General features: G+C 45.1%; 1 long non-coding RNA gene across 1 annotated transcript; it reads right to left on the bottom strand.

Annotated features, from left to right (window-relative positions):
* Positions 1–32,140: 32,140 nt before the first annotated feature.
* Positions 32,141–71,697, bottom strand: LOC139999241 (uncharacterized). Its single transcript, XR_011804570.1, has 4 exons — positions 71,422–71,697; positions 69,948–70,147; positions 37,402–37,453; positions 32,141–32,297 (listed from the first exon to the last, which is right to left on the bottom strand). It is a non-coding gene; the product is annotated as an uncharacterized lncRNA (long non-coding RNA).
* Between the last annotated feature and the right edge of the window lie 392 nt (positions 71,698–72,089).

The following is a 72,089-nucleotide window of genomic DNA, read 5'->3' as shown; positions in this document are numbered from 1 at the left end:
TAAATTGAAATAAAAATTACAATGACACTTAAAATACATAAGTGCATGCTATGGAATTATCCCGTGCCCTTAAAAAATATCTAAATAAGCATTAAGAACAAGAAGACAAAACTTGATACAATTCACAAACAGCTGTACTTATAGTCTCCATGAAGAAAGTCATCAGGATCTCCAGGCTCTTATCCGGCATAAAAACACTGACTTATTGACTGTCTTGCCCTGTAAACTTCTAGTGTTTCTTATCAATGAAAACAATAGAAAAGGAAATGGTCAAAGAATTTATTTAAAGAGGTACTGAATTACTTCGAACAGATAAACTCCTTAAGTGTGAGGGTTTTTGAAAGGCTACAGGGAAACCAAATCTTGATTTGAAAGAAAAATACCATTAGAAAATGGTGATATTTTAAGAGACTAGATTAATATATTTGATATTTTGAGAATAGATTTAGCAATGCGGGAAAGTTAAAAGGAAAACTGAAGGCTGCCTTAAAGCAACAAGGAAGGAAAACACATGGCATGCTGTCACTTGTGCTTTAAAGTCCCTTTTATCCGAGACAAACACTGACACAGGCAACGGCTGCTTGCAGGAGAATATGAGCAGAGAGACCCCTCACATTTGAAGGACATGCACCCACAGGATGGCTGCTTTACTGCACTTACCTAATTAAATTGTGTAGTATAATGAAGCTGAAGTATGGTAACTGTGACCCAATTCAAATATAGATCAGTACGAGCATATATTCAGTCTGCATACCCCTATACACTGCAGACAATACAAAAATTTGTAGTCAGCTCTATGATACAGAAGAGATGTCCACATTGCTGTATATTCATATGTACCGATAGGGAACACAGCTACAAAAACCATGCAAGATGTCCACTGGTGCCATGGCTCCAGGCTAAATGACACTTGCAATGGCATTTGCAACATAAAGCACTGAAGGCGTACTTACATCTTCTGCTTTAATTTTTGCCATGCCCGACTTCAGAAGATGCAAAGGAGAATAATCCAGCAGCACAGCACAGCCTGCATTAGTCAGGGTCTGAGCAATTAGCATCCTTAATAAAAACTGCTTGAGGATAAGGTATATTTGGAGGCAAAAAAATTTAAATTATCTAATTTTGATATGCTCAGGATTCAAAGCAAAGCTTCCTGCTGCCTTCAAAGCATCACTGAATGTCAGTAAGAGGAGAAAAGTATCGCTGTGTCTCTTGTTACAACATACATTACCATCTATTCACTCAAGTGTCATGTTGGTTCACCCTCTCATTCCTCCTCTTCCTCACCCCTTCCTCCCCCCACCCCAAAAAAGTAGCCCTGTCTGATTAATGTAGTTGTGAAATTTCTCTGCTGAAGACTGAAGGTAGAGTCCTGCACAGTCCTGCAGCATGATAGAAGGGTGTATGCACGTATGTACACGTTGTGAAGAACGGAGCATCTAATAAAGATAACCTTACAGATGTTAGATGTACCCCTGCTATGATATAAAAGCAAAAAATCATACTGTATTTCCAACAGATAGCACCACTTACATCTGGTAATGTAAATCACAGCACCACGGAATGACATTACGGAGCTGCACAGGGTCGCTCACTTTACACAACCATCAATAGTTACAATGCCAGGAGTCCAGCAATAGATGAGTGTGTAATGTATTCCGAGCTACAGGGCTTGGAAAATTTACTGAATCTATTCCAGCTATTGAATTGTCATAAAGAGCTCTGTCAGACTGATGACATTCATCAGATCAGCCCGATCTAGCAAATTTATACATTATCCTTTCCCTTTCTTCTACAGCAGAAGAGCATCACTCGGGATGGAGAACATACAAGCACAGAGCTGGGTACACTTATCCTTGAATTCCTCTCTCAATTAGCCTCTAATCCTACCCAACCACAGGACTGCGTCAAGGAAAACAAGGATGTGAATAGAAATGAGAACCTTCCAGTGAGACAGCCCCAAACGCTTGTCTTGGGCAAGTACCCTGCTTTCTAGGAAGAGGAGAAAGGGACAAGAACAAAAGCATGATGCATCACAGCGGGGTGAAGATCATACCTTAATCACCCCCCCAGCTCCTGGCCAGCTGGGAGAAAAGGTTTATTACAGAGGAAAGACCTGTTGGTTAGTAACATTATTTTGAGATGATGAGAAATGGCACTGCTAATTGGCAGCCCATTTTTAAGCGTGTATGAAGTCAACTGACTTGCCCATTGCCAAAGGGAAAGCAAGCAGTGAGCTTAAAACCACCAAAACCTACGAGTTGTGGCTCCTGGCCCCTGTGAGTGCTGCAGCACCATACCCACACCCGCAGGACAACACGGCTGCACCTCTGCTCAGACCGGGGGCAGCACAGCCCCAGTGGCTCTGCTGCTGAAGCTGGAAGAGAAAAAGGATCCCCTAGGAAGGATTAAGGGCTTGTCTGTGCCAAGTGCTGCTTCCTTCCCCAAAACGCTGACAACTTCCTATCAGGCAGAACAACTCACTGAAAAGCAAACACGGGGCCTGGGGGGGAGATCACAGCAGGGTGATGAAGATGCTCGCCCAGCTCATCTTCAATTCCTCTAATATGTCAACCCAGTGCCAGGGAGGCAGCAGCTGTATTTCACCACCCAGGTTGTTCTTCAGCAGGAAAACACGCTGCAAAATAATTCACGTGGACAAAACTCCCTATCTGCAAAGCAGCGGCATCTTCTGCGGGACGGCGTGCGCACAATGCCCACGACTTACCAGGCACCGAGCCTTGCCCCGCTGTATAAGGGTTACAACCATTGCTGTGATGTGGACACAGACATCAGCACACCACTCGGACCTCTGGGGAGGCAGCACCTGTGTGCACACAGCTTGCTTCCAAGGATCTCCTGCAGAACAGGGAACACGAGCCAGGAAGGCTTTAAAACATGTTGATAACTGCATACATGGCAGGAGATGATACGAAAGGAGCGTGAAAGCTGGCTGCATTTATCTGAAAGGACAAAACAGTTGGAAGTATTTCCAGTTATGAAGTTCTACTTTAAGAACTTTGTCATTTCAATTTTTCTTCTGCACTTCGTGGTGCTCTACATTTTGCAAATTCTTATCTCTTCAGCCCAATGCCACAGGCTACAGGTCTGGAACATAGCCCAGTTCCCATTTTAGTCATAACAGAAAAAGGAAAAGAAATCATGTCATAGCAGAGCTAAGCACTGCCACTTCCATCCCCATAAGGCTCTGCAGGATCTTCTGGTTCACTAAGCACATGCAAATCTGAGGGGCATCTTCTGGTGCTGCTGCCACTTCTTCCTCCATCACCACCGCTGTTATTTGTCTGAGGAACTCCAGCTGTGGATGAGGACAGCAGCACAGCAAGTCGCTGGCTGCCAACCAGAGAACAGCAGCTCCGCAGCCAACAAAAGCCCGGGGTCGATTCCCTTGTTCCTCCAGGATCCTCTGCTGTGGCTGGCAGCCAGGAGAGCAGAGCTGTCCACACCACAGCCCACCCCAGCAGGGTCGCTGCTGCCCTCCTCTGCCCTGGGCAGCTCCCAGCGGTGCCACGAGGTCAGGTCTCAATGGGATCTGCTTGGCACTGTTTCCTTTCAAGGCAGGTTCACAAAAAGTCATACTGATTTATAAGCTCAAAGCGTGGCAGAGCTCCTCCAGGAGCACTGGGGGACAGGTTGGGCTCAGCCTCCTGCGTGGTGTCAGGGTGCTGGGTGTCCTGATGCAGGAGGGACAAGAATTTCTTCAATACTTGATAAAGCTCTTGACATCTGAGCATTATTCTGTTCTTGTAAAGACAATTCCAGAACTGTGTCCATAGCCAGAGCTGCCCCCCACCCTTTCCAGGTTGGCACACGCCAGCAGCCACCCTCAGCTCACCCACCAGCCTCATCGGGGCCGTGCCCTCTGTGAGGAGCCACAGCACGGACCTGCAGGGAAAGCAGATGTAAAACTAAACATCGAGGGAAGAGGAGGAAAGGACTGAACAAAGTAAGAGTCCTTGTAAAGCCAAGAAATTACTGCCTTCATTGTCTCTTTTTATTCCTACGCTCCCAGGGACAGTAGAAGAGAAATAACTGTAAGTGTCCTTCACAGGGTGCTTGCAGCACAACAAAGCCGTGCTTTCAGGGTCTTGGTTAACCCGTGCCTGGGCCAGCTCTTGCAAACCGAGCCAATTTGGACTTGCTTCACGCAGTTCGGCATCAGATCCACCCGTGGTGTAAGAGCACAACCAGAGGCTGCAGACCAGGCTGTTCTGCCTCCCCACACCACAGCCCCGGGCAGTCCCGGTGTGCCCGGGGAGAGGACCTCACTCCCGCAGCCGAGGAGCTCTCCTCTCAGGCAATGCAAAGCCAATCCCTTCCTAAGAAACAAGAGCTCTTAGGATTTTCCTTGACATTTTCATTCATTCTTGTTATGCACAGACAATGCCACCTCTTTAGAGGCACACAGAAAAATACATACAGAACAGAGCCTGCTTTATGCAGGGCACTGCACACCGCAGCAATCATTGTGCTTAAGGACGTGCTATCAAGCAGCTTAATATCCAAAATATTATTTCTCCTCTGCTTTTCACAACTGTTCCAATGCAAGACAGTGAACACCGTATGTGGTCTAACGGGTCCCTCCGTGATGCTTCCATCTCACTCCGCAGCTCCAAGGGTTTGGTTTTTCCATGTGATGCACGACCCTTCCTGCCCATGGCTCGGTCTGTGCCATGGCCACCAGCTTCCTCTGCTCCATGGAAGCAGCACCCCTCCCTCACCGGAGGCCACTGTTTAACATTAGCACAGGTTTTTGCTGCTTTGTTCAATTTGTTTGCTCGTAAAGGAGCACTTTTGCCCTGCCTCCACGAGCATTGTTCTCGCAGCAGCCTGACACAAAGTCTATTGCATGATGTATTAGCCCTCAGTTATGCTCCTCTCCTTGTATGCTTTAATAATTCTACATTAGGCAGAAGTGACAATATAATCCCTGGACTGATTTTACCACTATTGTATTGAAAGTTAGTAAAGGTGTTGTGGTTTTTTAGACCCTGTTCTATGCCTCAAAGACCAAACGCAATAGTTATTCTCAGCAGCAGCTCCACAATCTAGTTTCTGCCTAACCAGCATCCTGTGAAGCTGCAACAAGAACACAACAGGAAAGGAGTTGGGCGGTCAGGTGTCTGCATGTCAGGAACATTTTTTAAACATACGAGTATCAGCCCACCCAAAGCTTGGCTTACAACAGGAGACACTTCAGAAGACCTGTGCTACCTATCCACAAGGGAAGGGCTGAGCTTATTGTATCAGCTTTGACTTTTATGAAGTGATGAAGTGCATTATCCCAGCCTTCGCTTCTGCATGGAGCAGCCAGCCCTGCTGGGCACCTGGCCGCCGTGCTCCATGCGACCACAAGACCTGAATATGAAATCCCGTCTGCAGCTGTACCCTCAGCACCACAAATCCTACCCGACTTATCCAACACAAGTGTGAAAAGGAGCAAAAGGCTTTCCCTCAGACACTGCACCTCATTTCTGGGGGAAATGGCTGCACTCAGTGCACCCCCAGGCACTTTTACAGATATCTCAAAAGCACAGCTTTGAGTACCAAGATCTAAACAAGGTAGGAGGCTTCCCCAGGACTGGATTATTCACCATCTCTGCCTACTGCAGGGTTATTTTGATGTGCAGTATTTGTCATTGCCTGCTGTGTTAATCCAGATAAATGGGTGGTATCTCTGGGGGCTCTGCCATTTCTGTGTTGTTCACTACTAGCAACTGTCCTGTTGGCTCACTTCGCACGCAGGTATCGCCTACCAAGGAATTCAACTCCCCCATCTCTCCCCATCCTACCCCCACAGCAAGCATACTCCAAGAAGGTCCAGGAAGGGGAGAGGCAGTAACTTCATGCTACAGGGAAAATCCCTTACATCGGTGGCACAACCTCTATAAATCCAGGTGACACCTCTGATTCACAGCCCACCAGACACTGAAAATGCACGTGAGCAAGACATACAGACATACTCGGCGAACAAATATTAGGAGAAGAGGTGAAAAACAGAGGTGCAGGAGAATAATACAAGCTATTATCAACCGGCCTAGGAAATAACCAGTCAAAGGAACAATCTCACTGACGTTTAGTGGAAAAAGGAATCAGGACCTCTGCCGGGGCCAGATGTGCGTTTCAGTCCTGAGTCACACTGGCGTCTTGGCAGGGGCTGGTGTGATGTGTTACACCCCTAACCCATGGCAGAGCTGCTCCTGGGCTGCCCTTCCCATCAGCCTGGCCCTTGTCCCCCAGATTTAATACGGGCTGGGAGATGACTGACCACAGCCAGGTTTACGTGCAAGAGAAGAAGCTGCTACTATGCCTTGCTTCTCCGCGCTGTGACTGTAAGCTAGCACAATCTGTGCAAGTATCAGGACAGGGATCTGCTCAGTTCCCAAGTATAGGAATTTTTGCAGCTTTCTGCAGCTCATCGTGAAGTGTGGGGGATGTTGCAATGACAGCAGGTTTGTACCAATTCTTGTTTCCTATTTAGAAACGTACAAGAGGTGACTTAGAAAAACAGAAAGTGTTTAAATAAAAAAATCCATCCATTTCCCCCAAGACAAAACACTCCTTTTCAAGGTTCAGTTTTCCTCCCACAGCCGAAACGATCAACAGCTATCCAAGAAACATTGAAGCACTGCCAAGCATGTGTTTTTTCTTTTCTTTTTAACTGAGAAAACAGTTTGTTTCCCTGTGCTGATGTCTCCTGCTCCTCCCGCCTCAGGCTGATGCTCCTTCGTACGGAGGGAGCGGGTGCTTGGGCGCGCGGTGCAGCAGCACGCCAGGCAGACCAGGTCTGGGGATGCAGGCACAGCATTTACACAACTGTTTGTTAACAGGTAGCAGCAAGAAGGCTCCATCCAACCACAGTCACACGAACAGCGATATAAAGTCATCTCGCAGGTCAGGCTGGGCAGCCTTTACAGTTGACCCTCGGTATCAGTGAGCACCATTTCAGGAGTTACTGCCGCAGCAGGGAGATGCTGGCAGCCACTGAGCTATGCCATTTCACCAACCTCTCCCAACTCCAGCACACGGGTCCTTCTGCTCACACAGAGGCTGAGCAACTGCTCGAGAAGCCGGCAGCCCCTCGCTGCTCACCTCGGAGGGAGACGGGGGCTCCGTGTGCCATCGGGGGTGAGTCAGACCTCCCAAAGCATCAGCACAACCTGATTCATTTCTCCTCCGTCCCCCATTTCCACTTGGCACCAGGACACGCCTTCTGAATGATTTTCTTCCTCCCACTTCAGCTTCATTCCAAGACACAACTTCACAGCAACCCGCCACAAATAACAGGCTCCTGCTTTCAGGCCACCACCGCGCTCTCCCGCTGTCAGCACCAGGGCATATGCGCTCCTCAGCTTCCCCGAGCGAGCTATTCTGAGCCCGCTAAGAAAATCTATGACTTTACACCCTGTCTGAGCCTCAGCAATCACTAACACTCTATGTTTTCAAATCTAATCTCATTTCTGATTAAACTTTTCTCTCTCCCATTTGTAACCTCGGCCGGCAGTGTGATTTGCGCAGCTCAGTATAAATATGGGCTTTAGAATTAAACTGGTTCAGCAATTTTGACAGTGATTTCTTGGAAATTAAGCCCGGACAATTTGTTTGGCTGAAGTAGAATCATTTGAAACATATACGATCGAAAGGCTACGAAGCACTTTGTAGTGCAGCATGCTAATAGCTGTTAGTGATGGAGATCTGGTTTGTGCCCGATGGCGAGGGGGCCGGGAGGGGGCCAGCAGCGACGGCTGCCCGCTGAACCAGGGCAGAGGGAAGGACTGCAGGCAGTCAGCAGCTGCTGTCTCCTCCCAGTGGATCACCTCATCAGTAACAGCAGTTTCAAGGAGGGCTGAACCACCTGAGGAAGAGAACAGAAGAGGGTAGAGCCCAGCACCATCCTTCACCAGGGACTGCCACTCACAGGTCCCCAGGGGGATCCTCAACTGGGAACCTAGGGATTCTGCACTCACGGGGGAAGTGTTATAATTATCATTTCCTAAATATTCTAACCGATTTCTAGGCCTCTGGTCATCCTCACTAGATCTTTGCGTTTGAGAGATGTTTACAGTTACTTCCTCAGCCTCACGTGTGCTTTGTTTTGTAGCAGCTCCTTTCGTCAACCCGTCTGAGTTTCCATTTTTTAGCAATGTTTGACTTAAAGAAACAAAACACAAACACCTTCCTCCACTCTTCCTCATACACTTTTAAGCTCCCATTCTATTTTCTCAGGTGTGACTGGAGCAGCCATCCCTTCCCAAACCCAAACCCAGCTGAGAGCCAGCAGATCTTCTGGCTGATGACTCCAGCAGCCCAGCTCCTCCATCCCCATCCTCCCATCAGCACACACCTGACTGCACCGGGACAGAGCGCTGCCCACGTTCCTGCACAGCCTCTCCCACTCAGCCAGGGTATTAATGAAAGCAAGGCCTTTAAAATGAAAACAAGGTCTGCTCAATAAAGTCATGCACCCTCAAGCCTTAATGGCTACTTTCCAGGTCTTTAAGTAGGAAGAAATCCTCAGGTCTACTCTAAGTCCTTACCATGCAAGGGCTGTTTGCAAAATACCACTGACCTGTGCTGTCGACTTGAAACACAAACACCTTAAGATCGAGGATTTTTCTTGCATGCTAATCAGAACAGATTCTACTCCTGAATGGGGCCTGTAAAAACTCTTTAGTTTTTTACGAATGGATGCTCTGAGTCACAGTCCAAATACCCAAATTTTAATTCTCGACTTTTTTCCCTTCTTCACTAAGTATCTAGATCAGGAGAGCTCCAATATCTTCTAGCATAGAAAAATTGCTGTTTATCTCCCCATAATTAATCCAAGGTACTGCCAGACAAAAATAAAGGGACTTGATTTAATTCTAGCTAAAATTTCTCTAAAATCAGTAATGACATGCTTACAGAAGTGCTGAAAAGACCTATGTTATTGCTCCCTCCCCCTCCACACCCTAGCTTTGCCCCATTCATATTATTGAAGGACTGGCTTTTCTTTATCTTCCTATATTTCTCTTTAAATTGTAACATTTTGCTGTAGTACCTATTTGCAAAGGCAAGAATAAAATTGAAAATGTATATACAAGAGAGCATTTCTTAACTATCTGAACCAGTATAAAGCTGCTTATGATACCCACACACCTTCACAGAATAGCTAAGTCTCCTGTCTTTCCATATCTTTGTAAATACCTCTAAATTCTCCTTGTTTACCCATATACATTTACTGTATATAGGAGCATATATATATATTTTAACTATATGAAGCAGCAGGAGAAACCATAACAGGGCCAACTTGCTAAGTAACACGTAGGAGGCTGCAGTAACAAGCTGACACGAAGGCACGAGGTTGCAGTTAGCACAAACCAAATGACATGGAAAAGTTGAGGGGGATTTTTCTCTGACCTACCAGGCCATCCAACACTAGACCAAGGTACTCGTGCCCTGCTGACACGGCTGAGCCACCCTGTGCAAAGGAGCCTCGCATCTGGGTTACCCACACCCTCCTGAAAAGCACTTTCGTTCTTCAGAAGACACCACCAAGACCTCATTTTCAACTAGAAGGAATCGCCCAGGCTGAAGCCAGTTTCTGTGCTGCCATTACCTAACAGCACTTCCCATCAGTTATCCTCAGTTTTGAAGTGGTGCAAAGCATTTGCCTGTGCAAATGAATTCTATTACGGCTCACCTGGTAGCACCAGCCTCTTTCAGCTCTCCACTTTGAGGCAAGGTTTCCCTAGTTTAGCTGTCATGCCTTACCTTAGGCTCGAGAAGCTCTCAGCTACACACATGGTAAAAGCAAGCAAGAGCAGTAAGGTTGGAGGTACAAGTATTCGAGGTACAGGGATTCCGTTCAGCAAGGGGATGGGTTATGCTTCTGTTTGCCACAAACTCACAGGCAGGTGCAGCAGATTAAAGCAGTCCATGCATTTTAATTTGGTTTTGCACATCCTGTTTAAGAGCACCATGAATTCCTGCAGCTCTGGCACCCAGCCCCCACCTACTTTAAGGGCACAAACACGCCACCCTCTCAGGACAGGGTCTGCCCACCTTGTCTGCCTGATGTTAACGAGATGATTTGACCGTACCTCAGTTTTGGCTCATCCACACTGCACAAATAACAGCCAGGCTCTGAAAAGCATTAGCTAGCTTTATCCAAAACTTCATTTTCTGCTTCCCTTTCCCCTGTTCCATATGAGACAGAGTTAACTTAAAGCCCATGCACAGCTTACATCAGCTTGGGATTAGCCGCTCACTCAGGAACATGAGCACTGAAGTAGGAACAGGGACAAGCCCTGAGCACGGTGCTGCCCTGGGTCCCAGCAGTACCCGCACACACGGCACTACAGGCTACAAACCACAGCTAAGAGGTAGGCTCCATCAGCCAAAGCCCTTGGCTGCTCTATCTAGGTAGATCCTGCCACCCAAGCCATAGGTGCACCTACACCACACACCCATGAACAGAGCAGCGACACCTCCAGCTCCCCCACGTGAATCTAACCCCTCACACTGCTTTTCAGAGGACAGCTACCACAATATTCCTGCAAGAAAATAAGCCAAGCACCTTGGCTTTTGCATTTGGCAGACAGCTATCTCTGTGTGCAGAACTCAGGACTTTTGTTTACCAATTGATTTTTAAATAACGTTTCCCATCCTGGATGCACAAAACAGTTCCCTGTAAATCTTCTCGCTGATGTCTTACTGAGGCAGCTGACAGCCTGAACCAATAGCTCTACCAGGGCTATGACCTTCTCCATCCATCTTAATTAGGTGTTAACTCAAAAGCCTTTTTGTTACATGTTACCTGCCAGCATCAAACACAAAAGACAAACACCAGCCTTGAGTCATCAAAAATGCAATTACAGGCTCTTTCTGAGAGGTGGCTCTGCCTACTTCTCTAGTTTCAGCTCCAGGAATTTATAGCACAGGAACAGCACCGTAGTGATACTTAGAGCCCTACAATGAAAAAATACCAACAGGCACTCACAAAATACAACTTGATTTCAAACCACCCTGAATATCAGGCACTCACACTGCTTATTTAGTGCTCTCCCACCCTAGGCATTCACAAGCCACAGGTCTCCCCTCCTTTTTTTTTGTTTGGAAAGAAAGCACAGGTTCAGACAGCACGTGCAGACTTGGCAGTCCTGTCTGTTGGCATCCATCCATTTAATTACACAATCTCATATGAAACAAGTGATTGCAGAGCAAATGGGTTAGCAGGCAATGAGAAGTTACCACGCACATCAGTCGCTTGTCACAGGCCTTACAGACTGCCAGCCCAGTGCCTGCATCTTGCACACCTCCAGCGTGACAGCAGCACCAGATGCCAACACAGCCAGGAGCTCTGCTCAGACCTGCTGCGCACACAGCACCTTGATCTAGGTAAGAACTCCATCATGGGCCTTGCACATTGCCTTATGTGAGCTGCGATAATAAATAATTTCAAATCTAAGCGTGTTGAAAGTCACTGTGAGCACGCTCCATAGATGTAGTTCACCTGCAGGCTGCTGGGAACCATCAGTCCTGTTCCAAAAGAAAACTTGGAAAGAGAAACACAGGAGTAACATTAAGGGAATCTAGACTGGGGAACTCCTCCTAGCACACCACACTTCGTCCAGGAAGGGACCAAAGCTCAGCTGCAGGAGGAGGCCAACAACCAACTACCCAGGAGCACATTTCAGCTGTGGGAAGGGGGTCCCCAGCTGGCCACACCACTAACCCTGTGCTCCAGGGCTCCCAACTGTTTCCCAGGCCACGCAGCCACATAGCTCACCAAGGGCTTCTCACCAGCATCAGCGTTCTTCTGATATCAAAACTTGGTTTTTCATCCCACCAGCACCCTGGATCTGCAGTGACTGAAGCACAGAGGCCACCTGCATTCACCAGTCTTCCTGCCACTAGGAGAGATCAGTGACCACGCTGAGGAATGCTTTCGATCTGGCTCACATCAACATGCTCCCACTTCTTACCCACGGGAGCTCAAACGTATGCACACAGTGCTGCTGAATAAAATGAGTGTTTGCTAAAAAACAGTTGAGGCTGCACAACGTGCTGCTAACCCACACAACAGAACACTGACATTTATGCTTACAACTGAGAAATAGCTATTTTACAGAAAAGATGTCAGGATTAAGAGCTTCTACATTGAATATATCCTCACCTTAAGTCTACCAGCTCTCCCTGTTCTCATACAGGAAACCAAAACTCCTTAAGAAGTGGCACAAAGCACAGATTACAGTGGGAGTCTCAAGAAGCTGATTTTCTTTCATCTGATGACTTCAAAACTGAACCTATGTCAATAACAGTAATAAAAGCATTGGAACTGAGCAACTTCTTACCGTAGGAAGGTGTTAAGCAGTAAGCAAGCAGTAAGCTTCCTCACTTCCAGCTGTTTGTCTTTTTTTTTTTTTTTAAGAGACTTGTGCAACTTTGAACAAGTTATCTGGAAGCTACGCCTGTTTATTCTCCTGCCAAGTGGTTGAAATATTTTTCGCTCCGAGACAACAAAAGAGAAATTATTTCACAGGAAGCAGAATAACAGAACTTAATGCTATAGTGAAGGCCAAATCAACTGTTTTTAAAACAAATCTTTAATCCACTGAAAATGTTCCATTACGATAGCAGTACGCTGAAGCAAACAGGCGATGCAGATCCAGTCATTTAGCTGTCAGCGCGCAAGAAGAACAACCCTTCATTTCCCACGCAGTGCCGAACTTTTTGTTCTAAATGGACAGGCGCAAAAAATAAATGAAACTATTTACAAGAACTTCACCTGCCACTGTCAGGCAACACAAGGTTAAGAGTTCTCCCTACTGAAGGCTCCCACAAGTTGTAAATAGCTGCATTAACACGGCTCACACTCTCCAGAGCCTTTAAGCTGGTGAACGCCAGCGTGCCCGGGTTGCTCGGTGCACTGCAGATGCTCTGCGATGGGAAATTTTCTCCCAGCACAGCCAGTCACAGCTCACCACCCTCCTCGTATCAATGAGCAAACGGCTTACATCTACTTTTAGATAATGGGAAGTTGCTTATCTCCATATCCTCCCAGCAGGTATCTGTTTCCATTAAAGAGCCGCTCAGCTGCCTTCCAGAGATCCTCTGCCTACATGGGAGCACTTCTTGGGAAATGTTTGAGAGCAACTTTTTTCAGAGAGTCTGGTGCAGGTTCCTGCTTGCTCTACATACTCTGTTCTCACAAATTAGAGCCACTGCCCAGCTGGCTGGCACATCTTCAGGTGAATAAGGGAATGGTACTCAATGACAAATCTCAGGTCATTTCATGCAGTAGGGATTGCCTGCTGCAACTTACTGCTGGAGAAGGACGAGCATCCCAAGTGCAAGACGGATAACTTATGGGATTCAGCACGGCTGCTTTGGTGTGCTGGGCCTGGCCATCACCTTGTGGTCCAGCAAGCCCGCAGGTTAATTACAAAAATCCAGTTAGATCTGAGTTGCTATCTCAAACCAGTTTTTGGATTTCATACATTCACACAGCACAGAACTTCTCAACAAACCGAACCAATAGCTCAGAACAGAGACCTCAATCTATGCACAAAGTTGTCTCAATCATTGTGCTAAAGAAAGAGAAAAAAGGGGAGAAAGCCCTGGTTTGCTCATAGACACACCTGAAGTCAGGGTGTGCCCCAGCATCTTGTGCACAGCACCACAGCACTGCTGCACCACCTTCCCTGCACAGCCTCAGGACATCTCCTGCAGGTCCCTGCCCCAGAGCACTGCCCAAGCCCATTCAGACACCGAGCTGTGCTACAGCTGGCCGTGCCCTCTCATCTCACCTCCTCCTGCTCCCCAACCCATGCCTTGAGGTCCCCGTTACCAGACCACACGCACCCCGCTGACCCCAAGGCTTGCTCCTGGCAGCCGGGAGTCACAGCTGACACCTTCAGCAAGCCTGAGGTCCCTCTGCACTGCTTACGTGTCTCATTTCCATTATTTCACAGGCCATTTCATTTCTCAATTTCAGATGGCTTTCTTAAAGAAAAACACACCAACCACAAAAACCCTCATTTTAGATGCATTTTAAACTCTTATTTTTTTTTAAATGAACTTGCTGAAGCTGATCTTCATTACCTATGTACTTCTTGAAGATTTCCAATAGACTCTTTGCCAATAACCTATACCTCCAGGAGAAAACAAGCAGCTGCTTCACACAAGAGCTCGGTTGGCATCATTCGCACGCCAGCAAGAAATGGTTTAAAGAGGTCCGAGGACCTTCAGTATTTTGCAGGCTTCCAGAAAACCCTCTCTGCACATGATGCAGCCAAGCAGGTGATGGATGTTAAGCAGAAAGCTGCAACAGCAGCATAACCCATTTAATAGGCCTGCAGGGTACGTGTGCTCAGACAGCAACATGGCTAGGGCATTGTGCTGCCCCAAGTGCATCCTTCCCTTCTCAAGGATTTCACTTCTGAGTCCAGGAAGAGTAAGAACTTGGTTGTCATCATCTCTGAGCCACCTCTTCCAGTGAGGGATGCTCCGAGTCATTCCTGCCAGGATGGAAAGCTGGTATGGAAAGCCTCACTAGAGGACGGGTCTTTAAACAGAGTTCCTTGTCTCAGAAAGTTCCATGTTTCCCCTGGGATAAACCTTTTTATAGCATTTAAACTGGATTAAACCTTTGCCTAGCTGTTCACACGCATCACAGCCAGCTGACTGCCAGTTCTCCCCCTCCAGCCACAAGGACACTAACAGGCAGCACATGCAGCAAGTCGGGTGCGCTCAGAGCACAGGAACCCCCTAAGCTGAAGACTTAATTCGGAACAATTTCATACCCTGTACGTGCCGAGGCACATCTAGCTCAGCTACCTGCACTGCTCCGTTCATAACAAGTGTTCTGATGCTGTCCTCGCTTTCTGACACTTGTGTCCCAGCGCTCTCCCTGAGGACAAGCAGCAGCCCTGTGTTCTAGCATCTCGGCTGGCCCCCCGCCTCCTCCCCAGGCAGGCACTGCCCAGGAGGTCAGCTCGGTACACCCAGCCTCCTTCACCCAGGCTGGCTGCAAGTCAGCTCTTCCCAGAGCCCTGCCTTTGGCTATGATCCATTCTGAAAGCTATCCCCAAAGGTAGTTTTAGTTTCTTGCAAGCAGATTTGCCTTTGGCCCAGAATCCTTGAATTCAGCAATTTCCTTCTTTTGTTACTGCAATACGCCCTCAGCAGGGACCAGCTCGTGGCTTATCCTCTGTTAGCATGCACGGCCACTTCCCCATTCACCAGGACATTTAATTTCTCTCTGCACTGCTGAAAAGCTTATTATTTGATTTCCAACAACACAAGTCCATACACTAACAGTTTATGGCCAATTCTATTGCTTCACAGGAGCCTGCCTTCTTCCAAAGCAAGGCAAAAATTCCTTTGTTTTCCCTTCTTGCTCCCAGTTTATTTACCTGAGCTTGTAAAAGCCAGCTCTTTGTGCTTATGACACGTTATTAATACCTCAGTCCTGGACACCAGGCCACTTACGATTTCAACAGGTGAGGAGACACGGGAATTAATCCTTACCCCACTGGAAGCACTCAGAAACTTGAGCACTTTATAAGGGAAAGGCTCGTTAACCCCTGCAGCCAAGGCAGAAGCCTTGCCCATTTCTGGCTTCTGCCGCCAGGAATTCCTGCAGCTCGGAGCCCCTCTCAGCTGCTTCCTGCCAGCAGCCACCTGCGAGTTCCCATTATAAATGCCACAGACTGGTCTATCCTGCAGCACATACCTTAATGAGCTGTGTGCTGCTTCTCTTCAAACAAGCTCTCCCCCACGCACAGCTCCAGTCCCACCTTGCCTCCTCAGCCGTTAGCCAACTTGAAATGATTTCCAGGGCAGCTCGTCTGTGGCAGGTACTACTCTCTTAAGATCCTTCCCAGGTCTGTACTTTCATCTCCTGATTTCTGGGGCTGCTAGACTTCTAAAGAGGGAACAGCTTTTATTACCAGGCATACTGAAGAAAAATTGATTTTTGTTTGTCATTACTTCATTCTCAAGAAGCTTGAGAATACGGCTCTTACCTGCTCCTGTTAAACTGTCCCACCTTGGATACATTAAGCTCATGATTTTCCCATAGCTGTTATTTTCCTCATTACCAGCAGGTTCATTCAGCCATTTATTATACTACAGGCTTTGTTTATGGAGGCAACAAGATCACATTCCCCCTTCCTCTGTTTCCTATACCTTGTCCTGACCACCTGGCATCATCCCTAACCCGTAGATGTGGTTACATTCACACCACCTCTCAATTCGCATCCAAATCAGGACTGTGCCCTCAAAATACTACTTGGAGTCAGCTACTTTCTTATTATATGCACCAAGGCAAGGAAGGCAGACAGTGAACAAGCATAAAGGACGAGGCAGCGTAGCTGGGCAGCTCAGTTAGCAAAGCACGAGCTGGTAGCATCTCAGAGATGGGGAGAGCTGTTCAAGCATCCCCTCACCCCAGAGGTAAAGAAGAAAAAAGGTTGCAGTAGTGCATCTTGCCAGGCTATGCACATTGTACATAAAACACAGTCAGACATAGGTCAGAACATTTGAGCTCAGTCAATTAGATTATTAGGAAGCAAATATTAAATTATGGATTTTTAAAAAAAAGTCAAAAAACAACTTCTAAGTTACTTGCTTTGGCACAGGTTTCTGATGAAAGGCATGCATTTATAACCTGTCTACTTTCAAAAACACCAATATTTTCCTTTTTCTAAATCAGTTTAAGTAACTGATTTAGTTTTCAGCTACAACATCTCGAAGTCAAATACATAAATATTCCTTGGACTGCGAGTTTGCTTTGGTAACCGGTAGATACACATTCTCTGTATTACATTCAAGCTCAAAGTGCGCTACAACACCTAACTTGCTAGAAAAATCTCAGCTGAACCACAATACCAGAATGCAGTTCATTTAAATGTAGTAACTGAGAATTATTCTGGCTTTGATTACCAGGAAGACAGAAATACAGAGAGAGATGTCAGCATAGCAGCTTAAGGGCATCCAGTCTGCGGAAACAGGAGCTCTCTAGCAAGTCTTGCCATTATCCCTAAGAAAATACATTTCAGCCTCCCTGGAGTCTTATTCATCCTCTTCACATCTGTCTTACAAGTCCAGGTTTAGAAGTAGTACCAATGATAAATGAGATTTCCCCTATGCTAGTTCTCCTCCTCCCCAAACTGCTATATAAATCTAAGAAAGAGGTGCTCCCCTTCCATCCCCAGCTTCCCCCGTGTTTGAGCTACAAAAAAAAGCATGCAAAAACTGCAGGAAAGATATTAAAGTGCGTAACTTCTTATACTCACCATACCATAGACTGTCCGTCCACATTATTTCTGGCAGAACCACAACATTTAAGGGGCGCTACCCACTTTCTAACCATTGACAAAGCATTTCAACAGTGCCCACAGAAAAGCTCTAATCGAAAGGAACATGCAAGGCTCAGAATGAAGTCTGAGGAGAAACTAACCTCAGCCACCTTATTTTTCTACTCCATCCTTTTTAAAGATGTTTTAAAGATGTTTTGTTATGCTCACAACATCCCATTCGCCTTCCTGTCAAATATATTTTTCTTCTAGGCATCCAAGTCCAGGAGCAAGGATCCCAGTGCAAACGTGCAACACCTCCACACCTGAAGCACAGCCTGTGGACACGGTATCTTTTTTCTGTGGAGACGGGAGACCAAGTCCTGTAGCATCCAAGTCCTCCTCCAGAAATCACAGCTTGCAGAAGGCCAGCGCTACAGATTTAGCCCAAGGTCAAAAACATTTTTTTGCAAGTTTAAATAAGTTATTCAAATTTTCAATTTCTGGTTTTGCAGCATAAATCCCTTGTCCAGCTGCATTCAGGAGTTAAATACTTGCAAGAAGCGCCATGAGTTGGAAGGCTGCAGGGTATAGGATCAATTACAAGAGGACTCTTCCTTCTATCTATTATTACCTGTATCCCCCCCAGTTAATGGAGGAAAATAAGGAAAAAAATGGCTTCAGTACAGGCGTGAAGTAGCAACCACATTTATGCAGGCTGCAAGAGCTGCTTATCTACTGCAAACTGGCCTGGAACACGAAGCTGGTTTCACACAGGCCATGCACAGCTACCACACGAAGCCTTTCCCTTCTCAGCCTTGGAGAAGCACAGCTTGGTGAGCAAGAGATTTTGCCTGACTGATAAGAATGAGACTAAACTGCTTCAGAAGAGAGCAATCAAGTCACTAAGCCTGTCAGGTTGTTAATTCCGTGCTGTTCCACTGTTACATTTTGAAAATGGACTCAGAACTAGTTGATTTACAAGAGCAATTCCTTTCAGTATAATATTAAAGGATTTTTTTTTAATAAAACACTGAAAAGTTCCACGTGACTTGTCAGCAAACACGTGCTTTGAGATGTTTGCATACCCATCACAGCATGCAAGGAAGGAAGATTGCTCTGTAGGCAACAGCAAGGCCAGAAATTAAGAGTAAGAAACTTCTTACTCTTTATTTATATATTTAACTGAAAGTTGCCCTTTCAGAAATCCCCCATATGACAGAAGTGGCCCACAGGTAATTATCTCAGACTACACACAGCCCAAAAGCTAGACAGGTTTGTCAAAATGATTTTTTGCTCTTACGGTTTATCATCTTGTTGTGAAGATTTTATGAGAAAAAGATTAAACCACTGCTCTGATGTGTGCATTTCATTAAGCTTCTAATCCTTAAAGAGTCACTAATGCAACTAGCCATTGAAAAGCATTAAATCATAGTTCAGGCATATTGACCAAAATAATCTCCTAATTATTTCAGAATGGAGCAAAGCACAGAAGCTGTACTGTAAATTACACTCCAAAACTCTTTTAGGCTGTCATACAAAAGAAAATGAATAGAAAGGCAACTTTGATTACTTTTGGTATGCGTGAATATGGAAAGGCGAGAGACGTACCCAAGGAATTCATTCAAATTAGATTGGATTTCAAGGGTCACTCACTATTCAGCAGCGTTCAGTTCAGTGTCACGTGGATGGGGCAGGGGATGCTGCTTCTGCTGCAGCACATCAGCTGTTGCCATCACACTGAAGAACTAGAAGTGAGCAAGTGAATCTCAGATGCTAACGAATTATTAGTAAATTCCATCTACTTCCGAAGAAAATCACCCAAAAAGCACAGCCAGTCCATCACAAAACCATACAGTTTGGAGAACACAGCATTACTTACTTTAATTTCTCTGTTTGTTTCTGCTTTGGCCACCAGCAGGTGTCCAGAAGCACAGCTGAAGGCATTTCCACGGGCTGCAACTCGCTCCTGACTTCAACACCTGCCACTTAAGCAGCACACCTCTGCTAGCATGCCCCAAGACACAACCAGCAGATTTCAGCCCTTCCACGTCAGCTGACGACTTCTGGTTTCCAGAAAAAACTTCTCCTGCCTCTGCCACACACTCAAGGAAATTTGCTGAGGAGTCGTGAGCAGGTAGCAGCTCTCACAAGTAATGCAAACAGTAATCCAGTAAGGAAGGCTGTGACTGATACAGCTTCATATTCAATGCTGAATTTACTATACCCTATGTGACTGTAGTCATAAATCTTTCAAGAAGAGCTTGCCTCGTAAAGCATGCTTTTGAGTATAATATTTGCAATTTAAACACTCAATAGACCAATAATAATTCACTGTCAACACTTATAAATCCTTTTGAATAACTCACATTCTCATTATCAGAAAGGATCACTGGAAAGATAAAAAAAAAAAAGCTACACACAAGCAAGATGAAGTCCCTGAAGTCAGAGCCTCCGCTCACAGCCCAACTTCCACATCTTCGTTACATCTTTGACTAACATTTTGTGGTGAGCAAGGCCCAGGACTGCCCTCCAAACGAGACACACGCAGCACAGTCGGAACAAGCAACAGCTTTCTGGACCTCAAGAGCTTTGGAGTCTGAACACCACTTTTTCTTTGAACAGGCAGCTGATGGGTGCAGTTCTAAAACCAAGGAAATAAACCCAGTAGAACTGAGTAGGCTTTTAAAACGAAGCCTGCTTTGTTTTTAACCTGGTTTAACAACTTCCAGCATTGGTGCCAACCCCATAAAACACCCTGTGTCTCCCAGAAACTTTGTTATTTAAGGCTTGTTTCAGCATGCTCCAAGGCCACCCAGGTTCCCCAGGCCTCCCCCTCCCCTTGCCCAGCTCCCCCAGCCCCTGCAGCCTCCTCTGCCCCCCTCACCCCGCAGCTCTCCCCATGAGGACAGAGACATCCCTTCCCCAGGGGCTCTCCTCTCCATTTACTCCCCTGCAGAAATACCACCCCCAACAACCACCTCTATCCCCCCACACCACCAAACAAGGCCGTAAAACAAATGCTGTCCATCACAGCGGGCTTCAAACAGCTGAACTGCTACTGAAATTCGCAGGAATTGTAACGGTGCTGGATGGACAGGGATTTGAGTTTAAGAAAGGGAATTCTGTGATGATCAAAAGCAAGTTATTTTTACATATATTTTTATCTTTGCTTGTTCTCTACGCTTTAGACCCCATTGGTCTTTGCTGCAGGCTATGTTTTTCTCTTTAATTAACCAAGCTGACCTGGAATGAGTTAGAGTGATATTTCGTTTCCTTCCAGCCTGCTTTCATTTTGCTAAAATGCAATATATATATACACACATGTAAGTAGCACTGGGTACTAGCCCACAAGTTCACATCAAAAATAAGGTAGGCAAGACAGGATCATAAATCAGACAAGGCTTTGAGGCAAGTTTACCTAGACCTTTCCCTTATTGCATGCAACCACGAAAAAATAAAATATCTTTCAAGTTGAAAGAGTCAGACTCCCATAGAAACCAAGTTACACTAATTAATTTTTCTACAGCATCAAAAGCACAAAACTCCAAAGACAAAACAAAATGTAAAAGTTTTAAAACTTTCTCCTCCAGCCTACCATAGTCCAGGTGAGTTCTTCTCCTCCTCCACAGGCTTGGCTTCAGCTCACTGCTCTCCACACTGCAACCGAGCCAAACCAGCTCTTCTCAGCTGCTGGGGATTTATTTCCTCTTTCCCTGATTGCAAATACCTGTCTCCCTCTGCTCTCTCCTTGATGCGATTTGCTCTCCTGCCCCATACGTGGCCTCCCCCAGCCCTGCAGGGCTGACCTGTGATGGAACAACCGCATCCACCTGAGCACACCACGCCTCTACCCACACAGGCAAACAACCCCGTGGTGTGGTTTTCTGTTTTCACAGTGGTCAGAGAAACCTTGTGAAAATCCAGGGGGGAAGTGCAAACAGATTTTCTTTCTTGTATCACCATGGCTTGGTAACAACTAAGGGCTTCTTAGCTTCTGCGCTCTGGCAGGATCTGTCAGTAGGCCATCTTGTAGGCTACAAGGAGAAACATTCACCACAAGATTACTGCCGTCAAACCTTTACCACACTATGTGCTGAAACTCAGCTTTCTACCAATGGAGGTCTCTTCGTGCCCTGGAACCTACCAACTGGGGTGCCTTCCAGTGCTCAGATGCCTCCTGCTAGGCCTCATGCCATGATGGGGACTTCTTGACCCAGCTATCTCCTTAACAGGCCACATCATCACAGAGTCACCTAGGTTGGAAGAGACTTCCAAGATCACCTACCCCAACCTCTGACCTAACACTAACCAGTCCTCCACAAACCCTATCACCATGTCATATTTTAGAAGAGGTGCTGCTGCCAGGACTGTACAGAACATTTTATTTCCGTTAGGTATGAAAATAAGAGGCAGCTCACTGCTAGAAGTGTTGAATTCTCAGCGCTTGGGGGCAGCTGGCCTATTTTCTGCTGGTCTAGCTCACAAACATTCTTCTGAATGTCTGGTTCCCCGAGAAGGGTGATTTTGCAAGCCTCTCAGCAGCTGCAGAGTGCCTCTGGGGCACCTGTTGGTGAGGCTGCAAGGCAGGTGGCGATGGCCAGCAGAAGGACAAGGGGCTGTCATCTACACCTCTGACAAACCCTAAGTGCTGGCTGCTGCACCAAGCCTGCTGAAGCTGGCGAGGGAGCCTCACCCAGCACCCAGAGGCTGAAGTGCAGAGACAACAGCAACTCTTTGGACAGCCAGCAGGGTGCTCAAGTCAGGATGACAGTCACCGGGCACATTAGGAGGGTGCCTGATTATCACTCATTTAAAAAATTGCAACAATTTTAAAGGATGGATCCAGCCTCCAGAGGCCCCATATTTTGCAGTCTAAGGTTATTTTGTGAATTCTTACCTCAAGGGAGCAGAATAAACAGCTGCAGTGCCTACAAACCCCAGGGTCAGTCCTCATTGCCAGCGCCTGGGAATCTCCTGCGGTAGGAGCCTCACTAAGCAGATAAAATGCAGGTGCTGTAAACAGCTGGCCCAGGTTTGCTCGTCCTCTATCAAAATTCTCTTGTTCAAGCAAGTACCTGTAGACCAAAGCAACTTTACCAAGGCAGAGAATTTAGGTATTAATAAGTAGCTGCAAGGGTATTCACCATGCCTCATTTAGCTCGCAGAGAGCTCTTCTATAAAACTTGGGCGATTAAAATATGATATGATATATGATTTATTCTCATCGTGCAAGTCACGAAAGTAGCACACAAATGCCAGCTGATACACTATGGCTGGCACTGAAATAATCAATTTTGCAGTGTATTGCTTTTATGAAGGCAACTTCCCATATTCCACAGATATATTAAAACAGAAGGTCACTCAAAATACCTGGTATTCCCTCAGCTGTTTTTTTCCTTTTTTTTTTTTTTTTAATATTTTTTGACACTGAAATCTTTCTTCTTTGCCTAGGCGATACTAAGGATGTTGCTTGATTGTTCATCTCAATTCCAAATTTATCTAACGAGATAGTGACTGGAGTATTTGCCTCTGTTCCTAATAATGCCATCTGCTCAGTGCATTAGCTACAAGCAAGAGTGTGCCAGTGCAGGTTAGATTCCATTTTTAGTTTTTTATATTTTCCTTATGCCCTTTATTTCCTCATGCTTGTCAACCTACAGTTTCATTATTAAATTGCTCATTATTACAACTTCTGCACATGACCCTAAGCCTACTGAAATCAGTAGCAAAAGCCTTGAATCACAGCTCTGTGTTGCAAAAACATACAGCCCCTGAGCTCTGGGGTTGCAGGTATGCTGTTACCAACTTCAACTGTTGCCCAAAGCAAAGGTGCCCGTCACATTTTCTCCAGAACCTTTGACATTCTGCTGCCCTCCACCAACACCAAGCAGGCTGTGGCTGCATCCTTGCAGCTGAGAAACAAGGCACGAACTGGAGTAAAGCTGTGCCAGTGCCAGCTCTGCCCAAGGGACTGGCCAAGGCTGCGAGCTGCTGGCCCAGGGCAGCATTGAAGCAGTGGGTGCCATGCTCCCCCTGCAAGCAGAGAGAATGTTTTCTCTTTGAGCACAGGTTCAGTATGCTTTTTACCGCTTTGTAGAAGAAAATCCAGTTTCATAAAAGTTCGAGTTTAATATCTGCTGCAGGCCTGCAGGAGCTATTAGCTGATAATTCTCTAAGCTTTTGCTGTAGACTCCCTTACCAGCAGCACCGAAATTATCAAATTATAGCGATATGATGGAAAACCTTTGCCGCAGCAATGAATTTGTCTCTCAAGAGAGCTGGACACAGTTACTTACCTTCAGTATTCACATGTGTATTAAAGATCCTTCCTTACAAACAAAAGTCCAGGGTCTCTTTTATACAATTACAGAATAACCAACCTCCAGAGACCACCAGTCCTTAAGACTCTTCAAATTTTTAACATTAAAAAAAGAAAAACAGCAACATCAACAAAACCACCTAAAGTGCAAGTATTCTTTCATCTGCTCTTTAGCTTGTGCTTTGATTTGCAGGCTCCCTGACTATACCACATATACCCAAATGGGTGCTTTATTTGTTCATAACCCCTTTTGCTGTTATGTGCCCATGCACTGGCCTTCTGAACTAATAAAATGGTCACGCACTTCTCTGTCATACTCCAAACCTGCTCAACTATCGTGGCCAAATTGCCAATGCCAGTGCAGCATGATTTAGAATCATGTTAGGAGGGTGCCCAGTGCTCCCCTGCGAGGGCAGAGAACTCGTTACGCTGTGTGAAACTTCCCATGATTTCCTTTGTGTACTTTCAGCCTCTGGGAAGGATCTAGCTATATGCTGGAAAATGTCATGGGTACCTTGAGAGCAAGAAGATGTGTTCATGCCCTCATGGTTTCTGTAACTTTATAAAATTTTTGAAGAGCAGAGGCTGTGCTTCCACAGGCGCTGCCTTGATCTGAATGGGTTGTTGGTCCCCATGTCATTTGTCACGACTGAAATTACAGAATCCTTTTATCAAGAGGTTTATATAAGGATTTATCACTGAAAAAAAAAAAAAAAAACAAATACATATAATGGAAACCTTATTAAATTTATTTGGGGAAATAAATTGATTGAAACGATTCTTTATTGGCCCAAAAGTACATGTACAGATTAGATCTGTGGAGCTCTACTAAAACAGAGAAAGAACATCAGCAAAGTGGTTAAACAGCGTAGGAAGAATTTCATTCAAATAGGTTTTAGTCTAAAAGCTTAAACTAAATGTCACCCCAGATCTCCCAGCTAGGCAACCTTCAGGAATTTCCCAGGCTGAAATAACGAAGCACCAAGAACATGTTTAGATGGGAGAGAACAAAAGTGTAAGTCAAGCAAGTAAAGCAAGCAGTTACTCCTTTCTGTGCATCCTCCAAGATGTTAAAAATAGGTTTTCCCTTCCTAATTTTGAAATGCAATCCTTAGGAGGCTCCAAAGACTGTAAATCAAATTTCCAGTGCTCTTGCTATACGCATTCAAACAAACTCTCCTGGCTCCTGCGGAGCATTTATTAGCAGCGCAGTAGCTGCCTGCTTGCTGGTTCAACGAGCACGTGGTGAGCTGATGGATCGAATGCCACAGCACCAGGACTTCAGGGACACCAGGAAGCCAGGCAAGCGCTGAACTTTGAGCTTCAGAAAGCCCTCCTGAAACTGGAAGACACAGCTGTGAACTGTGGGATCAGAAAAGGAGCCAAGCAGCTAATTAAAGAAGCTCAGGGCAGTGCAGCAGGACACACTCTCAGGGTGTTCACCAGCCTGGCCCCATCTGACGCCGCGCTGCCGGGGCAGGCAGAGCTGAACCCTCTGCCCAGCTCCGCTCTGTGGTGCCACGACTGCGGCACGGCACGTTCCACACCCACAGCTCCGTTCTGTTCTCCCAGCAGACAAAAGGTCTCAGTGAAGGAAGTGCTGCTTTGCAGTCACCGTTCACCACATTTGGGGTGCACGAGTCCTTTTTACTATAGTTTTTCATGGGCTTCCTGCATAGATTTTGCTCACTGCTGCAAAACCGAGGCTTTACTAAACTGCAAACCCCTGATAAGTTCTGCACCAAGTGAGAGAATTCTGCACACAAAATCCTGTATTTTCCACATGGAAGAGAACCTACAGAAAAAGTACTGCTCACTGGACTGCGGCTTTCTGCAGCGTACTTTCTGACAACATGTCCCACCTTGCAGCACCTCAATAAATGCATTTATCTATGGTATTTTGTTTCTTTGTGGGGAGGAAGAAGGCTCCTGGGGCTGGAGGAAGGTGCTGTGGAAGGAAAGCAAGCTGAATCCTCCTGCCAACATTTGCGTCCCTCCTGCAGGTCTGTAGAGCCGGGGTGCCCCAGGCAAGGGATGCTGCCCCAGCCTGGCCCCTGCCCTCACCACTCAGAGGTGGCTGGTGGTGAATGGATTGAGTTAGGGCTGTTTGGGTGCTGCAGTGAGGATGCTGAGCGGTTTATGAGCTGAGACATAGCTCTGCGGACAGGGATAACTCACACTGCCACGTGCACACCGAGCACGAGTTATCCAGGCCAGCTGCAGGCCCATGGCTGTCAGATCAGCCAAAGCTCCTGGCATCAAGCTTCTGTCCTATGCGAGGCTGCTTACGAGTGGACAGACGGCACCTCGCTCAGCACCAAACCTGCTGGGAGATGGCTAACTCATTAAAAACACCGTGAAGAGGTGCAGTCCTGAAGGCAGGGGCAGGGAGCGAGGAGCTCTGTCTCCTTTTCCAGCGCCGCCCTCAGCCCTCGGAGCAGCGCAGGAGGAGGCCTTCATGCTGCACGAGCCACAAATCCTGCTTTAGACGAGGTATGGCGACCTTTAAATTAGCAAGAAGAGGGCCAATAACTCCTGAGCAAGTCTGAAATAGACATGCTCAATGTGGGGAGCAGAAGATGCTGGCTGGGTCTCAGCTCCCCACCCTCTCTATGCCCCTGTACAGAGGCAGCACATCCAAACCCCATCCACACCTCTGCCCCTTCCCCCTCCACGCTAACGCTGTATCTCTACAGCTGTCAGTCCCAATAGAGAGAAAACAGCTCCCACAGTACAAACATGCGTTACATGTATTCATTTTGCAATGTATATAAATATATATATGTAGATATGACTGATAACAACAAAAAAAATAATCAAACTTAGTCATAAATTATAACAACAGTGCTGCCAACCGGCAGCATTTAAGTCACGAGTCAGCCCTCACAAAAACATGAGGTATTATCTTTCAGAAAAATAATACATGATGAGTTATTTATCTTCTGCTTTTCTGAATCTCTAAAATGCATTTAAATCATATTTTCAAGCTTTTGTTCTGAATCATGAAGTAGAAACTTACTTTTAGGGGGAAAAAAATAAAAAAGCCAAGTTTCTCAGACGGCATAACTTCAGTAACAGGCACTTTGTGGGAAAAAGCCCAAACAAATATAACTTGTGAACCATATTAAAGCTGCACAACGTGGCAATACGTCGGCATAACGGAGTATTTTTATGCCAAAACAAGTGTGTGTGGCAGGGTAAACTCGACCACCACCACGCTGCCCTTCCTGCTTCCCACATCGACTCTTGGTGCAGCCCCAGCCTATATTCTTTGCACAGCTCTTTGTGGATTTATTTTTGAAGGAAGCGCTCAGGGTCAAAATCTGCCCTGGAGCAGTATCTGCAGAGTTGCATTTACAGATTGCACTAACTAGGTATCAGAGCTCCGACACCAGAGATAGTTGAAAGTCATCGGAGAAAAGGAGTCTCCTGCTAAAAGAAAATTAATGTAGGAGGGCAGAGGGAAAATTCATTAGCTGGTAGCGAAAAGAATAATGGGCCTTGGAGTTGATTCTTCAAGCTTTTTCCAGCATCAGCAGCATCAGTAAGTGGCAGTTGCAATATTTAGGGAAGAGCGATTCTATGGGGAAATGTTTCCAGTTTTGAAATCTGCACATCAGTAGCTGCACGCGACTGCCTTCGGGAGCCTTCCCTGCTGCCTTCTATCAGGATGTGGGATTTGATCTCACGAGAGTCCCTCGAGTGTAATTAAAAGCCTGAATTCCTGATCCTGCCTCAGCTTGCTAAATGCAGCAGGTTACATGTCTGGAGAGAGAAACACATTTCTCAGGAAGGACCCAGAAACGATGGAAGGGACCATGGCTGACCACGGCCACCCCCTGTCGCTCTGCTCACCCACCACTCCTCTCTGAGGTAGCCCCAAACAGCTGGAGGCAAAAAGGGTTCTTTTCCTTCACCTCTTTCTCTGCGCCGAGTCCTGCTTCTGCACATCCGCACCAAAGCCAGGACCTTAACTGCTGCCCCCGGCTCTGGTTTCTCAGGCAGTTCATCTGGAGCAGTTCTCTGGGGTGACTGAAAAGCCCTGCTTTCATTCCAAAAGTTTCTAGCTTGATCTCATCCAAATGATACAGCAGTTTCGATGAGCTGAGGCTCAAAGCAGAAAGCAAATAGAAGCATGGAAATATGACTGTAGAAATTGGCTCTTTTAAAGTCAGCCCAGGTAGTCTGGGTTTCATTACTTCTAAAGGGTGTGTAGCTGATAATACTGTATCATGTTTTTTCTTGCAGAGAAATAAGAAATGGAAAATAAACCTGTAGCAGTCTCCACAATGGTCTAGCTAAGATTTTCTTTACTGCGTTAAAATAAGCTAATGCAGTGAAACAAAAGAGGAAAAAAAAAAACAAACACTATTTGCTCAAATAATCCCCTTGGCTGCAGCACAATCTTTTTTAAGGAAATCCAATGCTGTAAATAACTGGAGTAATTTCTCAGGAGATTAAAGAAAATAAGCTCACTTTCCTTCCTGAAAGAAAATAAGCTAAAATATCATTGACAGACGGCAATCTGAGGCTGGAATACCTTATTACAGACCGATGACACCATTTTCTCTCCCATATTTACAAGTGTGCTGAGGTGCCTTTTATACAGCTGGATGGGAAGAGCCTGTTTAGCCAAGTGCCGTTGTTTGGCTTGCTCTCCCCCTCCTCAGAGAAGCACACTCGCTGTAATGTTGCAAGAAGTCTGAGATCTGCAAAAATGAGCCCCAGCCAGGCCAGGCACAGCCCAGCTAGCACAGCACACCCGTCCTGCACACCCACCTGAGCCCCGCAGGGCCCCCGTGCAGCCTGCCCCGAGGCTGGCCAACACGGTGACACGAGCAAGGACCCTCGCAGAGCATCACAGATGCCTTTTTGGCAGCAACCCAAGCAGTGACCGAAGCCAGGATGCAGGGACAGTGGAGGACCATGCTGACCCCACTGTGGCTACAGGGGTTTTCTTCCAAAGACACGTTTCATTTCTACTTTTTGGTTCCACAGACTCATCAAGCTGTACTAGAGAGAGAAGGGCAGTGGGAATGACAGGGAGAAAAGCCTGATTTCAGCCCAGTTGCTTAAGCTAAGCAAACAAGCTCAACTGACAGTGACAGCGAGTCCTCCCTGTCCCCAACCCCGGTCTTCCAAGACCTCCGACCACCTCATCCACATACAACAAGCGTCAAAGACGCTAGCTCCTACGGCACTCATTAACACGGGCAGTCAAGGTTAGGAAAAGCATCCTGCCGCTGACCATGTGAGCACCTTATATACATGCATCTTGTCCTATAGTCCTACAGGAGTTCCTGCAGACAATCTCAACTATTTTGCATGCAGGGATACAATTGAAGTAGTAGACACAGCTCTGTACCCAACTAGCTAAGCCTCTAAATCTCAAATAAAGCGGAGGAAAATTCCTGGCTTTGCAGGATTTTGTCTCCTGGGGTTCATAGCGTCCTTATGTACAGCCATCCTTGGGGTGCTGTTGCACTCGCAAGCATACCAAGGAATGCTATCTAGAAGATGTTCACAGCTGGAGGTAATAGCAAGCAATTGAGGTCCAAAATAGGGAGGCATACATGGGAAAAAAAAGTTACTTCTGCTCTTAACTGACCAGGCAGAAAAAGCTGGGAGGAAAAGGGCAAGTCATTAAATCCAAATCTTGGCTGATAAAAGAAGATAGCTGTATCTTTTCTTGCAGGATTTGTGAGGAAGGAAATAAGAGAGTAAAACACATTTTCAGCACTGCTGGTGTGTACCATCATTGCAATTATTTTGCAAAGAGGCATCGTAGCCTAAATAAATACTGCACTAACTTTGATCATGGTCCTTTTAATTTGTATAGGTTCAACTGTGCACTAAGGGCTACGGGCACAATTATTTTCAAAGAATACATTCTCTTTCATGAGACCATATACAGGATTTCTTTTGCTTTTGTCCCAAGGATAATAGAAAATAACAGAAGCTTGACATCATAATAGAGTTCAAGTGCCTTAGCAGTATATCTACTCTCAAAGAATTATAAAAAAGCTGAAGCTAATGTACTTCTCTGTGTGCATGGCACAGGCGGGCCATTTTATAGCTCTTGCAAATAACCAGGCTGTTGCCTCTCTTGTCCATCAGTCGAGGCAGCTTTCACAATGATATAATGCCGTTGATTCAAATCCCATCAGCTGCTGTTGCCTAATTATACAAGCCAAACAAATCCAGACTGTTTAAGGTAGAAGAGGGAGGTGGGAGGGAGAGCTGCTATAAAACACTGAGGGAGAACTGTCTCCTCTTTTCAGACATGCGGTAAAAGCAGCAAGTTCTTTTCCCCTAAACCAGGAATACCGCGGCCATGATTCCACAAACCTATTTACTTTTCTTTTCATAATGTGCCAGTCTGCACGCAATAAAACTGTCAGGCACAACTCAAGAGCAATAAATATGAGGAAAACTGTTATTTAACTGGCCAAGAATCATCTGTACGGCATCGCTGCGTATTCAGAGCAGTGCTCTGGCAAAAAGTCATTTTGCAAAATGACAATTTGTGTTGCATCTATTTTCATCTCTCCTCCCATGCCCGTTCACTCCAGTTTCTTGGCAGAGGAAGGGAGATTTCTTCCTCACCTCCGCTGCTAACAAAGCAGGCGCTGCCGCTGCCCAGAGCACTAACACAGAAGGAAGAAAAAGCAAAGGGCAGAAAGCTGCAGGGCTTCTGCAAAGGCTGCAGAGGAAGCACAATGGGAAAGTTCCTCTCTATTTGAGCAGTCTCAGATGAGATACAGAAGCCTAAGGATAACGTATCTTCATAGGCAAAGGGAATGAAAGGCTACAGCTGCAGCGCACAAGAACCTCAATATGCATCTGCTTCAGCCACAGCTACTGGAAACTGCTAGAGGCTGGGGTCCCAGGCTGAAAGAGACAGAAAAGTCTAAAATTGGGCTGTTGATAACCCACCACCACCAGGTCTGTACATTCAAGCACCTGCTGGTTCTTCTGGACCAGCCAGCCTCTAAGAAGTATTTACTTCATGCAATCTCTGGTAAATAAATCTCATCATGCCCACCAAAAGCACAACCTAAATATGGGATTCCTATTTTAAGCTTCTCTGAAAACACAGCTCACCTTTCCAAGATGTTCATTTCACAACTCAGAGGGATAAAATTGTTTAAAACAATTCTCATGTAAGCACTTGCCTTCATACCCTGGATCTCAGTGTAAAACCAGTACAGACTGCAAGGCTTGGGGCAGGCTCCAAGAGGTCCTGGTGACTCAAAAAAGGTCACCCTGTGCCCAGAGACCTCAAGAAAGCTGAATGGGGAGAGGCAGCTCCTGGAAGGAGGGAGCACTTCTGGTCGCTCTCCTGCTTGAAGCTGCTGCCAGGTTTCCTACCCAGCTGGTGAGCTCACCACTGTTGCACCATCTCAGAGGCTTTTTAAGCCCCAGAAGAACCCAATGACAGGGTGCCAGTGGTGCAGAGAGCCGCACTCCCCTTGAACTTTGCTACCCATCTTCTCAAACTACCAGCTGCCATCGTGGGCAGGGGGCTGTCGGATGGAACAGTGAAAGAAAACCAATTACTGGGCTTTGATCTCCTGTCATGCTCCCAATACCGCTTTGTGACTTGCTCTTTTGAGCGTCTCCAGGGGGTTAAAACACGGTGCGCTACCTGGCCAGTCCCCTTTCATGAAAATAAATGGATTCCTGAAAAATCCCGATGAGCAACACTAGGTTTAACAGCAATATACATGGGCAACAACTGCCCGTCACACAGATCTGGAAAGAAGCCCCACCACTGAGCAGTTCAGGAATCATATTTATTTATGCTCTGCAATTACCAGGCGATACAATTACTAGATAAGTTGTGTTGTATCTATGGCCACAGACAGCCAACTGCGTAGATGGGCTGGAGATACACGGCATTTGATTCGGGACTTTTACAGCCACTTGGCAGGCTTGTTTTGCTGTGGGAACATCGGCAGCCCTATAAATAAGTTATTGATTTTAATTTGCAGACAGAATACTGTTTAATCTGTGCAAACCGCCTCCTGTTCCACCGTATAAAGTCAGCAGAAGGAAATAAAAGTATCAAATATCTGCTGAATTGCACTAGGTTAAAAATCTGCCATCAGTGACATTTTACCCTTTGAAAACAACAGCCAGGCGCTGCATCCCATTGGCCTAAAGTGAGTTATTTTGAGTGTGGCAGCAGTCAGCCCCATCCAGCCTCCCCTTGGGAAGGCTGTGGGATTTGGATGGTACCAAATAAACCAAAGAGCTGGGCATCATTTTGGCTTGTCTGTGGGCTTTCTGTGAGGCTGGGGGCCAGCAGGGCTGACCGCCAGCAGGACCAGTGCTCCTGGAGCAGTGGGGGCGTCTCGGAGAATCCCCCTGGGTCCTGCTCAAGGGAAACTTTCAGGACCATGGCTCGCCTGCTTTCCCTTGTGGGCTTTTTTTTTAATCCTTTGATGCCACACAGTAAATTACTAAAACAGTCACTAGTGACCAATTAAATGCTCTTATTGCTTTGACTTATGATTGTGTGTTACTTGGAGTCAAGCTGGAGTTGGGCACAGGTCCATGTCGGTGGCAGGCTGGTGCATCCCCGCTGTGACACCCCCTTCCCTCTTCTCCAGCCAATGCCAGCCATTACAATACAGTGTTTTCAAGTCACCTCACAATTCAGAAAAGTTCTGTCAAGAAAAACATTTTCAAATTAACCTTTGAAATTATGGCTGCACACAGCCTTTCCCCTACTCAACTCATGGAGCGAAGCCTGTTTCCCCTGAAATTCTATTAAAATGCTAGCAAAATAAACCCATTACAGCTATAACAGCTCAAATTAATGTCAACATGTCAGGACATATGTCTAATTTCAGTTTGGAGACTTGAAGATTGGGATCCTCATTATGGGCACCATCAGCTGTTTCCAAACAGCCTTCAGGTCTGGAGAGATTCATTTTAAATGAGGAACATCAAGGCAGAGCAGACAGAGCAGTTCAGCTGGTGCATTAATTTCAGTCAGTTTGCTCAGGCTATGATTATCATCACTGTGAATTCAATAATTTCCTCAAACTTGCTACTGTTGCAGTTTCATCAGCCTTTCCACACATCTTTCTTCTCCATGGGAGACAGCAAGAAGCAGCACACGCGGTGGCCTTCAGGTGGGGCAATGAGAGCGAGGACCTGGGCAGAGGGGCACAGGGCACCCACTCCGCCGAGCTGTCACGGATCCGTGCCCACCGAGTCAGCTGGCAGCTGTGATGGCTCGGCACAACGGGACCGCTGATGAGGTCCTGCTGAGCCGAAATGATGCTGAAAATTGAACCGAAATTATAAAACTACTCAAATTGCATGTTCTTTGGTGAAATACTAGAACACTAATCTATATGCATATTGATTCCAAGTACAGAGAAAAGGAGGGGTGAACTTGTATGACAACAGTATTTGGAAACTCCAGTTGGTATTGAAAGCCTTTGCATTGGCTGCTATATAAACGCGAGGCGGCAGACAGGTCTTTTCACACTTTTCCTGCCATGGAGGTTCAGATGACACAAAGGAAGATGAACAGGAAGGGAGACGGGTGGTGGTGACGTGAGATCTCAGAGCTCTGCATACCCGCAGCATATGCACGACTTGATTCTTCACGCAGCATGCTTATAATCACAGCTTAATCTTTCCTGTTCTGTCTGTTCTGAATTTTATAAGCTTTCTTTTTTTTTTCCCCAATTCTTTCCTCTTGATATGCAACTCTCAAAAAAAAAAACCAACAAAAATCAATTCTCACTTGTTCTTCTCTGTTGCCAGTGTCACCCACTGCTTTCAGGAGAGGTCTTGTTTTTCCCAAGGTTATAAGCATTGTATGCTTCCGAATACAGGTTTCCAATTTTTCTACAGTTGAGTCCCTGTATTCTCAAACAAAATAGCACCTCTCAGTTTTGTTTTGTCAACTCCTGAAATTAAAAGAATGACCTTTTGGCACAACTGAGGCATGAGGGCAGACTGCAGCACTGCCAGTACTCTTCAAAACTGATTTTTCTTGTTCTCACCAACATTTCAGTTTTTTTAAATGTAAACCTGAGAAATGCTGATGAGTTCAAAACAAATCTCACTTGAAACTTCTCACAGTGAAGACAAGCTTCTCAGCAAGTTTTTGAGCAAAGCCCATCAAGACTTTGAATGCATACCAGAGAGAAATATAATACATATTAGGAAAAAAGAGAATATCTAAAGCCTTCATCGAGACGATTACTCTTACTGGAAAACTTCTGAGTAACAGACAGAGTTTCCTTGGGAGCAGAAGGACAGGTCCCCACATAGCAGGGACACCACCAGGACCCACTCCAAGCACTCAAGAAGTACTTGCAGCATGTGTGCATGTACACATCTGCATGCTTATATAGGAATGCCGAAGGTCAAAGGAAGACAAAGAACCTCCCTGTCTACTTGAGTCTTGATTATCTCCATGGAGTTTATTGGGTTATTTGACTCAAGCTCTGAGGAGCTGACTGCAGCCATCTCCCTGATGGATCAGCAGTGGGGAAGGGGCATCCATGGCAATAAAAAGCACCCTGAACTGCACTCAGTGCAATTCCCACCACAGTTCTGGTGGGCATTGAATTGAGTAGAACAAGGGGATTTAAGAACAGCTTGCCCAGAATATCTGACTTGAAAAACTTTTCCTGGAACAGCTCCAAAGGTTTCTTCAGAGTAACCCATCAGCAGCAAATTCACAGGTAAGCTTCAGGTGAGATGGTCAAGGTAAGCGACAAACACAGTTAACAGGCCACTACATTTCACACCCCGTGCTGGGTAGCAGATGAAGCGGGACACCGCTTTTGTGCCAGGAGCAGAGCACAGGGCAGCCACGATGCTTTCCTCCACCTCGCTCCAGGAGATGAGCAATGGACTATAACCCTTCCCTGGACGTGTTGTCTTCTTCAGAGTGTCCCCTGCACCAGCCTTGTGCCCTTGGTAAGGGCTTCGGAGAGAGCTCCAGTGCAGGTCCCAACCCTTCCACCCCCCCCCCCGAAGCCCTCCACCACCAGGGGAAGTGAGGCTTCCTGCTCTGCCCATCCCCGATGCTGGGCAAGCAGCTGCAAACCTGAACCCCTCAAAAGCTTTTGTGGTGGGACAGAGAGAGCCATTCTGCACACTCCTCTCTGAGACTACCACGTCTGAAGTACCTTTGGGCAAGATAACAACAAACGACCCATTGAGAAGTTTCAGAGATGGCAGAAGCTGAGTAAACCTCATTGTTTCTACCAGGAGCTACTTGTCTAACAGGAGCTGTTTGATACTTGCTGTTTTACAAAGGGCTGAGAGGCACGTAACACACGGGGGAGAAAGTAAGATAGAGACAGGACTAGAGGAAAGAGACAGATCATCATCACCACCACCACCACCACCATCACCCCCACGGGCTCCAGCGGTGCCTCTGCTCTGGGCCTGCCGGCAGCACCAGGCCCCCATGCCCTGGGCCTGCGTTGTTTGTAAGGCAGTGCCATGGTCTCACCTCCAGGCCTCATCCCACAGAATCCCAGAAAGGCCGAGGTGGGAAGGGACCCCTGAAGATCACCCAGCCCAGCCCCTGCCTAGCAGGATCATAAAGCACAATGAGCAGGATGGCACCCAGGCAGGGTGTGGATATCTCCAGCGGAGACCCCCCAACCTCTCTGGGCGATGAGATCTCATACCCTAACTGGCTCACATGTGCAGCTGGTGCTCCAGAACCTTCTGGAAAGAGCTCAGGTGTGTGTGCTAAGGTCTTCCCTTCCCACTGGCAGAACCACGGGTGCAAAGATGTTTCAGATGCTTCCCAGGAGGTGGGCCTCTGACAAGTGCTATCCTGCCTTCTAGAGCTGCTTTTCTGACCCAATTTAAATTCACAGAATTTAAATTGCAGTAACCCCCTTTCTTGCCGAGTGTTTGAGACATCCCCCTTTCTCTCTTAGTCTCTACCAGCTTTTCTCTTCCTCCTGGCCTTCCCTTCATGCCATGTCCTTCTCCACAGACACAACTAAACCCAGCAGGGGCAGCTCTGACTGAGCGCAACCTAAAGCAGGACTACTGCATTCGCTGCCATCGGCAAATAATTCATTAGGTGAGGAGTAGACCGAAGGGAAAAAGTAGATGAGGAATACAAATAAAAGTAGGCTGGAGATGAAAAAATGGGCCATCTGCCTGGTTCCATATTTTATGCAAGTTTTGCATGTGTTGTACAGGACTAGGGTAAAATGGGTTGTGCTGAGTATAAAACTGCCCTGAACACTTCAGCTATGTGTGAATGTAGCATTTCTTATCAAAACATTGCCTGGATTCAGCAAGGGACTGACGTAAAGGCATGGGTAGAAGATTTTGCAGACTGGAGTTACCTCTGTTACCGGCAGAATCGGTGCCTGGTGGAGAAGAGCAGGCAACTCACATTATGGACCATTTTAGAAGTGCTGTATCCGCTCCTCATTAATATCTGAAGCACAAATACACTTGTCATAGCTCAATACAAAGCACAATCCTGCGAAGAGTACTTCAAATCTGGATTCACAAATGTGCCAGCATTTCAAAGCTCCTGAAAGTCACTGTAGTGTTTTGCAGGGTCCCTGTAAACACTGTGGCCATTTACCAGTCACCCCAGGCTATCTTCTCATCTCCAACATGCTTCAGCCCTTTAATGTAATATTTAGACCAATGTTGTTATTAGATTTTCCCTGGATGAAAGGCTCTATAAACGTAAATGCCAGTTGCTAATTCTCACCAGTACAAAATAATAGTATTAGCACATCACACAATAAGAAAAAAATTAAGCTGGTAATTTATACTGCTGAATTAGATACACTAACAAAAGAGAGAGGCAATTATATACTGCAGTAAAATCTTCAGTGCACAGACTTAAGCATTCCTCAGTCTTTAGTGTTCAATTAGGATAAAATTTACTTTCAATACAAGACATAACGCCAAGGGCTCTCAGGCCCTCAGCAAAAATATAGGATTTCATCTCATCTGCAACCATGCAAAGTCTTTTTTACTCTGGCAAAGCTCAAGGTTTAGCTCCAAAGAACAATTAGATTTGCATTACACATTGCACTAACAGGCAGCAACACGCAGATTTATCTGCTGAATGAATATATTCTAATAGGTCTGATGATCTGTCTTTATAGTACCATTTGATTAACAACAAATTTATTCACTTGGCAGCTGTATTCCTTAATCAGGTATTCACCAAGCAATAGCGTATAAATATGGATAAATGTCAGATTTATGGATCAGAGAGTACAATAATTTCATTTGAAGAAAGGTGGATTGTCTATACTTCTAATTAGTTTCCCTTTAAATAGGCTCATCACATGGACACATTTGTACATGTCCGGGGCCTGATTTTCAGCGCCAAGGGTGCGTGTCCCACCACACCGTACTCACTCCTCGGAGCCAAACTGGAGCCCTCTGCTACGACCTGTCAGCTTCCGCACATAAACATTTCCCTCCTTTAAGGGTTTTTACAGGGGACATTTTCAAGATGGGGTCATTCACGTGTTTGCAGCTGCACAAACTTTGTGCCCAGCCAATCTTCACTTATCCCTCCATTATCCGGGCACACCAGAAAAGGTGCTGGCAATACATCTGCAAGCAAACTGGTGAATGGCAGCAGAAAGAGAAGCTTCTACAGGGAATATCTTCAGTTAAATGATAGTGATAATAATGAAAAATTATCATAATTACCAGGGAGAAATATCCTGTCTGTGCAATTCAATCCAGGCTTTTAAGACAGGTTATAGACTCAGTTGACAAAAGTATTTTTACCTTTCTTTTTCAAGCAGATTCTCCCACAGCCACTTGTACGCTTCATGGGAGGCTGGAAGAAAAGAGAAAAGAAAAAAAAAAAAAAAGAGGATGTGAAATAATCCTTGGCTTATCAGGGGTAAGTGGTGTTATTTTGATATCTATATGGGAGGTAACAGGACTTTAGCTGTTGGACCCCGATTAAAGTAAAAACTGGGCTGGTTGTGAATAGGCAAGTCGTCTGAATATTGTTAGCAGCCTCTGCTTCAGTGCACAACAGGTATCGAAGCTGAAGTTTAGAGCACCTACATTTGGAAGATAAAATTCTCTACAAAGAGCAGAGGGCTGCTCAGGGTAGCTCTCCAATACACCTGAAAAGCCACGAATAGCCTCAAAATGAGTCAGCTCATCATACTTGGTCTAAACTACTAAGCTACTTCTGCACTGAATTTCCCAGGAAACCTGGAAGAATTCTGTTCCTCGGGGCAGGAAGGGAATATCAGGGAAGTCCTTCCCCCGAAGGATGCAGGGAATAGGGCAGCTTTTGTCACCCTGAGCCCAGAGCTGCTGCTCGCAGCTCTGCGCTGTGCTGCTGGTGACAGGCTGGCAGGAAGCAAGGCAGTTTTATGCCACGTTTTATTTTAATTAAGCACTAAGCACAAAAGCAAGGAAGAAAAAATATAAGAAAAACATAAGAACGGTGATGCCTTCTCTACTGTTCTAAATCCTTACCAGAGCACACCAAACTCCTAACCTTGTGTGTTGTAAACACTGTGCATGCTGAAGCTACGTCTTCGCTTCTCAACTAAATAATTTCCCTGTGGTGTGTCCTTTCTGTACAGCATGCCACACATGGGGCTGCTTTATAGATCATCTGTGCCACTGCAGAAACCTGAAACAAATGTCCGCAAGCTAAATGAGCTTGAATCCCAGCAGGATTTTCCCTGTAACCCCACGCAGGGCAGGTCCATGCTTTCAGAGCAGAAGGTATTACGGGGCTGGTGCAGCTTCCCTGGGCGTGCTGGCTGAACATGCTGCAGGTGGAGACCTCGCTCTAATCCTGCTCCCATTTCTAGCCTGAATAATTTCACACAGTGTAGAAAATCACCTGTGAGTCTCAGAGCAGATCTCAGCCATGCTCTGCACTGTTCAGGCACATGTGACCATGGCTGCATTGCACCCATGGAGGGGAGGAGTGCATGAAGTATATTTTGCTACCCAAAAGTAATCCTGAAATAAATGAATAAATAAAACCCATCCTTCATGTAGTTCTAAGCAAATAGAAATTTATCCTGATTTTGTTTATTAATCAAGTTACTGATCTATTATCTTTCAGAAATGTGACAAGTGACTGACAAGAGACTGATCTATCGCCATTTAATATTCAGAATACATTGCATGCTGAGATGAATATGAGAGTAACAGTTCCTTGCAATATCGAAGTCTACAGAGCCCTGCAAATATCACTTGATTTATCAAATCTGATTTGGGGCTTATAGCCTATATAGAGAGAGTTCTCCACTTCCTAATCCATTTGCCAACAAGTATTTTCTCTGCTTTCCTACTTTATCTTCCTTATTCACTGATCTGAAGGGCTGGAATCTTAAACTTATTTAGCAAGGACAAAAAGAAGAGAAAAAAAAAAAAGGATTTAAGGATTTTATTATAAGCTCTGACAATTATGTATGTCCTGATCCAGAGAGTAAATAAAAGTAAGTGGCTGTTTGCTGTGCCACTAAATGCAGGCCACCAAACGGACTTTTTATACAATGCTCTGAGATTGAAGCCATCAGACTTGCTGCTGAGTGAAGAGAAGAGGCGAAGAGGCACCGCTTTGTCACCCTCCCGGCTGCACCCGCTTACGGTGCCCGTCTGCTCTCTGGGTACTCTCCCCTAAACCAAATGATCTCAAAAAAAAATAAATAAAAGGAACAACTTTCTGAGGCTGACAACTTTTTCAGTTGTACCACGCTGTCTTTCAGCAAGTGAATGTCTGTCATTCTGCTTTTCAGTTAATGACTTAAAAATCCAATGACAAAAAAGGCAATAAATACAAAATAAAAAGTACCGGCCCCTTTATTTCTTGCTCAGAGGCAAATTGTGCAACCTTAATTTAACAGAAAATGATCGGCTTTATGACTAGATGTGTTGCAAATAAACTGACAACCTTTATACAATACAATTACTTTATTTTATGTGATATTATTATTATCTGAGCCATCTGACACTCTTATGGCTCATATAAAAATTCCTATTTTAGTGCAACTTTGAGCTTAAATAGATCTCTTTGTACTGTGTAAAACAACCCCACTCCTCTCACTTTAGCACTTAAAACTTTCAAGATATACAGAGCTCTATCATATTCCTTTCCTCCTTGGTTCTAGCAGTTGGGTTTTAGCATCTTGGTCAAAGAAAGCATTGCCAGTGATTTAAATCACCACTGGATCATCCCAAAAGTAGACCCAGGGGAACAAATCAGTCCCACAGGACTGGAAGGAAGACTTCGCTTAAGCTACCTGACATTTTTTACCAAAAGAAAAAAAAAAAAAGGTATTTTTCAGGATGGAGAATCATGATAACCCAGCTATTTTGCTTCTCTTCCTTAACTAAATTCATTGAAGCGGCTGGCACTGTGCAGCCAGGCAGATATATCCATTCATTACCATCTTTCCTTGCTACACGCTGCACATTTAATTCTTCTGATCCTTCCTCCCAAATCTCTCCCCAGCCCTGCAATCCCGTTAGCAGCTCTCCCCCTTGCTCCGTACAAATCCCTCAAGAAAACAGGCAGGTAACTGCCATTCTGCTTCACAATCACCGCAAAGCACGACGATTTCCCCCGCTGTGTTAATTCACTCTTTGCCTTGCAAAAGGCAGCCTTTGCCTCCCTCTCGCTGCCCACGGCTCAAAGGACCCTCACTGGCTTTCTCCTCGCAGTGATGATATCGCCTGGCACGTCACAAAACGCACCTCTCCAGCTCATCATCTTCCAGGCACGTGGGGCAGACACACAGCACCTGCCCTAGAGCACCTCCCCTCATGCCGTAACTCCTCCACCCCAGGAGCACCCCCACATGCCCCGGGGTTTAACCTGATGCTGGGATCGGATGGTGAGGAGGCAGAAAACGCTGATCAGATGACAGCTCCCGAAATCTGATGGGGTCTGGGGAGGCTCCGGTGGGCTGAGCTCCCAAAAGGGCTCTTGCTCCTGGTGGGCGGGGGGAACCCAGCCCCATGGGTCCATCAGATCAATGATGCTGCATTGACAGGAGGCTGAGACCTAAGCAGACCTTCTCCAACCACCAAGTGTGTTTGGGTGCACAGAATCACCTCTCTTCCCCTATATGTGCAGGACTGAAAATTCATGTGTTCTTTACAGCATTTCTCTGTTTCTGGCTGGTTCCAATGTGTGATCCAAACCATTTAGTCATGTATCTAAAACCTATTTTCTCCTGAGAATGTGTGGAAAACACTTTGCTTTTTTGGCAATAAGTGCATTGCTGCTGTAAACAAGATTTTTCTGAGCTCTTTTTAATGAATATAATTAAGAACACATTATAAAGCAGATTATTAGTAGTAAACAGCAAGTAGTAAATCCCATCTATATAATGTAGCAATATTATTAGGTTTCTTCCGCTAGAACTGCAGACGTGCACCCTGGCCATTCTCCTAATACGATGAATTCCTGATATTTGTTACAGTTCTTCGCAACCTGTAATGCAGAGGTCTATGGTCTAAGGATAATAAAGGCTACTTGCTATTAAATACAACTGGATGAAGAGGCAAACAAACATTTGTCATTATATAGCACTTTAAACTGTAAAAGCAGGAAAAAATGATCCTCAAAAATATGTAAATCCATCAGAATTTGGTGATCTTTAAAAAATACTAACAATAAAAGGGAGGTAATTAGGTATTGCGACAATGGATAGAAAAGAGAAGGAAGCACCATAAGAGCAAATATCATTTACTGGATCCCTGATCCTTTTGCACCTTCATGTGATCCTGAAAAGCATCTCGGCTGATTCAGAGAAATTACATCACCGTCTCCAGCATATGACTAAACCCTAAAGCCACCCTCGGAAGGAGAGCTGGTTCCTGCTCTCACCACTTGCCATATGTCTTCTCTTTCTTCCTCTACCATCGTAGCCTCATTTGCTATGGAAACAAGGCTCGTGTGATCCTGCTGCCTTTCTCCTTCCCCTCACCTCACTTACAACTTCTAAGCCTGTAGGACCATCTCAGTCTGAGTTGACAGATTAGTAGAAAGCGCAAAAATAACTGGATCCTCAAAAGTCTTGTGAGGATACGACACCGAGAGAAAGGGAAAGAGAAATGCCTTATTTATGTCCCTGATTAACATCCCTTATGGAGTGAAAGGCTGGAGCGTAAACTAATGCCACTGGACACCAGGTGGCCAGTGTATGAGAAGGGTCTTAACTATGCAAGACCTTCCACCATAAACTTCTTGGGCTAAAAATTCAATCAGCCTCCAATGAAAACAAGGCTTCATTACTTTTAGTACTCACAGACCTACTTGTATTTTTTTGTTCTTTGTTTCCACTTTCTTCTTCTAGTAGAACAAAGACAGCATCAGCCAAGCAAGGCTTCCCTAACTCTTTTGCAGCATCTCTGTATCTGCTGCTGGAAATGGAGCTAAAACCAAAGCCATCAGCTCACCACATCAGTGCTGCAGAGGCTGAGCAGATCACATCGGCACTGGTTCTCCACCAGTAAGACTGCCAGGAAAACTCTGTCCCCGGAAGAGAGAGGATGCATGTTTTCTTTGCAAATCTCTTCTTCCTCCTCTTGTGGGTGTCCTCGTTTTGTTTTGTTTTCCTTCAAGGAAGCCAAATTAGATTTCAACAGGAACAATAGCAACAGCAAAAACATCGGCTCTGTTATCTCTGTTCATTGCTCTTTTCTCCCAAATATTGCTTTTGCACCACCTGAGTCTCCAAATTTGGGCTTTCCTTAGGAAAAAAAATAAAAATCTATCTCAATAGTTAAAGGAAAAAGGATTAAGGGATATTGTTAAAATGAAAGCCCTACTTAATACCCAACATCTTCAATTCTGTAACTATTTTTCCTTTTCCTATATCTCTAATGAAAGGTTAAAAAGATCTTTAAGGCTGATTGTTGCCATGGGACTAAGCAGCCTGGAGTCTATTAATTCAACTCCCAGCAGTTTGTTTAACTAGTTAGTGTGCAACACTAGCAGGGTCATGCTGACATCCTTATTTCAACCCTCTTTTCAAGTAATATAATTGCACTACTCCTGATGACTTACAATTAAATCTAAACTGAAGTTCACAAGTGAACTTTCTATCTATTAGCCTGTGTCAAAAAGCTTGGTGTTCTGAATCCTTAAAAAAATAAATTAAAAAAATCAAAGACAAATGAGAAAACATTATGTCTCATTAGATCAATCCTCTGCTAATTTAGGGCCTGATACATTTGTGTTTGTTAATGCTAAAAATTGACATTAGTTCTTTCCTTCATAAAAAAGTAAATAACATAAAAGATATTAATGGGTAATGCTTATTCACCCTGCCAGTTCTGGAATTTCACAATACTTTTCTCCATATGCAAAATGCTTTTAAAGTTGTCTTAAACTATGACTGGCTCTGAACCCATTTAATTCCTTTCCTCTTTTGAACAACTGCCTCTTCCTTTCCAAGGTACGCCTTGGTGTGTGGGACTCACCAATGAGCTGCTGAGGAGTCTTAAATAATTGATAATTTAATAAGCTCTCTGATGAGAGAGAAATTCAGTCTTGTACTCCAGCTGGTCTTTAACGATCTCCCTGTATTGTTCTGCTCTGTGCTACCACAAGTGACACCAAAAGGAACGGCCTTTTGGTAAAGGACGGAAAGTTGAGTATCTTACACATGGTGCATGTCCACACCAGGAACATGTAACAAGTGCAAAGTGTTTATGGTGCACGTCTTTACCTGATCTGTAACTCTTGGACAGGACACTTGGTCAGCCTAAATTAGAGCTTTTGGGGAAAGAGGTTACTTGCTTCTGTTTAATTTTCTGCATCAGTTCAACCTTTGCCAGTTAGAAAAAATCACAAAGATCACAAGTATTTCATATGAACTGTGTGTCTATGTATACTGTATGCAAACTGTGTTGCAAACAATTATACTTAACTCTGCCCCTGTGAATAATTCATGCAAATTAACTTAAATACACTTAGCTGTCAACAATGTCTTAACCACAAAGCAATCTAATCTTTCACTCAGACAATTACTATAAATGTCAACCCTGAAAAGTAAGGCACTTCTGTAAGGCACCACAGAGGAGATTGGAATCAAGCAAAGCTAAATTTTGTAACATTGGAAAACTTTAATGGAAGCTCCCGGTGTGAACGGGGTGGGAGAGTCAAGGTGGAGTCAGCAGCTGTGAGCAGAGCCTCCAGTCCCGCCAGCCTCCCCGTGGCGCTCCCCGCTCCGTAGTGGGTTTGGACAAAGACACTAAGCCATTAACTGCCATTTGAAACCAAACACGAGAGCAGGGAGGATTTCAGGCAGGATCCTCCACAACAGACCTCCCCTGTGTGATTAATGAAGTATTGAGGAAGATGAATGCACATAAGCTCACTCCAAGTAAAATGAGCACCACCTTGAAGAAAGCTATTGATGAGAGGAAATTGCTCAGTATTAAGAGCTCTCTGGAGCCAAGGCAGAGACAAAAGTTACATTCAGCTCTCTGTAAATGAGTTCTGCTCTCTGTCTTCACAACTTTAACTAAACTGATGAAAATGGTCGAACAGGCAGACTTGGTTGCTCATGAGACTCCATAATTTGTTCCGTGAATGCTTTAAAAAGAGATGGGCTGGTAAAGAAGATCATTGAATTTAAGCAAAATATAGGGGTCACAGCACTTCTAGTATCAGGGGCAATGCATGTGATTCCAAAAAAAAGGAGCTCAGCTGTAAAGGTGGGAATCAAATGAGAATGAACAAACATCTTGTGAGGAACAGTCCTCCGTGTATCAAGAGTACCACGTGTCTTCGGATAATGAGAAAGAATTCAGGTATTGATCACTAGATTGAAAATTCCTTCAGCTATTTGCAAGGCAAGAGGAAGAAATTATAATCAGCAGGCTTGCTTAAGGCAGGGGATGTTTGATGGAAATTTTGGTGCAACAGTCCTGGATCAAGACTGCCACTGAGTTTACTGCTCCTTCCTCTCCTTGCACTCAGGCTTCGCTTATCAAGTTCCTAACATCTCACAACTCTTCTGTCTGGAAACCTCTGAATTTTGTACACCATCTCCTAGTTAGGATGTTTTTCACCCCTCGTGTTCAGGACGGTTTCGCTGTGAGTGTGGGCCTGTAGCAGGATCTCATGGAAGTAGTCCTTGCAACTTCTGTTTTGGAATTGCTGTTGAACGTTTTATTTTCTGTCTGTTTTTAATCAAGCTTGAAATTTTCTACCTTTAGAGAAACCTTTAAAATCTTCTCATTTTCTCTGGATAATACATCTCTGAACTACACTGTTATACCTGAAGAAAAGAACTATTTTCTGTCAGTTGGAAACCCACGCCTCATTTTGAACTGAAATAAACCTACTAATAAAATTAATCAGAAGCACTATTCCTCGGGAGAGAGTCAGGGAAAATACGAGGGGTTATAAACTGAACCACAGGATCCAATAATGCAGCACAGGCAATAGTGAGGAACCAGACCTCCGCTAGCTGGGACACAGCACACCTCAGCAGACGGCTGTGGATTTACTGTAGGAGAAGAGCACAGATAGGGACAAAATGTAAGTGAAAGGCAGGTAATAAGAGGTTGTAAGCACACTGAAATTCTTCCAGGTGATCTGCAAGGCTCCTTAAGATCCTTGTCCATCACTCAAGAATTAAGCTTCAGGTTTTAGATATGCTATTGTGTGCTCATCCTTTGGGGACATCCCGTTAGCAACACCCTGTCTCTAGGAGAATAAAGGAGCCGTGCATCCTGTTAGAGCTGCTGATTGAACAGCAGCAAAACTCAGGCTGAAGTGCTGGGAGCACAGCTAACAAGACACCTAAATTACAAGCCCTGAATGAAAATTGGGGTATCACTTCTGTCTGAGCTTCCTGTAAGCTTTTCTGCAAACACAGATAGTTACGGCAATTTCCCAAGTGCGTAGGGAGGGTCAGCTAGTGACAGCAAGGAGTTTTTAGGTTTGTAAAACACCGTGTCTGCCAAAAATTACTAAGTCGGATCCCTGTAATGAAAGTGCAGGGCGTCTCTAATGGAAGCAATAGTAGACAGGCGGTGGACTTTGTTTTATAATTTTTATGACTGAGAGATGAACTGACAGAAGCAGACAGTGATGAAGAAAAGGTGCTGTTCTGGAAACTGGCCAGTGAATCTGAAGCTGTTATCAACAGAAAGGTAACAGATGTGGGGTTTCAGTAACAAGCCATGAGAAAATACAGCCACCGCATACGGTAAGACAGCAACACTTGTTTAACCCCTTCCCAAACACTGAAAATTGCAGAATAAGCTACAAAAGGAGGCCTAAATTCGTGATCCTGATAAAGAAACACGAACTATAAAGTCTAGTCTGATTTCTGCTATGAATTCTACTCGACTTTGGAAGGCTTCTTCACTTTTTGCTGTTGCTGGTTTGGTGCAGTTAGCCTGGCTCCAAGCAGGAGGTGATGTTCAACCAACTCCGTCGGTATTTGTGCTACCGGGAACCCCACAGAATTTTATCGGGCGTGCCACACACACAGAAGGAGCAGAACTCATGAATTCCTACTCCACAAGGCTGTTGTTTCTCTCTGCTCTCGCTGAGGAATGGGAAAAGCAACATACCTTGGTCCTCTGTCAGCTCTGGGTCTCTCCAGCAAGAGGGACAATGACAGACACATTCAGCTTGACTTTTAACCTTGCACCACAGGAGTGTTACGAGATCTCTCACTCCAAGTCTGCCCATTGCACTAGCTTTACTGAGGCTAACAGAACAGAACTCCTAATTTTTATATTCCAGTACAATGACGCCTTTATCTGGGCAACCAGACTATGTTTTTAACACAGCCTCGCCATGTGAGCTGCTGAATATTCCTTTCTTCTGCTGGTTGGAGGTCATCTGCCATGTGTTTCTTTGGGGTTTTGCTCCACACCCCACCTAGTGCTTCTCCTTCAAGCCCCCAAGGCACCCCAAGCAGCAGCTCTGCTCCCTGAATGCTGGCTTTAGACCCTGGCTGCACTGCTGTGCTCATGATCTTAAGTACTGGGCAAAGGTACTTCCACAGCCTTGAGGGACATAGGTGTTTCATTTTTATGTTCTATTTTAACATAGATTTCAAGTAGCTTCCTTTAAAAGCCCTGTCAAAAGCTTGAAGAATTGGACCATACAATAGAAATAATCTTCATTTATTTATAGAGGCAGGGCTCCAAAGGCTCAGACGTTCAGTTTACCTGAGGAACTGGGCTTGCATCCAGGGAAGCCTGAGAAGCAAGTTCTGTAGGTATATTAACAAGGCTGGTTTATCTCGAATCCAGTTGTAAGAGGATGACTATTAAAATCTTTGCATAATCAGGAAGAAAATCCTTGAATATTCCTTTTAATCACTCCTGGTTGTTCGAGACAATCCATTACAAGCGTCTGAGCACACTCAGCTGCCTTCCCCCGTTCCGTTACTGTCACCGCGGGCCTCAAAGCACCAACCTGCAGCTGGGACATCGGCATCTCCTCCAAGTGCTGCACTCTGCAAGGCAACACCCAGTCGACCTCTTCCCTGTCCATGTCTCACCTGACAGGCAGCACAGAAATCCCGCTGGGGTGTTCCTCCAAGACCACAGCCCAGTTGCAGGCGCAAGGTGGCATTTGCCTCCCCGCAGATTCACTCACATTGAACTCTCTGCTTTAGCAGCTAAGCTAGCAAATAGACAATGAACTGCTTTGGGTATCGATGCATAGATTTTTCTAAGCAGGATCCCTTTACTTAGGTACAAGCACTAAAACACTGAAGCAATTTCAGAATTGCCATTTCTGCAAGTGCAGGACACGACTTCCAGTTGGTGCATTTCTTAAGAGCTCAGCTCTTGCAGGGAAAGGATTAAGTTTAAAAAAAAAAAATCCCGATGCCTTTTTTGTTTTTTAATCTTGCAGTTTGTGGGAAAAAAATGCAAAAAGACATAGCTTGCAGTTATACACAACAGTAATGGTTTTTGTTTGATTTTTTTTTAATCTACTGTTATAGTTTAAGCAAAACTAAGACCAAGAGAGACAACTAAGGAAAGCAAATGAATCAGTGAAATTTCTGGACTCTGTATTCGATGGTAGCACAAATTGACATGCTAAGCTACTTTTTTTTTAATTTATTTTTTCTATCAGCACAGTTTAATTTAGCTTTAATTTCTTTGCATGGCAGAAAGCCTCCTGCTGAATCCTAGCCTAGGCAGAGAAGCACAGTGCTGGTTTTTCAAAACTTCGGACACCAGAAGTGTGGGACTTACTGGAGGGAAGGGCAGATAACACAGAACACATCCCAGCAAGCAGAGCAAACCTCTCAAGCCCAGCACAGGACAGTTCTGGTCAACAATGAGCACTGACACTGTGGCTGGCGTGCCATGTACTGATTCCTGAATGACGTGGCCCAGCAAATGGAAAATGCTGTTCTGCTTAGCACTGCCAGGCACGGGGCAGATACCACGCTGCAACCTGTGGCCCTGTGAGGTCTGACCTGCTCTAGAGCTGCCATTGCTGCTGACCTCCCACGAGTTCTCCCCAAGACAGCTCTGGCTTTGACACCGGCTTTAAACCATCACTGCTCCCCTAGGTCACTTCTGCTTGGCTTTACTGAGCCGAGAACATTGCTACGCTGGTCAGAGCCACAGGATCAATAACGCAGAGAAGGAAAGAGCTGCATTCCCATCTGCCTCGTCCATCACCAGCAAACTTGGCAGCTGAATTTTGCTTCACGAATTCCATTTTTCACTTGACAAAAAGCCTTTCTTGGAGCCTGCTGGTGGAGGGACCTAAAACCTTATATACATTAAGGCAACTGAATTGATACCCTGTCAGATGAAGAGAATCTCTCTTTATCTGGTGAGAGTTAATGATGATTTATTAGGCAGAACAGACAGGTCCCAGGACATGTTTGCAAGGACTTGTCAATCAGAAAAACATTCCTCCAGAGATTTGGACTAAGCTTAATTCATACTTTTTATTTAGAAGACAAGAAAAGAGAATGGGACTTCAGTTTGAAGTACTTGTTAGATAACACGAAGCTTTAGGAAGATAAAAGAGCAGATGAGAAAGGACCTCTTAAGACACTGAGTACAATCCCATGTCATCACAAAAGTGCCACCAAGGAAACATATATAAATGATCAGGATTTGGGGGACCGTGAAATAAACATGAAAGACTGTTGGGAAGACACCTGATAAAAAGGAATGTCTGAAATGAAATCAATGCAAAGCATACTGCCCTACAGCTCAATAAAAACCAACAAACTGCCTTCGAATAATTTAACCCATGATCTCTCCATAAGAACTTCTCTCAGAACAGCAGACTTATGGATTTGTTGGTCCATCAGGGTAGGAGTCTTTGCCCTAATGGAGTTAACATCATCTTGGACAGCCCTGGAAGTCAAAGGAGAGAAATAAGTATTTTTAGGGTGTGATGCTCACTTGTGTTAGCACAGCTGGGTCAGGCGAGTCACCCCATAAAAGCTCCTTTGAGCCATGGGTCACTCACCCCACTGACATGCCAACACCACGGACCTCTAAACCACAAATCCTGTCCAAGTGACCTGCTGTTTGCCAAAGGCTAGCTCCCAGGAAGCTATGGACTTTATAAGGCTCCCTGAGTTCTAGCCCTGTCCAGTTAGTTCTGTTCTCATCTTTCTAGATCCACAGCTGTTGCTAAAGGGAGGCTGGAAGGAGCAAGGTGCAGCACCAGAGACGTCCTCCAACACAACGCACAACTCGAAGGAAGCAGGAGGTGTCGGAGACACGCCTCAGGATGTGCAGCAGAAACAATAATGGACAAGTTCCTCCTCGGCTTTGATCAGGAAGCACATCAAGTTAGGATTGTTCTCTCTGACTGCTCCTCTCTCCAGACCGACAGCTAAAGGCAGTGGCGGCCGGCAGGCAGCAAGTGCATGGGAAACGCTCCCCACGGCCAGTAACATCACACAAGGCTCACTTCTCGTATCCATTGCAACTGATTGCTATCTTTACCAAGAGGGTCGTGGCAGAAGGGCAGGCACAGCAGTAGGCCTGCAGCAGCAGCATTTACAGCTCTTGGCTTAGAGTCTCCACAGGAGGAGAAACCACCAAATAGTCGCCGGGGACCCAGGCACATCACACCTCCAGCTCCCTGCAAGGCTGTGGCGGTGGCATGGCCACAGCAGCCCTCTGAGCACCAGGAGGATGCTCGTGTCCTGCTTCCCCAGCAGGCTGCTCTCCGGCTCTCAAACACCCCTTACTTTGAAACAAGCCCTGCAGACAGCGAGCGTGCGGCTGCTGAGGGTATGGGAGAGCACCATTAATCACCTTTAAAAACCCCTAATGTTCCAGTGGCAGCAGCTCTGCACAAAACCAGAGCTGAGGCTGCATCATCCCTCTTTGCTGAGATTTATTGCAGAGCAGCAGGAACTTGCTTTGGGTTGCTTCAAGGCCCCTCTCACACAGTGCTTTCAGTTTACAACAGCAGAACAGAGCCTGCCTTCCCTGCTTGAATTATAAATGCGAGCTTTCTCTCTGCACTCCCTTAAAATGAAAACGGACTTCACAGAAGAGAGCCCGTGTTTGCAATTTCACTCCGAACAGTACAGGAGGTGACCCCTACCTTGGCAAGGGACACAGATTACAGGATGTGTAGTGAACGGCAGGCAGCAGGGTGTCCTACCAAAGGCACCGTGTGCTGCAGCCCTCAGCCAGCCGTGATCTGTCTCGGCAGGAGACACGGTGCAACTCCTAGGACAGCACAACCCATCAGGGAAAACTCCTTGCCATTGATTTCATTTTCCTCCCAGTCTGGAGCTGTCTGCCCAGACTCCTCCCCAGACAGCCGCTGCGGTCTGCCCTCGTGGCTCAGGGTGAGGGCTGCCTCGTGGAAGCACTGACCTTGGGGGCTGGCGGCAAACACCAGCTCTTGGCCTAGCTCTGCAAAAAAGAAGAGCCCATTCGTACCCAAGCCACAGCCCTGATGTATTCGCACTCCGCTGCGAGGCAATAAAACCCCAGAAATTCGGTAAAGGATGAAACGAGGCGCACGCTTTCCTCCATGGCCCGTTGGGTAGAGGTATTCTGCCGTGTATCTCTATCCTCTAACTGGATTTACTTGCTCAACTTTAACATTTTTAATATCATTTTTGTGTCTGCAATAGAGATTTTCTTCTGTCCTTGCTCCCTGCAGTTACACAGCCCATTTCTCTTTGCCACTTGAGCAGCACCATACCTCCACGGAAGGTTTATCACCCCAGGAACTGAAGAGCTGAGAGAAGGGCGCTCCCCACTCCCTCTAACGGCTCCTTTCATCGATGCCAAAGGCAGCACCAGCTCAGTTTGGCTGTCCCAGCCCCGGGAGGAGCACTCCCCTTGCTCCAAACACAGCTCGACCATTTCATGCAGCCCTGTGGGCTGTCTGAAGGGGAACTTACAGGGCACGACCCTCGCCGCTGCCAGTCCTCGGCTGTCGCTGCGGTGCCCCATGCGTGCAAGAGGAGGATGAGCAGCGACCAGCCCCGAGGGAGCAGGTGAGGAGCTGACTGCCAGGAGAGACCATCTGCGTGAGCAGAACAAGCTGTGTTGGTGGAAAAGGGAACAAGAAGGGAATGATGTCACTTGGAGAAGCACATTGCTCGCAGACCTCGCTTAATGGGGAGGTCAAAGCTACGCTGAGTGCTGGCTTGGTGTTCCTGCTTGCACTGCATGCTGCCAGGAGACCAGCGAGTGCCCCTGCCCACCAGGTTGTCCAAAATGAATGTTAACCACCCTGAGCACCATGCTCCAACTCAGCGCTGCCTCTCCTGAGAGCCCAGCACCAAACACAACAAAAGCCTTTCAAGAAAAACTTCCCTGTCCAGCAGGCGCTGAGGCTGTTTGGGAGATTGCACAGAAGGGATGAAGATACCACGCACATGCAACATCTTATGGGCCGCAGCATCTGCTCCGATACTTTTAATTGCTCCTAAGGGAAGACAAATTAGTCCCTGCAACAGTGTTTCAGAGGATGATCCTTAGAAAGGAAGAGAGATCCACGCTAGTGCGTTTTAAAGGTCTATAGTAAAACAACAACAAAATTATAGAAGAGCTTTTGTATCTGCCATAAAGATGCTGCCACTGATCCAGGTGTAATAAAACAACCTCCTTCTTGCCTGGCTGGATCTGGTCCGTTACTTTTTACTTAATGCTTTTTTTATTTTTATTTTAGATTTAGTGCGCGCTACAAACACCTCGCAGAGCGGATGTGTGAGTGCTGTGATTTAACACCGTCGGCGCTACAGCAGCTTTGCCGGGCAGGAACGGAAAGTGACAAAGTCATGTATTGTGCAGCACATTTGCTTCTCTCTCTCTCTCTCTCTCTTTTTGTTTAAATTAAACTCTTTGTATAAATAGTCATTCTGGCTGATTATATAATCTCCCACATTTAGATCGTCTGTGTTGCAACCATGGCAACTCCCCGAGCCGAACGCATTCGGTTCAAACTTCGTTCTAAATTTGCTGATGAGGGTGAAGAAACAGCTCTGGAAGCCCTTCTCAGACAACCTACATTTGTTCTTTGCCTGCAGAGCTCAATCCAGCTTGGACAGAGAGCACCCAGTGCCCTAAATAGGTTAGGAACAAGCGTCCATCCTGCTCCAGTTTAGCTGATTGCGTCTCTGATACCAGACATGGGGAGCAGCAATGCCATTAGGGAAAATTACTATTCATATTATTTGATTAGTACTAAGTAAAAGAGATGCACAGCAGTAGAGCTGGAGAACGGCATCTCTGTGGCGCAGAGCAGGCAGCGCTCGCAGTAGCTCTGCAGAGTTTCTCTCCTTGTTTCATCAGCGTGCTTCATCTTCGGTTTGCAAAAACAACACTAAAGCTAAAAGGTTCAAAAATGCTTTTCTCTTGCGGCTAAGCAACCATCTGAGGGTGAGCTAACTGCCCTGGGGGCTGATATTTGGTCCTGCTGAATGTGTCCCACTGGTCAGATGGCTGGGAGCAGCTCAGCCGTGGATTTAGGGAGACGTTGGCCGAGCTGCCCCGAAACTGCAGGAATTTCAGACTGCAGCCAGCTCCCGACCCTCTGGGACGGGCAGCCCCTGCTGCTCTGCACTGAGGTTGCAGAAGTAAGGTAAAGTGAGGCCGAGAATTGTGTGCAGAGTGGAAAAAGCACAAGTGGGTTTTAAATAACAATTTGGAAAAAAAAAAAAAAAAAAGAGCAACTACATAACTGTTCTAATTAACCATTGTGCTCACCTACCGTATTTCTACTTATAATTCTTGGTATTTTCTTTGAAAGGATGAATCATCCCAATCAGGTCTTTATTTTTCTTGTGCCATAAATACAACAGATGAAATGTGTGGCCAAATTTTCAAGTGAGATAGCTGTCCAAATGTCCTATAGTGGTCACAAGCACAGGAGCCAAAATCAGACACAGTGATTTGGGACTGGCAGCACTTCCAGATTTGCTAGGACTGAAACCCTGCTGTGTTAGGCACTGGCTAAACCCTACAGTCAATAAATTGGAGAGTTTATGCAAGAAGTTAAACTGTGCATATATAGTTGCCCATCTGTCTTGCACAACTAGCTTCTTCTGGGCTAGGCAAGTTCCTGTGGGCTTTGCCAGACACAACCCAAGAGACTGCAGAGCCATTTGGCTCCAGCTATAAACCTGCCTCATGTCCAGAGATTGCTAGCCTTGTACGACTATGACAGAAACTGTAATCTAATCCAGGCAAGAGAAACGTATTCCTTCATGTTCTATTTAAATCTTCACAGCAACAAATGAAAGTAAGGGTGTCACACTCCTTATTTCAGACATTTTAAAGCTTGCACTGAATTTAATCTCTTGCTTCAATTGGATATTTATAACAATAAAAGTCCAGCCATGCACAGACAAGACATGCTACAATTACAATTATGCTTACAAAAAACAAGCGGCAATCAATATCTCATGTACAGTCTGATCTTGATTATACTTAGTCAGTGGTGATGCTAACAACTTACTTATATCATTTAATTTCTTTCCAATCACATCTTAATTACTAGCTACACCAAAGATGCCTAGAAATTGTACAACAAGAACCCATATATTTTTTTGTCTCATATTGACATGAGCTTTGACACCATTAAGTGCTGGTTTGCTTGCTGCAGACTGGAGGGAGAACAGAGATTAAATGCAGTAATTAATTATGTGCATTTGAAATTGAAATACGGAAAAAAAAAAAAAAGAAAAAAAAAAACATAAAAAGTGAGGTTACTGAGCTCGTACATTAACAGTAGCTTGTTGCATTAATTTGGTTTCTCACTGATGCTTTCTAATTCCCTTTTCATTACATGAGGAGAAGGGATACATTCTGCCAGAGCTAATACTTTTGTGAAGATGTTACACTCATTTTAAATGTGTCTCTATTCTCCTACCTGTAGAAGATGGATCTCTTTGTTATCTTCTTCCCTGCCTGATAATCCCAGGGAGGATTGAATAAACTCAGACATTCAAGGGAATAATGGTAGCACTGCTAGCCTGACATATTCACACAAACCCACCAGGATTCAGCATAAGGTGGGAAGGTGCTTAAATAAGCAAATAAAAAGCCACCTGAGCCTCCTTTGCAGAATAATGTAGCAGGAGCTTCTCTGGGAGCCAAGCAAACAAATGAATTAATAGAAGCCTTTGCCGCTTGTTGGGTATTATTCACGACGCTTTATGAGGTTGCTCCCTGGAAACCTAGGTAAACTTTGACTGTGACTTTCTTTTTGATCTTCTTTGCCCAGATCATCTGCTTTAATGTAATCCTGGAAACTTTTCAAGAAGTCTGCATTCACGAGCCAGTCCCTGCTTATTTCCATTTGAAAGGACAGCTGGTGCAAGTCAGGGCTGCAGCAGCTCAGTAGGGTGCCCGTAGGTGATCTGAGCCATGAAAGGGCAGAAAGGAAAGAGATGGGAAAGCTGGTGTTAAACTGGAAGTGCTTAGCAGGTATCTGGATTCATGATTTGAGATAGAGTTAAGAGGCAGCCTCCTCTGACCTGAGCTTTGCCCTCTGACTGCTTGGTTGTGCCCAGGTCATGCCCAAGTTGCGATGGCTCACGGGAAGAAACCACCACCACTGGCCCGGAGCCCGGCTTTGCTGGTTCAACATTAGGAAGCATTTCCTAGTGACTTTGGGGACATTTGCAGATAATGCCGTACATAAAAATTAGGCAATATAAAGTCGCTTTGCCTTACTGCTGGCATCTTTTTCTGGACGTTTTTCCAACTCCGTGTCCTTCTCCCAGGACCATGCCTGTGAAGCCTCTTGCCATCTGCAAGCTGGTGCAGGGCTGTTCCAGGCAGTAGTAACGGTATCTTTGCGTGAGTGCTCTGAATATAGGCCCACAGGATTTGTTTAGCCAAGCTACAGTAACTATTTTAAGCTTTTTACATAAATGCAATGTCTCCCGTTTTACTTCTATCTTTTCCATTGCCTTGGATCCCCACTAGTCTGACACCTTCCTTTTTTTTAGCAAAATTCAATTACAAGACAGTATTATAATGGAGTTTTTGATGTTTCTGTTCCTTGTTTTTGCTTACCACTTTGCTCCTGCAGCACCCATGCCATCCTACCGCAGGCCCCTGCCAGTGAGGTTACCTGACACAGCATCTGGTCCGCTGGGGTAAATCTAGAGGGAAGTACTTTGCATAAGTCTCAGCGTCCAAATTTAATGCACTCTTTTGGCAACATCTATATTTCTCCATACACATGACAAAGCAATCTTGCGATTAGCTGCAGAACACGCTCATTAGTGTCTCTGGGGAGGCTGCCCTGCATTCTGATATGAGAGGGCTTGCTTCCCTTAACAACCTTCCTAGAAAAGAATATTTCATCATGAAATATTTCAGTAGTGCCGTGTTTTGCTGCCTGAGCTCGGATAAATTCAGATTGCCTCAGACATGCTGGCAAAGGGTCTCCAGCCAGCACAGCCCAGGTAGAGAGACTGAGAGCAAACTGCTCTGGGCAGGTAGGGAAAAGGATATCACAGGGCTGCGATGCTGAATTGACTCCTAGGAAAGGAATCACAGCACCAAAATCCAGCTATATATATATTTTTTTTATTATTTTTTTTTTAAAAAGGCGCAAGTAGTGTCTGCTGCAACAAGAACTGAACTTTTTTCTAGTTCTAAACAACATGGTAGAGAAAATACTGGACTATTCCCCTATAATTTTTCCCCCTCTGCATTCATTCCAGAAGCAGGAACGAGGCACAGAACAAATGAACACAATTACTATGATAATTCCATTTTTTTTCTAACTACACCGAGGCCATTTGGATATAACAGTTGGTAATTACTGAGTTCTTAATGGCTAGTTTAAGGTTGGCCCAATAACACTACAAAAAGAAGTAGGTAAAAAGCATAGCTGTTTAGACATTTGTTGCTATTGTGAGTGGACCTTGCAAAAGGAATTAGTTTATGTAACTCATATTTCATGAAGGCAAATGAAATCTCAAATGCCCTATAATTATAATAATTATTTCTGCCTGATGTTTAATTACTCTACCTAATGAGCCAGCAGTACTATAATGGGCAGGTAAAGCTCTGATGAAATTGTCTTTCTCTCGTAATCTGGTTTCTAAAAGAGGACAGAGGTTTCGGTGTTTACAGCACCACTTGGTTAACTAGCATCACATTTTCTGAGATTTCCAAAATGGGATTAGTTGTGGCCACCCTGCTTCTGCAAATTGCTGCTCCTATTACAGAAAAGTTGAGTTGAACTGCACACTACACGCTTCTTCAAGAAGTACTTCTTCTGATGTTGATTATAGTGCAAACTAATGATTGCTGATGTCTAAGCAAGGTGACTTTAAAGACGGGTCTAGAAAAAAAGAGTCAATTAAGATCGGCTGGATAAAGGACTTCAGATATGAACACGTGAAACCATGGTTTGCATTAAACAAAATGGATTGTTTTGATTGGGGGTACTGACAAAAGTGATGGATAAATGTAACTTACGTTAAACAGGGACTTTGCCACCATTTACGACACAACAGGGGAAGCAGGATACAGCCCTTCTGGTCTTCCATCCCATTTGCTGAAGAACTCACCTGAAGCACTAGAAGTTCAGGTGCAGACCCTAGTTTGCCCTGATTGCTCCTGCTCTGTGTGAGCATCCCCACAAGACTTGCAAACCTGCTGCGGATCCGAGCTCCCATGGCCGGGCTCTGCAGCCTGGTCCTCAGCACTCGCGTACGGAGGAGCGCGCTGTGTGAGGGAGTGCACTCACCTTTGATTTCTGGCCAAACAAAGAACAAGCAACTCAGCTATTATCCTCCAGCCCAAGGTGTCCAGCCACGGCCATAACCTTGCCCTAAGAGCAGAGGCAGATAGTGAGCTCCCTTCTCCCCATGCTGATGCTGTCCTCAGAGGAAAGGTAAAGTGCCAGAGGGAGTGACAGCAGAAGCTGGGCATTCCTCGATTTTCCTATTGTAATACTGAGGGATACAATAAGATCAAGGCTCATAATTGGATTGAATATGAGTCTAGTAGCTGCAAAATTCCATACTGCTCAGCCTGAAGTAAATAGGAAACACGGAGTGTTTGCCTTTATTTCAAAAAACTGTTCTGAAGCCCGCTGGGCTGTGGAAGGACCACGCTGCTGACATAATCAGGGAAGGCTTTCTCCCTGCACTCCAACATTTGAGAAATTACCGCTTACAAAAAATAAATGGACTCCATTCAAAGCCTGCTGCTCGGTTGCCCACAGCTCTAGGAGGAAAGAGCCCGTCGATGCAGAACTTGTCCTTGCAACTTGCTGCTCTCTGAGCAGCACAAGCCTCTGCCATTAACACCATCCCAATGCTCCCAGGCTGCAGGTGGATCTAAGCTGCACAAATGGAGCCAGGTTTCATTTTAGTTTGAAGTATCAAAATTGCTGACAATTAAACTTAATTGTATGAATAAGCTCCTTAACAGAATGCACCGCTGGGCTTTCATCCAGCCTAGTGCTGGCAAGAAAAGAGAAATCTATACGCGGAGTGTCTGTCAATGTCCTGCGACCTGCGAGAGCGGGGCTTTATCACAGCTTAATAGGAACACACAAGGATCCTGGTCTTCCTGCCTTTCCAAGAAAATTTCATTTTCCTTTTTCATGATGTTTTGCATCAACAGCCTTATCCTCAATGATCTGCTTTTCCCTCACCACATTTTCTTGAAGGTAAATTTCTAGAAAAAGGATTACGTCTTTTCACAGGGTTTAATGATTGGCTTTGCCCTACCCACCCAAACAACAGGCATGAAAAGTCCTAACAAAAAAGGCCCAACGTCTTTTTCCTGGAGGTATCCTTTCTGAAATATTAATGTTTTGTTCCCCCCAGGGCGGCATCTTTATTTGCTGTTTCTCATACAACCAGCTTGTTACTGCATCTGCTTCTACAGCCAGAATTGTAGGCAGCAAAGATGTTCTCGGGGCCCAGGGGTCAGTTGTTTTCTATTTCATTTCTCTTTGGTTTAATTTTAATTTATTTTCCCTTATTCTATCACTTATGGAGATCTGAAGGCAACTACTCAGGTTGAATAAATCTAAATACCATTACCAATAATTGGATGCAGCCTTAGTGTGAGCTCCCGTGATGCTATAAACCCACCTATTTTCATGCTACATAAAGTAGGCTTAAGGAAGGGACAGTTGACCAACACAGCATTGTGAAACTCAGAATTTTTGTCCTATGAATCAACAGATTTTGTCTCCATGTTTTTTCATAAACTATGATTTTATCACATTCTTATAATTACAAACGGGACAAGTCCAAACCCCAGACCAAATGCCACAAGACTATGCAATGCTTTAGAAGCAGATTCTTGTGTTAATTTGTGGTTTGCTCCTATCCCTCATGGTGATAAATGTCCAAAATATCTATTTAACATCTGTGAACTGTGGCAAAACCATATCCCACAGCATCCCAGCAAAGCACCTCGGAGCCCTCACTGAATTTGTCCCCTTGTTACGAGCTCAAGGAACATGGTGACATCGGTCCCATTTCACAGACCAGAAACCGTGACAGAGAGAGGAGCCCAACCCACATGCAACTTCAGTGCCTGCTTCAGACAGGATTCAAAATGACTCTTCCTGAAATCCACAGGAAATAGGGAACTGATAAATGATAAGGACCCAGCACTTCTGGGTCTCATACCAGCCTAGCCTCAAACATTATTTTTGCCACTACAACAGAAAAAAAAAAAGAAAAACACACACACATACGAAACAGGCACACACAAAAAACACTTGTTTTCAGATCCCTTACTCAAAAATGTTTTAACAGTGACTGAGCCAGATTTCTGCTCAACTCGTTGGTTCTGGCATCAAGATTAAAACAAATTAAGGTGATACATCAGAAAAGGACACTCAAAACCGACAAGAATTGAAATAAATAAGTTTTTGAAAAGCTACTCTCTGAATGTCTTCCTTTCTTGACATAAGCTGGATATGAAACACTTCGTGTATTTAATAGATTTTGGGTTAGTCTAGCAGGAGATACTAACTGTAATACATACACTGGAGGAATAGAAAAACTCCAGAAATTGAACATATGAGACCTACAGGAGAAAGAGAAAATTTAACACAGTTTGTAATTTGTCTAAGGCTGAAGAAACAATTTCGCAATTTTTTATTTTATCCCTTGAAGGGAGCAGAACCTCAGAGTCCCCTACAAAATACAGATATCGATTGGAACACGGGATACAAAATAAATCCAGAGGAGCACTGGGAGAAACAGCTCTAAGTGTTGGCAAAGGCACGAGCAGATGCCCAGCAAAGAATGTCGCCTGGGCCAGAGGCAGGTTGTGGAGCCAGGAGAGAGCTTGTGTACCGCGGCTGCTGGGCAGGACTTCAAAAAGTCCAGGAAAAAAAAAAAAAAAAGAAAGGTGAGGGAAAAAAAATATCCAAAGCAAAACAAACCACACGGAGAGGCTGGTGCCAAAGCACACCAAGAGCGCATGATAAGTAAAGGAACCACTGCTGAAGCAAGATAGGAGCCCTGTAGATATTTACGTCTAATTTGTTTGCTTTATGCGAGTGGAGCAAGAAGTAAAATATACATAATTGCAGGCAATTACTAATCCTGTTATTTCAGTGGCATGAGGTCTAGAGACAAATGGAAACTATGATCCTTCAGTGGAGCAAAATATCTGCACTACAGGATGCTCACAGGAGCAGAAGCCAAAACAAAAACAGTAACATATGAAAAAAGCCATCAGAGCCCCTTACCTGAACAGAAAGCGACCTTGTTCCTGCTCTGGGGGCCCAGAATCACTTCCCTCGTGTCCACAAGTCTTGGTTCTCATCCCAGCTCTGACTCCACCATCAGCTATCCGCACGTGGGCTTCTTTCCTTTGCTTTGCACTTGTATTTATTATCTCATATTTTAGTAAGCTTTCAACTTTATTTAAAAACTGGTTTAGAACAAATCAAAAATCCTAAATTGATTCATGAGGATTTACAGCATTTTAATTAGGGAGTGTGTTTTTGAATGATTTAAAGGCTGATAAGAGCTCGAAGCAGCCCGAGATTCCGAGGAAATGAGAAACATGACATTTTGAAAAGGAAACCAATTTTCCTCAACTTACACTGTTGCTCATATAAACCAAATTATAAATATACTCTGTGACTGTAATGCTACAGAGGACTGTTTATGAAAATATGATTAGTAGTGCAATTTTCTCAGGTTTCAGCTGCTTTCTTTTCTTTGTAGACTTTAATGCAGCAAAAAAATCAACATCCTCCCTCCTCAACCACCCATCTTTCTCGAGGAAAATAGAACAGCAAATCGCCTTCTGCAGGACAGCTGGGGGATGCCCTGATAAAACTCTGACGTGCAAAGAGAATTCAGGACAGTTGTGGGGCACAGAAAACATTTCTGTATTAAATGTAAATAAATTTGAACGTGGCTATAATCCCAAGGTTCTGCCTCATCCAAGGCCACAGTTGGTCTTGCACTGACATCCACAGCTCCTAAGAGAGACTGAGAGATGTGGCAACAGGATCCAACTCTGCTGCTCTAAAGAAGAGTTTTCTACTCATAAAATGGCAGTCAGAGGGCAAGGGGGCACACGCTGAGCACTCAAGAGATTACTTTTTGAATACCTTCTGGTCAGGCATGTCATCAACGAAAAAAGAAAGAAAAGATACCAACAAAACCTACCTCAAGCTGCAGAATACCTAGTTACCCCTCAGCTGGCAGCATTAGATGGTGCTGGGACTGTGTGGGATTTGCGGTGAAGCTCATGACTTTGTAGCATTTCTTTGTATCAGTGATCTACTCCAAAAGCTTTGTAGTTTTAGTGTTAGAAAACTCAGCACTGCTAAATTTCAAGTTAAAAATAGAAAAATAATCTGCCTTGCCCCATCTGGATACTAGAGAGCTTTTACTACCTCTTCTGAGAAATTGGGCTCTCTCCTTGTATCAAAGGAAAAAAAGAATGCATTCATTGGCATTCTTCTTTCACAAACAGTGTGTATAGCACTTCAAAAAGGCACCAGATAAAAGTAAAATTATTTTATTTATCAGCAATGATGGGAAGAAAAATGCAAGAGAAGTACTTTCTTGTAAGTGTGTGGTAAGATGACACTGTGTGTTAAATATTAGTTTCTTGGAGCTTGGCAGGTATTTATTACAGAAGACCTACCTTCTCCTGAGTGCTATTTCCAACAAAACACAACTGTCAGTGACATATTTAAGGGTGCTGGAAAGTCAAGACTTCGGAAACTCACTTGGGAGGATCTCAGTTAAGGTGTTTTAGAACCAGTGCCTGCTTTTGCTGGGCAGCTGATGGACCCGCCTCTCTTACCAGCATACCACATGTACACTTTCTGCCTTTTATCATTGAATTTGTGTCTGTATACAAAAATAACTAGTGCTGAGAGCATTAAAGAGACCCAATAAATAGAACAGCAATATCCTTTTAAGTCTTCTTTTTCATTTCTTTAACACTTCTTGCTGCTCCTTTTTTTTCCTTAGAGCAGTCTTAGAGAAACAACAGTGTAACTTCCCCCGACTAGTTTTTAGTATGTATTTAATCTCTCCGCATTCAAATGGTAATAGGTTGTTAAATGTATACCTTCACCAACAGGTGCCTGGTGTGTATAATACCTCTTCATTATACCAGTGAGTGAATAGTATCTTATTTTTTTTTAATATTAATCTCTTTAGCTTTTCAAAAGCAGTGGCACACACCGTAATTCTGAGCTCCCAGCCGATGAATCATTCTATTACTCCCAAACCCATGCAGAGCAAGGCAAGAGACTGTCTAGCTCAATGGCGCTGCTGGATAAAGCACCACGTTGCACCAGAGCTTTGTGAGGATTCAGAGGAAGAAACTACAGCCAAGGATGAAGCTTTGTTGAGACACAAAGGTGAAACCGAATGAATGGTAAGTCCTTCTGGTCCCTCCTGGCCTCCACCTGGCCTCACCTACCCTGTAGCACCTGCACACTGCTTGCTCCTGGTGCATCTGTTGAAATCGAGATATAAATAAGACAGGTTTCATGCCAGGATCTCAAATTAGCTCAGTCAGTGTAGCCATATTCAAACCAATTCTCTGTATCTGCTCTTGCAGAGTGAGGTAGCTCTGCAGAGAGGTTAGAGGGACCAAGGCCAAACCTTCCCTCTGGAAGATGCAGCAGACAGGAGGCCCGAGAGAGCTGTATCAGGAGCCCTGCTCAGAATGACCAGGTGTTGACCTGCATTTCTCACCATTCGTTATGCTGCAGCTCTCTAACTTGTCACGGGAAGCCCAGAAAACCCCAGGGGAGCTGCTGAGGTTGGAGCTGCAGCTCATCAGAAACACGGCAGCCCAGGAGATGAATGCAGTGGAGCTTTACCAGCTTTGCCCACTATGGCCAACATCTGCCCAGCTCCCCCAGCGGCGTGGCACACAGTTCAGCACAATGTACATCTGACGTGTGTACGACACACAGGCTGTTCTCCTTGGCTCAGGGAACCTCTGCAGACAGAGGGATGAGGCACCAGCCTTGTGCCTGTCCAGTTCCCTACCTGCTCTGCCCTGGCCCTGAAACTAACGGGTCGTACGGCTTTGTTCCCCTCAGGAGTCCCTCAAAAAGAACTCCTCCCCCCAAAATGGAGAATGAAAACTAATAAAGGTGCTAAGTACAGCACTGGGGGCCGTAACTTAACCAGTTCTCATAACAGGGGTTTTGAGCACGAATTGCAGAAGAAATTCCTACTCATTTAAAAAGAAGCAGTGGTAGGTGTGAGGCTGCACACAGAGGGCCTGTTTCAAGAGTTTGAGATCCCAAGAAATTATTGAATACAGCAAGCTATCAGGTGGGAAGAGAAATTAAAGAAAATATCCCAAATGGAAGACAGGATCAGCAAAAAAGTTCCAGCACAGCTGAAGCAATCTGAAAATACAGAAGCCAACAAGAAGGGATTTAGGCAGCACTTTGGGGGTGTAAAGCAGTACTGTAAATGGAAAGGGAGAGAGAGCTGATACATGTCTGACAGCAACACATTCTTACAAGCTCCATGTGTAAGAGTTTCCTGTTCTCTCCTGGCCTCTAGGATAACTAAAATCTGGGTCACACAAATCTGAGCCATCTTCCATGTCACACAAAACTAAAATACAATAGGTCATGTTCTTCATCTGTAAATACAAAAACAAAGCAAAATAGAAGAGAAAATGTGATACATAAAGCCTTGCAGAGTCTGTAATAAGAGATGAGAGTACAAACTAGAGGTGAAAAAGCCCAACTGTCCATTCACACCTGGAAATTAGTTACTTGCTGGACGAGAGGGACCATATGAGGCACTGACTCCAGAAAAAGTCAGAGCACACATGTGGGGAACAGCTTCACTTTTGCACTTAGAGGAGCTAAATATATGAACAAATAATACTTCATTAATTTGGGGGTAACACTGCCAAGCATTTTTCTTCACCAGATGCGTTAGCTTAATTGTCAATTAATATATTTACCCTTGTAACGAGACAGTCTTTTTGCAAACGGCATTTTGTGCTGTGTGATTGTGTCTTCAGTTCTCCCTAAAAAAAATACAACCAACTGCTGATGATCAGGTCATACTAAGTTTATACAGAAATTGTTAACATAGGTGATGTTTTAATTTGTTTGTGGTGACAAATGTGATGTATCTGTGAGAGAAAATAAATACAAGAAAACAAATAAAGGTTTCTACATAGATGGCATTATACCCCAAATCCTCACCAGCTTTTCAATGCCAAGAACAAAAAGGATTCACGATTTCCATAATGGAGGAACTGTAAAGCAAAAATGTGTCTAATCTAGTTGCTGGAAGCATACAGTAATAGTCTGCAAACATATAATAGGCAGGGTATGCACATTTGAATAAGAAGGTTGAGAAACAACACGGATTAATTAAAAATACGACAGTGTTGTATGCCAGAACAGTGAGCAAGGAAACAGTCTCTGCGTGGAGCTTCTACGGGGAATAAGATGGGTGTCTTAAAATGGCACGATCAAGGTTTAGGACCAGAAATTCATTCATTATACTTTACAAAAGTCAAGAACAAAAACACTAAAGCAAATCATGGGTGGTATGGATATAAATTATGATATGCCTTTGTTTATTAGAAGTCAGTGTTGTCTGAAACAAGCAGTAGTCTGCTTACAGAAATTGTTAAGAGGATCCAAGCAAACTCCTTCCTGCCCAACACGGCAAAGATGGGTTGTTCTCATTAACCTGTGTGTCTACTGGAAAGTGATCGCACCGTGTCCATCACAGGTGCAAGGGGACAACATTGGATAAAGGTGAGGTGCAGAAAGGATTTAAGGTGAAAACAGTTACTTGATTTAACACCACAAATACACACACCACCCCTGCAACACATTTTAAGATCAACTATTTGGGATAGAAATACACACAAAGAAACTAAGTTCAATAGCAGCATTGCCTTTACGCTACTTAGCGAACAGGGGGAGGAAGGGGAGGCTGCAGTCCTGGATGGGATTTAACAATGCTGGAAGGATGTCCTCAAAGATGTTAAAGAATGATTGAGAAAAAGACTAATGGAAGGTGTTTTCAACTCTAAGAGAAATTAAAAGGAGAACCAGAAAAGCCACAAGGTAACGCAAGAGTTGTCCAATGCTCTATATGCCCTGTCAACTGTATTGGTAACACAGGGCAGCTTATTTCCACTCCTTTTCCTTAAATAAATCAGCATTTTAAAAAAGAATGGCAATTATATTACTGGACATTTTTGCTTGGAAACCCTGATCAAGACTTAACTGCTAAAACACAGAGTGTTAAGAAGAAACGGGGAATGAGAATGTTTAAAGCTTGAAAGCCTGGAGAGAGAACAGAAGGAATTTGCAGAGCACAGAGCGACACACAAAACTCTTACCCTTAAAAGAGCCTCCACGACTTGATTGGTTATAATTACTTGGAACTTTGAGTTTAATCATTTTGGTTTGCTAAGCTAAGTTCTGGCTGGGAAAGAAAGATATATTATTAGGCTTCTTCCCTGAAGAGGTTCAGTTTCCAAGACACTGGAAGTACGGAGAGACTTCCAAAGACAAACTTCAGTGAGGCGCAGGCAATTAAAACTGCATGACAGAAAAAAAAAGTCTATTTCAATCACTTTTGGCCCAGGTGGTAAATGAATACTATATAATTAGCATCAAGTTGCTAACTCTCCTTAGCACATTCGACAGATAAAAGCTACGGTCTCTTTTCCTCGCCAAAGCCTACACTGCCCATGCTTGGTCCCCCCACATTGTTGGAGAGCCCAAAAAGTGCCTACAAAAAAAAGAAATATTTTTGCTTCCTACATCGTCTTGTCAGAAAGCGTGTCCTTCCTGGCCAGCTGACGGGGATGTTATCCCTCCACTCACGTGCAACCCGCATCTGAAACGTGTCCCTTCTGCTCCCCCAGGCAGCGACGTGCAGCAAACCTCTCTACAAAGCTGCGCGCCGTGCAGCTGCCTGCGAGCACTCACTCACGGCTCCTGGGTGGCAATCAGCTATCCAAAATGACAATCATCTATCACTTGGTGCATATCTTTGGGAAAGAACTGAGAAAAACGTCATCCTCAGTATTTTGGTGAAGAAACCGCATGATGAGCAAAACCTCTGAGGCTGCACGCCACCCGGCCCAGCAGCAGGGACTCGGCACCGCAGCCGCCAACCTTCAGCTGGAGAAGTCTCTGCTCTGAAGACAAAGCTGGGAAGAGTCACTACACACTGCCACATCCCCAAAAGGCAGGAGAGAGCGAAGTTACCAGGAAAATATCTGTTTTGCTGTCTTCAAGTCTGGTCATAATGTAAGACAGCTGCGGTATCACAGCACTTCCACCCAGCAGGAAAAGGAGTGGATGAACAGAAAATCATCTCCTTAAGCTTTGGATGGGGAAAGAATAGATATTTTTAAATACGTTTTTCCAATAACTCTGCAGCCAGTATATGTTTTTGTAGTGCTCTAGTCACAAATCATTTCTAAAGGGGAAATTATAACGTGACAAACCGGATTTCTGGTATTGGAATGAATCTGACTGGAAGAAATGGGTAGATCAATAAACCAGCGAAACTCTTGTGTGCAAATAGGCAGAGATTGCCTCCAGAAAAGCACTCCTGGCTGTGCTGGTTCTCTCAGTAGTCCAGTCACCATGGCAGCTTCAGATCTGCAGCGCTGGAGGTGAGGGGTGGGAAGGGTTGTGTGTGTACAGAAGTTACCGCAGTATACGGTGGGATGTGAATTTACAGCTTGCCGTCTTCTCCATAGTAACTTGGAATCTGCCCGCACACATGCCTTAATGCCACAGCTTTGTGTGAGGTCAGTGCAGACATCTCACCACCAGGAAGAAAACAGGTGAGCTACACTGCGTTTAGCAGGAGGTTAAAAGCAGCTACGAGGGCACTTACACCAGAGTAGCTAACAAATTGCAAGTTCGCACCCTTGCTCACCCACAGTGACACCTCCAGGTGCTCAGCTTCCCTGGAAAAGACTAAAACGTTTCCCCTAAGCACGCTGCTAATTGCAGAAATTGGAAGATACCATCGTGAATGCTGAACTAGCAAAAGCCCCGAGCTGGCCACGTGAATATCTCCTAATGTTCAGTTAAGATAAGGCTCAGTATATTGTTCAGTCTGCAGTGGACATTATTTTTTCCCTTTCGCTGGGCTGAAGCTTTTCAGATCAATAGAAAATGGAAAGAAAAAAAAAAAAAAGTATTAATACAGCACATCATCTGTGTTACACTGGAGCCCTATTAAACAGCAGCTCTTCACTCAGCCCTTGTGCCTAATTGCCGCCTGCCGAAGCGCCTCATTTCTTGAAGCCCTTTTATCCTGCTTAATTTCTCCTTAACACTGCTGCCCGCAAGGGTCTGGTTGTCATTGCTCACCCGAGGCTGGGGCCAGTTAGGGACAGCAGGGCTGCTGCAGCTTTGTGCAGCAGGCAGGGCTCGCACAGGGCTGCCTGCTGCGGGCTTGTGCCACGGGGCAGCAAAGCTCCGAGGTCGGGGCTGCTGCTGACAGCATGCCCCAAAACATGCCCTGGATACCAGCTTTACTTTGGAAACGTGACCATAATAGCAGCAAACAAAAAGCAAGGTGAACCAGTCTCCACTCACTAGCTCAGTTGGATCCATGTAGTAGCAAGTCAGCTGGCTTTTATTTTTACTGCATGCTCCAAACAGAATTTAATTTTGAGATTTATTTTAATGTTATCTCAAAAGTAGGAAGGAAAACTTGGAGCTCCAATGAATCTTCCCACCCAAAGTGCTGTTTCTTTCTCTGCTCTCATTCACCAGAAATGTGGGCACACCTCTCACTGCAGCTCCACCCCAGCTGATTCTTGTCCCCAGCTTGGCCGGGCCATCAGCTGCTTGCACAGCCTTCGCCTCCCCGAGGTCTGGGGGCACGGCCAAGCTCCCCCACAGCTCCGGGTGTCCCCTCCCTGCTCCACAGCCCCCTGTCCCTGGGCAGAGAGCTCCGGGCAGGGCTGTACCTGTTGTGAGCAGCCCAGCAGGAGATGACAGTGTTTCCTTGCTGCCCTCCTGTGGCCACGCCACAGCCTGGTACTTTACCACGAATCCCCAAATTTTTATACGAAGATTGTTTGCGCTTGTGGCTTAACCTGGATTGTGTTCTCTGCTCGGCTGTAGTTGCATTTACCAAGACAATTGGTGCTTCTAAGTGAAGGGAGCATGGTTTTGTTTCAGGATCATTAATTTTAATCTGAAACCTCTCAGGTACGCAAGGATTAATATTTAATGGCTGTTCTGTAATGTAATTTCTACAGGCCAATCTTTCATCTTCAAAACTTTACCATCACAGACCTACAAAAGTTAGACTTCAATATGCTAACAACAGTTTATGAACACGGCAATTCTTAAATTCCCCAGCCATCTCCTACAGGCAGGGGTGGTGCTCCTGTGAGTCTTAAAACATGAGCGAACACTTAATTGTCTCTTTTCTTTTCAACTCACTGTCAAGTTCCAAGCGTGAAATGCTGCGAGGAACCGGATCGCTCTCAGGACAAGATGACAGGTAATACCTCTGCAACTGAGGTCATCATCCCAAGATTAAAAGGAGACAGTGCCGACCTAATTCCATCTGTGAGGGGTCTTGGGACCCCTTGTCTAATACAGGAGAATGTTTGTGATGTCCTGATTATAGCAATGTCAGCCAAACACTGCAGATGCTCAGTCTCTAAGACTTACAAACAACAAGAAAAGGCAAGAGTCCATGTACTGGATTTTTTCCCCTTGCTTTATAGCTGCTGTAATTTGTATTTCCCCAGACAGCACGAGTCTGCTTTTTCTCCATGAAAAGGGAGAACAGAACTGCTCCAGGCTGCCCAGGAAAAGAGAGGACAAAATCTTAAATTGACTCATCATGAAAGTGTCACATTACCCCTGGTGTCACAGTGCTCTTGAGAAGCACAGGTGGGACCAAGCCAGCCCGAGGCTGCTTGCTGCTTCTCCCCTAAACGGAGGCAGCAGCAAGTCCTTCTCGTAGTGCTGGTGCTCTCTCAGCCTCCTTTCTGCTCTCCCTGCACAACGCAATTCAGAATCTCACACCACAGAGTGTGAAGAGCTGCGTACAAGACACGACACTAGGCACAAACCCAGTTAGGTAAAGACTTGATTACTTTCTTACCAGTAGTCTCGTTTCCCTTTCTAGCAAGTAAACGATCACTCTGTTTCCAAGGTGAGACGTTCCAGCCACCCAAAAATCCCAAAGTCCCCCATTGTGCTTAGATTCACAGCAGGAACGTGTCCGTCAGTTTGGAACAAATCAGCCTTGCAGCCACTGAGTGTTAGTACTGAGGGTTCATTTCTAATCTAGAGTGAGATTACGAATAAATCCAACTAGCAGAGGACAAAGCTGCTTACACAGTGACTTGTAGTCACAGAGCTGCTGTAATCATATAAGAGAAAAAATCCCAGTAGAGCCAAGAGCTAGGTCATGATGCCTGTGTCAACTCACCTTCCTCAAACAGAGTGTATCCATATGACAATTTTGGCCCCTTTAATCTATCAGGTCCACAAAAATGCACGTGCCTAACTTGTGCCTTGTAGGAAGGCTTTCCTTAGATGCCATGTGAGCAGGTACCTACAGGTGACCCTCAGGTTTCTCCCAAGGTGCTGACCACAAGCCTGTGTGGGACAGGTTCATACCCACATCGGGCACTGAGCTTTGTATTTTATTCTGGTTCTCACTACAAGGCAGGCTGGATTTCAGTAACTGGTGTTGGTCCCTCCCCAGCCTGCTCCACTGACTCTCACGGAAACCTTCAGCATTTCACCCTACTTCACCAAAGCTGGCCCATGACAGTGACTCCTCGGCCTCCACACAAGGTCACAGTGGGACAGAGGCGTCTGCCAGTTCTCCCCAGTCCAGACCACTGACGGATGGGAAAAATCCTGACATTTCATTCCCAAACATATCTGCTATGCACAGTATTTCTAATATGGTCATACAAAGAAGCTGCTTCCCTTGAGTGTTATCAAGGTTGTTTCAACAAAGAAAACTGTATCTAAGTTAAGCACACAATAGTGCTTTCAAATCAGAAGTGACTCCAACACTTGTCTCCATCCAGAAAGCCAACAGCAACTTTACTCTTAAAAATATCATGATGACAAAGAATGAGTTACTTTTGTTTAAATTACAGTTCCACTGGTATCTAGATTAATTGCCAAGTGGGAGCAACAGTTTGGCTAATCATTCTTTATAGAAAAGGCCATGCAGCTGAAAGGAAATCCCAACTGCAAGGCCTGGCGGTGATGCTCAAGCACCATAAGTGCCATATAAAACAATCTTTCTTTAACAGCCATGTTCACCAGGTGTTTATTTCCCAGCTAGCTATGAGCTTGGATTTACCCTGGAAGCAGGAAGACATCACTAAAACCCATGAGCTTTACTTACCACCGAAGCACTGTCTCCACCAGCTGCCTCCCTCCCTGAGGACGGAGCACAGGAGCAGCGAGGACACACGCTCTGGTCCCCAGGCTGCCTTCAAGCAATGGAATATTGAGTGTCAGGTCACCTCATTTTCAGGATGTGAGGTTCACTCGGGCCAGTGCAGGATGCAAAAACTTCTGGTTCTTGGAGCCCTTCAAGGGTTTCTGGAGAGGGAAAGCAGAGGGTGGTAAGGGGCAGGAGCTGTGTGTTCCTCTACAACAGCTGATCCTCAGCCCTTCACAAAGAGAAGGTGAGGCAGAATAAGTCCTTATTACTTTGCCTCTTATATAATATTATAATAATAACATATTGTTATATCTCCCAACACAAACAGGAAGAAATTCCATCCCTACTTCATCCTTACAAACCTGTATTTGTGAGAACTAGTTGTGTCCTGAAATCAATGACAATTTCATCAAAAACACTCAGAACGAGCAAAACTGGGGCCAAATGCTCATCTAGTGATTATCTCTTATGTTACTCTAGATTTCTTTGGGGTATGTTTTTCTTTAATATCTGTGTCTGAATGTTACATTTTTTTTCCTCTGTGCATAATATTCTCTTCATCCCCCCAAATTTAATTTTGTAACTTTTTGCCTTTATCACTTAAATTTTTAGTAGGGAATTTGGGTGTGCTGCCGACAAAATAATAATTTATATTGTATCAGTCAGTATCACTCCATTGTCTAAATCTTTCATAATGGTTTTTCTGCAGCTTCCAATCTTCCTCAGAATAAAACAAATTACTTAGCAAGTGGAATATCTTCTTGTCATAATAATTTAATATTAAAATGTCAATAAGATTTGGTACACACAGCAGAGGGCACAGAGGTACAGAGACAGAGCAGAAATGAAGTAAACTTAATAAAGTGAGTGAGAGGGTACAATAGGGATTGAGTCTGGCTCCTGTACTTGATATGAAAGAACCTTTTTATCCTGCAGTGCAGTACAATCACTGTGTAAGCAATAATATGATTGCTGGAGCACTTATACCTGCTGCCTGCCTGCTTACACAGAGCTGAAGTCCAGTAGCAGCCCCAGCCCCGGGGCTGTGTGTTATTGCAGGAGCAGGGATCGCAGAGCGCTGGATGGTGACAGCAGGGATGGGCCATGGCAGACAGGGTGACACACGGTGAGGAACGAGAGGACGGCCAGAGGCTGGTGGCAGATGCTGGTCTCATCCAAGCACTGTGCAAGGAGACCCTGCTGAACCACTTCCACAGTGTTTGTGCCTTGGGGATGTGAAGGTCATGGTCTGGCATCCTGATCCCAGCGCTGGGTCAGGATTCATGCCGGGGAGGTTCTTGCATACATGGGGTCAGAGCTTAGCACTCAGTTTCACTTTGATGCAGCCCTGGAAGGCCAAATTTTCCTTTGGATTCTGGTACCTGACCTTGCAGATTCCACTGACATGGAATGCCAAATACAGGGGACTTACATAGAGCATTATGAGTTTCTTAAAAAGGCCTGGAAGTCTCAGGAGCAAGTACGTCCCTTTTCTCAGGATGAGGTGGTCAGCAGGACATACTGTGGGACCAGTCCCGCTCTTCCTTGGGCAGCTCCCTCTGTGTCTGCAAAATGAAAGGGCAGAATAACAATCCCAAAATCAGAATAATTCACATTGGAAGAGCCTTTGGATGTCATCCACAACCCACTGGAACCCACTGCTCAGCACAGGGCTAACTTCAAAGTATTGTAAAATCAAAAAGGAACTGAATTTTCATGAGTTTCAGGAACTTATTATTAGGCTCTGCCACATCTCAGACCATAGGAACACCTTTCCCAGATCTAACCACCCTTTTCTCTCCTGCAGCATTCTGTAGATGACTCTTTCCATGCTAGTATGTTACTAAGTTTAAAGTCCCCATGTTCAGTGCCTAATGTCTACTGCAAAAGAAAAAGGATGTAGGTCTTGCTTTAAATGCTCAGTCATAATTTGGGGGATGGAACAAAAAGAAAGACAAAGCCAAAGACTGCTATTATTTCAACCAAAAAAGAAACAGAAGGCTACCATTGAGTATCTACAAGAGGGTTTACTGTTAAAGAAACCCCCCAGCATTGGCCTGGTGCTGGGGCCAGATATGAAGTTGAGGCCGGCATCGGGGG

Source organism: Anas platyrhynchos, chromosome 21 (genome assembly GCF_047663525.1).
Source record: "Anas platyrhynchos isolate ZD024472 breed Pekin duck chromosome 21, IASCAAS_PekinDuck_T2T, whole genome shotgun sequence".
NCBI lineage: Eukaryota > Metazoa > Chordata > Aves > Anseriformes > Anatidae > Anas > Anas platyrhynchos.
This window is presented reverse-complemented; position numbering and strand designations above follow the sequence as displayed.